This window comes from Erpetoichthys calabaricus, chromosome 1, assembly GCF_900747795.2.
Source record: "Erpetoichthys calabaricus chromosome 1, fErpCal1.3, whole genome shotgun sequence".
Taxonomy (NCBI): domain Eukaryota; kingdom Metazoa; phylum Chordata; class Cladistia; order Polypteriformes; family Polypteridae; genus Erpetoichthys; species Erpetoichthys calabaricus.
The window spans coordinates 50728992-50801080 of NC_041394.2; the positions used below are offsets into that span (position 1 = coordinate 50728992).

General features: G+C 38.5%; 1 protein-coding gene across 1 annotated transcript; it reads right to left on the reverse strand.

Moving 5' to 3' along the window:
* Window positions 1-1424: 1424 nt before the first annotated feature.
* LOC114648209 (tumor necrosis factor receptor superfamily member 10B-like) lies at window positions 1425-28038 on the reverse strand. Its single transcript, XM_051924196.1, has 10 exons — window positions 27874-28038; window positions 17461-17611; window positions 14832-14966; window positions 14284-14398; window positions 13320-13429; window positions 11850-11957; window positions 8071-8114; window positions 7299-7511; window positions 5036-5087; window positions 1425-3142 (listed from the first exon to the last, which is right to left on the reverse strand). Exons 1-10 carry the CDS (start codon window positions 27907-27909, stop codon window positions 2850-2852), a joined length of 1257 nt encoding a protein of 418 aa, XP_051780156.1. The 5' UTR covers window positions 27910-28038; the 3' UTR covers window positions 1425-2849.
* Between the last annotated feature and the right edge of the window lie 44051 nt (window positions 28039-72089).

Sequence of the window (72089 nt, forward strand, 5' to 3'; positions counted from 1 at the left end):
AGCTTACTCTTTAAAGTGTGCACCATTATCAGTCACTTGTGCCATTTTTCCTGTCTTCTGGTGTATTTAACCTTTACACAGAACTTTGTGTTTTAATTTTTTTTAATTTATTGTTTGTATTTTCCATATTCCTGCTTCATCACTAATGGTATTTACTTTGACTATATTGGATTGAATGATTTTACTTGTGTCTAAAACGATTGAATTTAGAAGTTAAGTCTGCCTTTTTGATTATGTTTTGCATGATCTCTATTAATTTTGACTGATCAGCTAATAACCTTACTCCATTTTACCAAGTGTGCTTATCCAGAAGCTGTCAGTTTTAAAAGTTTCTTTAACAATGTTGCCAGCCTCTCTCATCCTCTTAAGCAAGGTCACATTTACTGGACATCATTGATCTTAAAATATGGTTAACCACGAGAGTCACAGATCCATTTTTGGAATTGCTGAGCATACGGCACTGCAATACCAGTGGTGACAGAAATGTACGCTGCAAATTACCCTATCCTGAGGTGGAGTATAGGCAGCTGCTTTTTGGAAATTAGTTGCTGTCAGGAAATTATCTTTAGGTAAAGAGAAGAAGGTAAAAAGGAAGAAATGACATTGATGGCAGGTTAAGAAAAGAAAATGTAAGGAAAATCTGAAGCCACTTCACATGATAACGGGTAAATTAGGTCTGTAGGTTTTGTTTTCTTGGCTTTATTCTTTGCTACTTTATATAACCCTCCTTTGTGAAACTTTATTTAATAAAAAACACTCAGAAATGATCTTTGATTTTTTATTTTGGGTGGTTTTGCCCCTTATGGGTATTATTTTGGCAACATTGAAAGGACACATTACACAATTTGAACCTAAACATGTAAAGAATGTGTCTGTGTAAGGAGCTGATGGCTGGTCTTGTGCTCTGCGAGTCCCTCCTAATGTTCAGTTTATCTTCATTTTACTGTTAAGTTTAAAACAATTCAGACTTCAAACTTCTTCCATTTGCAGCTTCTGTTTTTGAAAGTTAGCAGATACTTGTGCATGTCAGTTAATTTGTAATTCACATGATAGAAATACATAATAAATAAACCATGTACTCTCCGGAATTCCACCAACTGCTAAACATTCATCCATCACTAAACGTGATACAGACAGGACTAGCAGCAACAATATTCCATTCCACAAATTTAGTAGTAGAAATCACATCTGGTACTCCTTACCCCAAAACAAACACATATAATGAGTGTTTCAAAACCAAGGGGAAGTGTTTTAAATGAAGATGTTAGACAAATTGTATGCGTATCCAAAAGTAACATGAGCCTATCTGTATCTGTGAGCTGCACATGAGGTACAAATTCAACAGGTCTGTGTTGAATATCTGTAAAATATCCCTTTAACCACCAAAAACCATCTAACCAGTGCAGTGTAAACATAATTGTTAAAAGTCCTGATGGCTTGTAATATGATTTCTTGTGCTTTTACATAAAAAAGTGAAACATACAAAATGGAATTTATACATTTTTTAATTAAAATATTCAATATATACATGTACTGTAACTGTACAAAATTCAATTTGTTCACATTTATTGGGCCAACATAGCCCTGCAACATCAATAAAATGTGAACTTAACATTCAAGGAACAAAAAAGCAAAGTTTTTTTTCACACAATTCCTTCAACTTAAATTCTACATGTCTTTGTTCCGGGTGCAAGAAAGACTGTGCACAGTGCTGTCACTTCAGTGTTTGCTGTTTCCTCACACTTGAATTTATCTCACTAGGAAAATCACATTTTTTCCTTGTATGTTTTAATATTAAGTTAAAAGTTAACAATTTCTTAAATAAGAATTTATATTCAAAATAAATTATCAAAATACTTAAAGAAATTGTATAAACAACACCATAACAATCCCAAAGAAGTCAAGAGTCTTATTGAGAAAAGGTACCAGACCCTTAAAATGGGAAAATGTCTCTGACTCAAACATTTCATTAATTCCTAAAAAAACTTTGACTTAAGTGCAGTAATTAACTATCCAGTTTTTTCCATAGGATTTCCCATGAAATGTGAGAGAAACAAACAATAATGAGGCATGTTTCAAATGAAGATTCTGAAAGGTTACTCATAATTGTTTATTTACAGGAATTTTTTTTCCTGTTCTCAGTATCCATGGTTATTGTTGAGGCTGACTTTCACATTAATCCACATGAAATTGTTATTCAGTATTGTGTAAAAAAAAAAACTTTCAGCCTCAAAAAGACTCCCTTTAAAAATTGAAAAAATTAAAACATTTTCATATTCATTTTCTTCGGATAGTTAAAATTGTTCATCAGAAGCAACTGAGATATCTTCCAATAAAAACACAAACTTCCCTGAAATCTGATATCAGTAAAAAAAAAAAAAGTTTCCTATGGAAGATTACCTTAGGAATCATATGGCTCATAGGAATACATCGATTTCATAAAGTTAATCAGCCTTGGGCTGGCAAAAAGTAATTTGTACAGCAGCAGAGATCTGTACCACTGCTGTTAAATAGGTTTCAGTGATTCTAGATGACTGAACACCATCAACTAACTCCTCATGTATATTTGTTTCAATGAGGTGCTTTCATTTTTGGTCACTCCATGCTGGCTATGCAAACACTACATGTTAATATTGTGCCATTGCTGAGGCTGATCTAGCAGTGCACTGCAAGCTACCAAAATTTCTGCAACAGAACCCGCCACAGCAACAGACCACCTGGCCTGGTGCTTAATGTGAGTCAAATCTTGGTACGTTTTTGTCTCTCTCTTAAATCCTTTCTTCATTCGTAGAAATCGGATTCTCGCAAGTTTAAAAAACACTTTCCATTTGTCACCATACATGTCCATGCTAGCCATTTGCTTTTCTATATAATTTTTTTTCTATAAGGGTTTTGGTTATATTTTCAGCTGTATGCTTCTGGTTCAGCTCATACAATGCCCTCAGCAGAGTGTTTATATCAGATTTGGCTCCATTGCTTTCCAACCACATCAGCAAGGCAGAGTGAAGCTCCTCATCTGTGCTTTTTGGGTGCCGGTAATGTGCTTTCTGTATTTCATTATCATCCAGTCCAATGCTCCTTAGGAACTTGGGCCGCTCCCGTACAAAAACAAAGCTGAAGTAGTCTAGACTTTTTTCGAGGGCTTAGGAAGAGAAAAGAAGGAGAGAAAACCATCACAAAGTTATCACTATCATGTATTCTTTACTCATTTGTTCCAATAAAATTAATAATCACATTTTAAATCACTTAAGTCCATTATCATCTTCTCCTTCCAATAAGACTTGTTATAATCCTCAGGTGAAAGTAACTTTAAAAAGTCGAGAAGAGACCAAAAACACTGTTCATATTGGTGCTGTGCCCAATATGTCAATAGTGTGAACTGAATGACTGTTTGCCTGTATTTGTTTTAACTATTCAGTTAGCTACTTAAACCAGTTCTTCCTAATAGACTCACAGATTTCTTTTCCATTGATTTCAAATTCTGTTTTTAAATTTTCAAAAATTTCAGTTTAACACAATGCGGAATAACCTTCCAGTAGGTCTCTTACAAATTCCGGTGAAATGAAGACTAATATTTGTTACTCTGATCACCAGTTTAGAATCCAACCTAGTGACACAACACATCAAAATGTCAGCTGATAAGTGGCTTCTCCTATTTCCTTATTTTAAGGTAAATCTGTTTATTAAATGGTTTCTCAAATAGCTTTGCCTGTTCATACAAACAGTCTCCATGATTTAAAGACATGATTGGGGATTGATGAAGTAAACTCCATTCTAAACAAGAAAACTGCATTTCCTATCACCATGGTGAACCTCGCATTAGTTGTAAATGACAAAAAAGTACTTCTGTAAGGCAGATCTTTTTTTAGGTTGTCGCTGAAGCTAACAGCACAGACTGTAGAATAATGAGAGGGGTTGTGGAAAGGTGTGTCTGAAAAGCATAACTCTTTTTTTATTGTATGGCTACAGCCTGAAAGACTTTCAGTCAAGCAGCCCACATCTTCACACTTCCACATTTGAGCCATTGCCTAAAACATTTTGCATTTTGCTCTTTCCTACAGTGCAGTGGATTCTGTACCAGAGGCCAAGACTATGGATATGCAATTAACCTGCAGTAAAAAATAGCAATATGTTCACATCTGTCATGTTTTCTTAAAATGTACTTCATCTAGTATCAACTAATTTGTTGTTTCAATATTATGGCATTTTTTTTAACGATTCAGCCTTTAAAACATCAATTATTTTGTATGAACAGGCATTCTAAAGAACAGAAGAGTTAGTTTGTGAGTACCTATTTTTGTGAGAGATCTTCCAGATACTTTAAAATCTTTAAAGGTTTCCAATTCAGCTGCATGAGCCAGTAGCTTGTTTTAGATTTCTACAAAACTTTGTGTGAGTAAGAGCTTTCTGGTTTGCTTCTTAAATGGTTAGAGGAAGATATATGATTTTTTTTACTTGTTCCTGGTTGATAGAATTAATATAGCTTTTAAAACCTTCAGAAAACATATTGAATATGTACAATAAAATTTTATCGTGAAAATGTCCTAAACTCTTGTTATGTTTTCCGTGTAAAATATTACACATAATTAATGGTAATTTTAAATACATGTAAGAAGTTCAGAGACAAATAAAATTAACATTAATTAAGAAAGAAGTTAAATAAAACATGGGAACCAGACTTTTGAGTAAGAGACAGACTGTAGTAGAAATCCATAGCTACTCTATCTCTCCAGTGGCATACTGCATGACAGTTTTCTTATAAAATAGACACTTATGTAAAGTCTACTCAGGTAGTTTTCAATAATTCCTACATAGTGGAGACTTCATCGTCAAGAATATTAAATTTATAGAATTTTTAAAGGTGGTGTGTTTATTCATTCTGGTGGATTTGTTGGGAGTGATTAATGCAATGTAATCCAAGACAGAAGACAGACATTTGCAAATGATGAGTTATTGTGCCCTACTGTAAAAACTAACTGAACATTCTAACAGTGAATAACAATTTGGGATATTAGCTAGCCACAAAAATGCCCACCTTTGTCCTGATCAGGAATAAGAAATGGGATCTCCTCTTTGAAGTCTTCTGCCTGCAAATGGAGAAAGAAATCATTAAAAATGAGCTGTAAAACTAGCAGTCTTGGACAGCTTTAATGCCTACAAGCTGCAGTCGTGATAGAAACTCTTTAAATTACATATAGTTACTTCTTGGAGTAAAATTTATCAGATTTCTTTTCTCAATTGATCTTTCCTCACTCTGTGCCTTAATTCAAGCCCTGATTAAACAAGGCCAAACTTCAAGACTGTAACATAAAACAAATGGCGGAAGGGATCTCCAAGGATGTATGTGGAAGGATAATAGAATGGTCTAAACTAGAAACTTAAAGAAATAAAATAAATTTATAGATTTCATGCGTCTGGTGTATAGTGCTTATCTTCTAACAAAAATGTTAGATTTCACAAATTTAAATCTTGCACATATATTCCCAAGAAGTGTTTAGGGTAAAACTAAAACTGGAATGTTATCATATGTACTACAAAATACTGTTCATTCCAATAAATGACAGAAAGCAAACATTAATGCTGAATACATCGAACTGGGATATAGAGAGTGATTTTTTTTGTTTAATTTTTTCTTAAGTTATAATTTCAGTTTGCTGCATGTATATATATGTATATATACTAGCCATGTGCGCCCAACTACGTTGCGTGTGTTAAAGTTGTCTGTGAAGGGCTCCCTGTTTAAACGTGGCTGCCAGTCGTGAACTGGGCCCTTTGTCGCACAGCATTATGATTTTTTTATATGGGAAACAAAATTTCAAAACAAAACCCTTGGACATTGATTCGATAGGAACGGCCTACTCGGAATCACTGTCCAAATAGTAATTATGTGGTGGTGTAGGAACATTTCTGCTTCTCTCAGTTCACAGTCCGTCTCGTTTTCACGATGCTGTTGTTTCCTTTCACGATCTCTTCTCAACCTTTCTCCAATCTCGCAGGTTGCTTTGTGGCAATCCAAAGAGTAAGGCAATATACACGGAGCAATGGTTATAAAAGGGGGACACATAGGTATCCAGGCTCTTTAAAGCATAAATAGGGATCACTTCACTGACATGTGAGCAAGCCAGGGTACAACTGTGAAACGTGCAGCACTCGCCGGCTACAACGTAACAATAATAATTTCCGGAACGTGCTGTTACGTTGTCATTCATTTTACCCACTGTCTTTCTTTCATTCATATGTTACGTAGGCACGTACCTTTTATCTTCGGCAATCTCATTCTCTAACCAGGCCTCAGGAGCTAACCCGCGTAACACTGTCCACCACCCCTTTCGTTATTCCAGCACATTGTTGACATCCGTGAGTAACAACAACGTACTAAACTGGAAGGTGGTCTACGCATGCGTGGAATTCACGGACAAAGATCAAGATCCAAATGAAGATTATATATAAAGATATATATTGTGGCGGACGGCTGGGGAGCCTGCACAGCCAGGACCCCTGGAAGGGGGAAGGGCCGGAAGTGGGACAATACCTCCCCGGGACACTAGAGGGCAGCCACCCTGGTTTGCATGGGGGCCAGAGGATCGGAGCATAAAAGCTCAATCCTGTTGGGGCCCGTGGCCACTGGCAGAGGGCGCCCGGGTACACCCGGAGACATGGACTGCAGCACTTCCACCACAACAGGAAGTGCTGCAGGAAGGTCATCATGGAGCACATCCGGGTGCATTATAAAAGGGGCCGCCTCACTCCATTCAGGGAACCGGAGTCGGGTGGAAGAGGACAGAGCTTGCGAGTGGAGGAGTAGAGGCGGCAGGAGACTTGTGAGTTTAAGTACTGTTTGGTGCACTGTGCTGTGAGAAGGAAGAACTGTGAATCAAAATGTGTGTGTTTTGGACATCTGGCTGTCTCAGTGTCTGTCGGTGTCCGGGCATCTTTCACAATATATATATATATATATATATATATATATATATATATATATATATATATATATATATATAGACACACACACACACACACAAGTTACATGCACACATGGAAGCGGGCACAGTAAGCTTATTTATCAGTTTTCTCATTCTTGCAGCCATAAGCATCAAATATTGCAGCTTTCTTTGCACAGACAATTTACTGCACTGGTTGTCACATGACAGGAATTGTACTGCTGCTACTCTTGGTAGTGATCACTTTGGAATAGTAATGCAGATAAGATTATACTCTCACATACTGTAATCTCTCCAGTATATTTAAGGGGCGGACAGGTCAATAGTTTAGAATTTCAACCATATTATAAAACTCACCGAGGATTCATTCCCTGTAGAGGACTCTGAGTTGTTCTGGAGTGGAATGGTGTTGCACACTGAGGGAAGGCTGTTTTGTGATGAATGTGCTGTGCCAATGCTCCCTCCTATGCCTTTATCTTCATCTTCATTTTCTGTTTGTGTTTTCTTCAGCATTAAACTGTTGTTTGCATTATTCTGCCTCTCTTCTTGATTTTCTTTACTTTCATTATCCTGTTAACAAAGAAGTTCTACTCTGAACCTTGCTATTTTATACAAAAACATCACAACTTTATGCTCTGCAAAACATTCTAGGGTTACTTTCTATGGTTGTTTTTATTGTTAAAAAACAAAAGTCATTATATCTACTTTTATCATTTTAAATAACAAATCTACTGAGAAACAGGTAGTGTGGTGTGGTGTAATGGTTAAGGCTTTGGACTTCAACCCCTGTATAGGTGTAGGTTCAAATCCCACTACTGACACTGTGGGACCATGAGCAAGTAACTTGACCTGCCTGTGCTCCATTTAGAAAACCAAAAGAAATGTAACTAATTGTATCATAAATGTTAGAAGTCGACTTGGATAAAGGCATCAGTCAAATAAGTAAATGTAGAAACATACTTTTATGGGCCATACATGGATCACCCAACAAACAGAAAGGTGGTGAGTTCAGAGTAGACCAAAGAGAAAGCTGGCTGGAAGCAGTCACACTAATTGTGCCACTTTATTTGAGATGGCATAGCTGTCCAAGACATGAACAATGCCAATATGGGAAAGAAGTTGAACTGACCTGATGTAACATCTTGCTTGCGGATTCGGGGTCATCTTCAGTATCTGAAACATTTAATGTGGATTTAAAATTATTATCTTGATGAAAAATATCAATATATATCAATATATTTGATGGAATAGTTTTTATTTGACTTATAAAAAAGCTGGATTTTTCAATAAAACTGTACTTTTTATTTATGACCATTTATCTTTTGCATTATTTTGCAAATAATGTACTAGAAGATCTCTTGGTGCATTTACTGTTTTTTGTACTTAGCCCATTTGCTTTCATGAATGGAATGCTTTGTTTTAGAAAGTCAACCTACTAAATTAATTTTACACCTAAACCAAAAGAACATTATGTGCAACTGTTTCTCCTAAAAATGAAGATTTTGTTTATCATTTAAACTAGGGGGCTTTGCCCCCTGCTCGCTTTGCTCACCAACCCCCAGGCCTGCACTATGTGCTAGCCTCTTTGGAGTTGATGCCACTCGCATATGGGGATGCAGATGTACAATTTAAACAGATTGTTATTTTCATGGGAATTGTTACATATGCATAATAGAGCTAACTATTTTACATTACAGCGAGTAATTAACCATAGTAAAATGTAATAATTTGAAAGTAAATTATGTTTCATGTTGCGTTAGAATTACTCATTGAGTAATACGATTTCCTTCTGTATGGCTTTGAAATTAACACGCAAAAACTTTTTAAACTGACACTTTTACTGTAAAACTTCAGTAAAAAAATGTTTTAAATTAAATTTCCATCAATATCGCATGGCATAATGATTCTGTGTTTGGACTTTCCTTGTGATAACGCAACGTATAACTGCCCATGAGTGAACTTCGTTTCTTTCTATAAATAAAATGAGTTTTTCGATTGTTTGTCTCTGAGATTTGTTAATTGCCACTGCAAAAGCTATTCTAATGGGAAACTGTTAACGTTTTAATATGAATGGCATATCAAGATCTCCTTTGTTGTCTAATGTTATCCACGGAAGATGTACTACATTACCTTTCTTGGATACATCCTTCTTTCAGTACACAGTAATTCGTGCGGTGGAAGACTGGACAGTGTTAACGGTTTAAGATATTCTTTGGGATATTATAAGTTGATATTTTCATGTTCCACACGATTACCACCAACTGTTTCAGCATAGTCTATTGATATGCATTTAACCAATTTGCCGTGTAACTGATGGACAATTTTGGTGTTAATTTGTTTGTCTTCATTGTTTCTCGATGTTAGGATTGCCCATGTACTCATTTCTTCTGTTGATAGCCCTTCATGATTAAATTCTTGAATAAAAATTGGACATAATACATCTTTTTTAATTAAGAACTTAAAGTGAGGAAAACCTAAAAATTTATAAGAGGACAGTGTGCATGTTTGAATATGGTTGAGATGAGGGTGTGACTTGAAAAAATCTCATGGCAAAAGTCTCGTCTCACAGGACTTCAAAAAATCTCTTGAAAGATGTCTTGTCTTATCACAGGAATTTTATATAATAGAGAGATATTGTGGGTTACATGACCTTCATTCAAATATTTTTAATTAATTTTTTATCAATGAAAATAAAGTTTCAAAGGCAACTGATATTCTACTGTACACCTATAAATAATCTGAATGACACACCTACACCTATCAGCCACAACATTACAACCACCTGCCTGTGACGATGCGGGTTTGCTCCACGATCCCATCTTGCTTTTGGGAGCCCTTGAACCCGACACCGTCGGTAATGTCAACGATGAGCTTGGCAGTGAGGCATAACAATGAAACAAGGGGATGGTGTAAAAGTGCCAAATGCTTTTGTTTTAAAACCAACAAAACAAGTGTTCAGATAAATAGTGCAGTGTATCAAATATCCATAAATAAATAATCCCATAAAACAAGTGAAAGATGGAGGTTAAAATCCAATAGAAAGAAGCCTTTAAAAAAAAAACAACGAGGTTAAAACAATGGCTGGAAGCAGTCTCTTTAAAAACACAAAGCCCAGTGCCTTCTATTACTGGTGACTCCCCTGTTTCTCCACTTCAGGCTATGCACCAGGGGAGTCACCCTACATGCAGCTGACCTTCTTCCCAGTACTGGTCTGGTGGCCAGCAACCAGGACGCTCACACTGGGGTTTCCATTCTAACCAACCTTCTCCTGGTCACTCCTGCTCTAAAAAAGCGCTCAGCACGAGCGGCCACTACCGTCGGCCCTCGGGTGCCGGCCAAACACCCCCTCAGGCTCGCCTCTCCCAGCTGCCTGCATACAGCCGCGAGAGCCTCTCTCTCTCACACACACACATCGTTTTTTTCCTCGCTGCTTCCTTCCTGCCTTCTTCCTTAACCTCCGTTTCTTTCTTTTTCTGTTCCTCCCCTTACTAGCCGTCTCGCTCTTCTATATATCACCGGGACGTGGATCAGCTGTGGCAATCAGCAGCTCCTGGGAACAATTATGGATGCGGATGACACCTCACCTGTGCACTTAAGTGAGAACCGCCAGCATCACGAATTCCCCGGGAACCACTCGGCCACACACCACCACACCCCCTCGCTAAGCCACGAGTGCGGTGATTATTTATTTTAAAAGTGGCCTTTTTGACGTCAGCTGTGGACCCGCTATACCACACTGCCTAATACTGTGTAGGTCCCCCTTGTGCCACCAAAACAGCTCTGACCCATCGAGGCATGGACTCAACAAGACCTCTTTAGGTGTCCTGTGCTATCTAGCACCAAGATTTTAGCAGCAAATCCTTCAAGTCCTGTAAGTTGCAAGATGAGGCATCCATAGATCTGACTTGTTTTCCAGCACATCCCACAGATACCTGAGCGGATGGAGATCTGGGAAATTTATAAGCCAAGTCAATTCCTTGAACGCTTTGTCATGTTCCTCAAATCATTCCTGAACTAATTTTTGCAGTGTGGCATTTTCCTGCTGAAACAGACCACTACCACAAAGTAACATCCACATGAATGCCAGAACAGAATGTTTCCTAGCAGAGCATTGCCTAAAACATCACTAACTTGTCTTCTTCCCATAGTGCATCTTGCTGCCATCTCTTCCCTAGGTAAAGGATGCACACACACCCGGCTGTCTACATGATCTAAAAGCAATTGTGATTTATCTGACTTGGGTACCTTCCTCCATTATTTCATGGTCCAGTTCTGATGCTCACATGCCCATTTTACGCACTTTCTGTGGTGGTCAGGTGTCAGAATGGGCGTTGTCACTGGTCTGCAGCTACTTAGCCCTATTTGAAGCAAGCTGTGATGCTCTGTGTGTTCTGTCACTTTTCTCTCATGGCCAGCATTAGGTTTTTCAGCAATTTGTGCTACAGCAGCTCTTCTATAGGATAGGATCAGATGGACTGGCTTTTACTGCCTTGGGAGCCCATGATCCTGTCACCGGTTCATTCATTATCCTTTTTTGGACCACTTTTGGTAGGTACTAACCACTACATACCATGAACACCCCACAAGACCTGCCATTTTGGGGATACTGTGACCCAGTCGTCTAGCCATCACAGTTTTGCTCAGATTCTAACTCTTTCCCAGTTTTCCTTCTTCTAACACATCACCTTCAAGAACTGACTCTTCACTTGCTGCCTAATATATCCAACCTCTTCACAGGTGCCACTGTAATGGGATAATCAACGGCATTCACTTCATGTGTCTGTGGTTTTAATGAGGCTGATTGGTGTATACTAAAGAAATGATTACAGTATTTGTCATTCACTGCATATATAAATAAAACCATTTTTAAATATATGTAGAATTCAGTGATATAACTATTTCACCTACTTCTAGTACTTTGTTGCCGATTTTTCTTCTTCCAGAAATAAATTGCCAGAAGTATCACAACTATGATAACTGGTAACAAAATGGCCAGATATATTCCATGTGAAGAACCTGCATATAAAAAAACAATGGTAAACACCACTGACCATAATCAATTACTGAATTAAAGGTATTTACAGCATACCAAATCTTGACAATAGTTTTATCATGTTTTTCTTACTTCTATAAACTAACACATTCTCAAACTCTCTTAATTGAATTCAGGGTCAAGGGGTGCAGGCACCAGAGCTTATCCCAGTCAGGAACCAGCCTTGGATGAAGTACTAGTACATTGCAGGGCCCTCTGATACACATAACAATGCTCAAATACAAACGCACATAAACCAGTCTTGAATCACCCTTTAGCCTAATGTGAATGTCTTTGGGGATGCATATTCAATTAACTGATCATAACATTAAATCCCTTGAAAATATCTGTCTCGAGCCAACAAACTGATGCGGCAGATTACTAAATGTGAGACACTCTGCAAATCTGTAGTTTTTTTTACATTTTTCCTGTGTCTGTGTCTTTTTTTCCTCTGAGTGTCCTGGGGTTTACTCCCATATCATCAAACATACACACGTTAGATTAACTGGTGATTCTAATCTGGCCCTGTGTGGGTATATGAACAAGGCCCCTAATGAACTGGCAGCCTGTGCAGAGCTGTTTTCTGCCTTAAGCTTAGTGTTGCTGGGACAGGCTCTGCAAACCTGAGTTGAATTGAATAGGTTTGAAAATGTTTTGTTAGTTTCACAGTTTCTTGATTTTCTATCGTTTTATTCTCTGACTTAACATTTTTCTCATTATATTTTTAAAAATAAAGTGCTCAGTGGAAAAGATTATGAAGCAGCCAAAGACATTCAAGTGTCATAGCTTTAAGGATATAAGTATGGTATGAAAATAAAAGTTTCAAGGAAAAAAGAAATGATAATCAAAAATATTTTGCAGCAGTGTTGCAGTGATCATGAATTAAGATAGAACAAAAAAACTAGATTATCTGAAAAGCTTAAAAGAAACTTACATTTTTTCATCAAACAGAAGGCAGCCTAAAACAATAATTAACCCTAGCTAGGGCACAAGTTCTTCTCAGGGTTCATCCACATTCAATCACAGCAAGACCTTTACATTTGCCAGCTAACTTCGCATGCATTCTTTCATTGTGCAGCAGGAAACCCGAGTACACAGTTAAAGTTCATGAGAATAACAGGGGAATGAGCAAATTTCATTGACAGTAACTGGGCTGGGATTTGAACCCAGGATCTTGTCAACTACACTAACTACTGTATCAACATTTGGTCTCACATACATTATTAAGTATTAAAATGTAATTTTGACTCATGCAGTTTTGAAATTTGGAGTACAATCTGTTAAGAAATAAACAGTAGTAGGCTAAAATATTCTAAGCAATGATGGAAAGACCCTGACAGGCTTACCTTCTTCTGTATTACCTTCCTCTTCAGGCTTTTTAGTAGTAACGGAACTGCCACAATCAGTGTCTGTGGTTGCATTGCACCGTGTAATTTCAATCTCGCCTTCTTTACATCTATCAGTGAAAATAAGTAAATAAATATAAAAATCAAGCAAGCACATAATCAAACAGAGTCTCCTTGTAATCAGTTATCTATTTGTTCATCCAACTTTAAGCCACAGCTGTTTAGCTTTTACCCAAAACAAAGAAAATAGCATTACAACATTCTTCCTAAGGTATGTTGATCCATCTCGGATACAATATGTACACACTGTAATGCTTAATCTCTCTCCTGGCAGTCAAGAATGAAAGCAACAAGGTAAAAGCAAGAAAATATAAATTATCACAGTCCAGTTGTGAATAAGGGAGCCCTTGTCCATGAGGAGTTCTGTGATGCTATTGGCTACCCATTTACTGAACTTACTTAATCCAGTTATAAAGTATTGGGAAGATGGAACTCAATCCAGAAGCAGTAAGTGCAAGGCAGGATGGAGTCGTTTATGGTGCACCAGTTAATCACCAGGCATGCTAATGCATATACCCATACTCACTCGGCCAATTGAGAGTTACCAATCAATCTAATAAAACAATATTTGGGATGTGAGAGGAAAGATGGATTACCTGAAGAACAACACATGCAAACAAAAAGTAATATGAAAATTCCACATAGCTAGTGATGGGGTCTGTATTCAAAAACCATTTTTAAGAGCTGTAAGGCATCATGTACAGTAAGTGACTTATCTAGCTCTCAGTCAATCAGTGCACCACATCAGGGATTACAATCTGCAATCTCAATGTTTCAGAACTCCTTACTTAAACGGGGTGTATAGCATTTGACACATTATATAACCTGTCAAGTTATATTTTCTACTTCCTGTTGCATTCTAGTAAAAAGAGTCCAAAAAATGAATAGAAGGGGAGGAACATACTTTTTGCAGCGTTTACACACTTCACAAGGATGGTTAATGTTGCAGAAGAAGGAGCCTTCTCGACACTGGCATATTCTGTTCTGCTTGACAGTACATTGAGACACTTCTTCTTGATCTGAAACAAAACAGTAAACATCTGTAAGTTCTGACTAGGTGAAGATATTTGTTCAGTCCTACACCTCAATATTAAATACCTAATAATGTTAAAACAAATTCCCTTTTAAGCCAAATTCTCATAGATAGTTCTTAAAAGTACGCTGAACTTTTCTTATTTCTTAGTATATTTCTTCCAATTTAACACCTTAAAAACATTACAATGGTCTATAAATATTAGGGTTCAAATCTATGAAACGCGAAGCTATCTAAACTTTTGTCATTCTGAATCTCCATGTAGTACATTTAATATGAAAACAAAATTGAATATGTGTTGAACAATAAAATTTTGGCATAGAAATATGTTTATTTATTTTGCACTATTTTTAATATGCAACAAACTGAAACATTGGAACTAAAGAGTCTGGTTTTTTTTGGCTCATTTGACCCCTTACCAATTGATCTGCAGGTTGTGCAGGGACGGCATTGCTCCAGGCCATTCTCGTAGCTTGTGTAGTCTACTCCAGGAGTGCAAGGCTCACAGATACTTGCTGTCATATCTGATATACAGTGATTTTTCACATGTTCTCCTATAGGAAAAAAACAAGAAGAAAATTCTAGTTGTCCTAATACTTATACTGCCCACATAATGACTAGAACTAAAAATACATTTTATGTTTAATCACATAAACAACTAAAAAATAACATGAGAACGTGATTATAATCCCTTAAAATACTGTTTCATTTAGATCAAGAAATGTAATCAAAATACAGTGACGACATGGATATGGCATCATGACAAACAACAAGATATTTTATAAAGTAACTATGTTAAATGGGTCTGGCCATTTGAGGGCCATATGATCTGGTTTTAGAAAAGAAAGTCTAGGATTTTTAAAATAACAGTCGCTTCACACCATAACCACTGTGAATGAAATAACTTTCTCACTAGGTTGGTTTTGAGAATCTCAATGTATAAATATTAATGCCAATGAAAATTTTGGAAAAAGTCATGTAAAACTTCCAAAGGTGGTTTCTAGGGTAAAATTTAAATAAACCAGTAAATCTATTTAAACAGGATTTGTAAACAAATTCAATTTTGAGAATTCTTGCGTGTAACAATGCAGAATGAATTTGGAAAATTGGATCAATGATGTGCATTTTATGCTGACCTGAAGTGGAAGTAAATTCTAGAATGGGCATGTGGACTATGCACTGTGAAAGAATGAATGAGTCGCTCACTCTGCTCGGTCCATTTGATAACATTGTGTTTCTGTTGTTCCTAAACCCAAAACAAGTAACCAATCAGCTTTAAGGTTAGCCTCTGACATCATAAATCACAACGCAGAAAGGCCCAAGATTTCATATCCTTTAATGCATGATTACAAAATTCTTCTTAACCTTAAGAATTTAGATGAAAATTTTTACCTTAAAAATCTAGACGAGAGTTTTTTTTCCCTCCAAGTTCAGAATATGTGGCACACTTTGTATAAATGTTAAAATAAGAATCTTTTTGGAGGAATTTTGAGTGCATTTGCATGCATTTTCTGTTTTATGATGTCAGCACTGACATTAAATCTGATTGGCTGAAGGTGCATGGCTGTGCTGAAACAAGAAATTTGATTTGGTTCCAAGAACAACAGAAATATAACTATGTCACATTCAATCAATTTGTACTGTTCATTTTTTGTGGTCTATTGTATTTTTTGTTTGTTATAACATCCCTGGGCGGCACAGTGATGCAGTGGGTATCGCTGTTGTCTCGCAGTTAGGAGACCTGGGTTTGCTTCTCCGGTCCTCTGTGCATGGAGTTTGCATGTTCTCCCCGTGTCTGCGTGGATTTCCTCCGGGTACTCCGGTTTCCTCCCACAGTCCAAAGACATGCAGGTTAGGTGCATTGGCAATTCAAAATTGTCCCTAGTGTGAGCTTGGTGTGTGTGTGTCTGTGTGTGTGTGTGTGTGTGTGTGTGTGTGTGTGTGTGTGTGTGTCCTGCGGTGGGCTGGCGCCCTGCTTGGGGTTTGTTTCCTGCCTTGCACCCTGTGTTGGCTGGGATTGGCTCCAGCAGACCCCCGTGACCCTGTAGTTAGGATATAGCAGGTTGGATAATGGATGGATGGATATAACATGCCTTGTAATGGTGCACTCTGTGAAAAGCATTCTGACTAAAAAGTGACATGAAAATCTGAGCCCCAAAAATCATACTAATTTAACCAAATGTTTTTGGCACTTATGGAAAAAAATTCAGCAAATGAATTGATAATGTTGCTGTTATTTGTTATTTTCTGGTGTCTAAAGTGTCACTGGATGACACTAAGCTCATTAACTAACCTGTACCCATAGATTCTATTGAAGGGTGGTGCACTGGGTTAGTGTTCCTACTTCACAGCTTCAAAGTTTAAATCACAGCCTAGGAAATGCCTGGTTAGAATTTGTACATTTCTACACTGTACATTCTCCCTGTATCTGAAAATGTCCTGTCTTTCTACCTGTTTCCCAAATATGTGCTTATTATTAAATTAGCAACTTCAAATTATCAGCTGTGGATCAGTATGTCCTTTGATGGTCTAGGGTCCCATCCAGGGCTGCTTTCTGTTTTGCACATGCTGCTGCTAGAAATGGTATTGGACTTATAATAACCCTGAATTAATTAAAGGAATTGGATAATGGAAGGATATTTTAAGTCAACCTAGATAAAGGTCATTGCCGAATATACTGTATAATAATAATAAAGTAGTAATCCATATTTGTTAATGTATTCCTGTTGGCACTTAAAGGTATAGTCCACCTTTCAGTGCAACTGTTAATCATTGCTAAACATTTTTCCTCCTCTGTTTAATTTGCACCCTCAACTTTTTCTGAATTCTCATTAAAGCAATTGATAATATTCCACAACGTGCCCTTTTTAACCCGAGTATAAAATATTGAATTCTCCTTGTTCTGTATTAAAAGCACACTTAGTCAGGTGTATTTAATCTACTCTTGGAATTAATTTCCTCTCACAACTCGCAACATGAGTCACAAATACAATGTGCAAGAATCATAATCTATTCAATGAACACTCTGGGGTTATTCTAGCTGCTTACCAGCAGGGCATTTGATGCAGCACCGTCCTTGATATTGATACGTATTTTGTGGACAAGAAACACCTCGGATGGTTCTGTTTTTCAGGGAGTCACTCGCTCCTGCTTCATCACTCCCTGAAACTGGTTGAAGCAGGAAACATGTAAACAAGCCCTACAATAGGAAATTAGAAAAAAAAAATTACTAGTTACAATATTCAGAAACAATAGCTTCTGTCGATATTTTAGCAAGTTTGTGGTGACTAATCAGAGGAGAGTGCAGTGTCTGTTCTAAATATTTTCCAATATCGGTTACCTTGACTGCTTCAAATTAACTCATTAAGAGTCATCTTTCATATGAAAATGTTTAACTGTTCAACTGCTAACCAAAAAAATTCTACTTTCATTTCACAGTTAAAGCAAGAAGAATAAAAACATACAGTAACTCTGATTTGTAAAACATTCTATTAATAACATTTGGTAAAATTACATTACTTCTTTTCTTTGTTATAAACCACTCTAAAACTGAATTGTTACATAGATTGTTTTCAAGTGTATAAAAACGTCTGTCATATTACAGACTAATACAGAAATCCACGTATGATTGTCCGTAATGCATTTCAGTTAAGAAGGTGTTGTTGAGAGCCTCGTTAACCTTTTTTTTTCTTTTGTTATACCAACTCGTACCAGCAGATGGCAGGAAGCTCCTATCCGTTCTCTTTCCTTGCAAACACCAACAGCAAGAAACCGTGTCATATACTGTACACATGTACCACACACGTTTATGTATACAGAAAATGCTTCTCACAATACCCCAATAAATAAGCTAATGTTTTATGCCTACGAAAATATTTGACATGGAAAACAGGCATGCTGTGTTCAGTGCGTCCCTCCAAAGATCACTCATCTTCTGTGCATTTTTCCATTGGAGTTCAACAGCTGAATTGTGTCACTGCAGCCTGGCGCCCGGTTAATAGACAAATGCTGTGTCCACGGACAGGGCTCATTCAGTGTTATCGAGACGAAAAGATAACATGCACAAATGCTATAATGACCACCATATTTAAAAAGCCTGCAAAATGTTATTTTCATAGGTATGATAAACAGACTTTTTAAGTTAACAGTTACGTAATCAAAGTATGTTTAAAATATTCTGCAAATCAAAAAATAAATAAAAGTTTTTTGATGGCTCTGGATAGTACAAATCTATCAGTTTTGTTATATTTACTTTTCCAGTATCATCAAACGTTAAGACTGAGCACATACTGCACCAATTTAGGAATATGAATTAATAATGCTTAGGAGGAGCTGCAGAAACCCCCTGGAGAAGTTAGGTGGGTGGCACGGTGACCGGAGGACGGGGTATTGAGCACTGGGGTGTACCCTAGCATTTCTAGTATCAGGGCCAGCCTTCCCTCTGCCATCATACATTTTAACTCCACAATCTGAGTTTCCCCAAAACATTTCAAAGATCAATCCCACAAACATACTATCTTCATTGTGTCATACTTTGCCAGATCTATGAATAGCTCAAAGAAACTGCTTATTCACAGCAAAATTGTCAGTATTAAACTAACTGCTTTTGTGTTAAAAGTACGAGGGATGTTCATAAAGTGTCTGCACTTTTATATTTTCATTAGAAACGGTGAAGGCGGGAGGAGTAGTAATTGGGCATTAAAAAGTTGATACGACGCTGGAAAAATTGTATCGCAAACAAAGGTGCCTATGTAGAAAAGTGATATAATTTGTTTTTGAAATTCTTAATAAAGCTAAAAAAAAGTGCAGAAACTTTTTGAACATCCCTCGTAATACTTAAAACTGTACACTGTTTATAAGCAGTGTATAACACCTCTACTTTCATATCTTACACAATGTTAATATACCGTAACAATAGTAATTAACAAATACAGTATTACGCATTGTGTAAATTACAAAATTGCGATTAGTATTATACTAATATATCATTAGAGGCTGCTTCATATATAATGCTAATGTGTTTGTCCATATATTTCTCTATTTATGTTATTTTGCAAAGTCTGCTGGCTAATCATTTTATAATATGTCACTATATGATTGTGGACATATTAAGCAATGCCAGAACACCCAAGTTATAAAATAAGGTACATTTCTGTCAATTTTGAAAAAAAAAACATAATTATATTTATATAGCACTTTTCTAACCTTCTAAAAGCTCTTTACATAAGTAGTTGGTAACCACTTCAACCACCATCAATATGTAGCAATCACCTGGATGATGCAATAGCAGCCATTCTTGTACCAGTACAGAGATAGCCATTAAGGTACAGGGGATGATCAAAGGGTCAGAATGACCAGGCTGTGATTGGCAATTTAGTCAGCACATCTGGAAACAACCTCCTCTCTTTTTAAAAGATGCCCAGGGACCTTAAGCAGACCACAGAGTAAGCACCCCCTGATGGCCTCACTAACACCTCTTCCAGCAGGAACCCAAACTTTTCTTAGATGGTTTATCATCCAGGTATTGGCTGGGTTCAAACATGCTTAACTTCTGGTGGACTACCTGTTCTGAAGTGCAGGTGGTATGGCTTCACGTATTGTACAAAACAAAAAACTGAATGACACTGAAAAAAGGGACTAATATAAACATAAATTAATTGACAAAATGCACCGCCACACTGCCCAATAGCTATGCTACCAATCCTGTTTCACTGTTTGTTCAAGAAGAAGTCAAGTTGTAATTTGAGGATCCTTTAGTGACAAAAACAACACTATGTAACACATATCATGCATCTGCACTTTAGTGTGAAGAAAACCTTTCCAACATTTCTCTTCTCTTGCCCTTCTTATGAAAACGATTACACAATAAGCACTGTGACCTGCTGGATAACAATATGAACTTTCAACCAGTATAGTACCAGTCCATTCCCTGCCTGTCATTCACTGTGGGAAAACTTCTGCCGTTTCAGCTGCAAAAATGTGGCAACATTAGTACTATAAATGTTCAATAAAAGTGTCAGCTATATAAGTTATATTATAAAAAGGAATACTGCATACGTTCTTGATGAATTTGTACAGGTTCTGAAAATCCTCTATGAATAGCAGCATGTAAAACATGGAGTGTTTTGTTCTTGGCAGAACTTTAAACACTTGATCCTTTCTTTGAAATCCATCCATCCAATTTTTGTTTGGTTATAAATTGATCTATTTGTATGGAATGACTACAATAAAAATTAATAAAAAAAAAAAAGAAAAAAGAAATCCATCCATCCATTTTCCAACACGCTGAATCCGAACACAGGGTCACGGGGGTCTGCTGGAGCCAATCCCAGCCAACACAGGGCACAAGGCTTTCTTTGAAATGCATTATTTAAAATAAAAAATATAAATTATATGTATTATATATATTTAAATATAGGAATATATATTATTAATAATAATATATTTGTAAACAGTTTCCTTGCCCTCACGGAGATACACTTGTAAATCATGTTTTCTTAATGCTCATTTGGTTTTTTGTTAATGCTCATTATAAAAGGCACCATATAAAATAAAGGGCAGATGGTGTCTTACAAAATCAAGAGGCAATACTGCTTACGTACAGATTTTTTTTTTTTAATTTAGACGACTTTGGATTAAGTGATTTTCTTCATTTCACAGTCAGTCTTAGAGAGAATGTTTGAATGCCCTGAGCCCTTAGCCATTACACCACAGAACCTTGTTGTAAAGCATGCTCTGATGATAACTACTCATTGTAAACAACACTCTGTAGGAAAAGGACTGCTTCTGTTTGTGGGTGTTTGCAAAACATTTTCTGAAACATTCTTCATGTAAGTCACCCTGTAAAATACAACAATAGATAAACTCTTAGAGATAAAAATGATCTCAAGAAGTCATGAATAATAACGATTTTTAGTTTCAGAGAGAAGCGAATTTCACTTTTTCCTTCAACCTCCATAAACATCTTACAAGCACTGCTATGTAAATATGCAGACAGCTTAAATTTCTCATTTAATTGATACAAAATTATTTTGTAATTTCCTTTCTTCCACATTTACTTAAAGAAACCAGATAACCCAGATTCACGCTGGTGTTTTTAGAACAATGCAGCCATCATGGAAAAGCCACCTCACAGACAGAGGCATTTATCATCTCAGAGGCACTTCCTTAGCTAAAGCCTTCAAGTCCAGCCAAAAATCAGTGAAGCTGGAACCTCCGGCTCCAAACTTCCTGACTATTTGTGCAGCCACTGGCGCTTACAAAGACAAAGACTAAAGACAAATAAAAGCAATCAGACCTTATTTCATCATACTTTGACAACATGAAGAGGTAAACTTCACCATTTCTCATAGTCTAGTTTAATAATAACTGTCGAAAATGTCAATTTTCTTAATAGCAATCGCCCACATGATTTTTCCATACAGTTTTCAGCTAGGTTTGTATTTCCTTGTTTGTTCGCACAGAGCTCTGAACGACTTTCTGAATGCTTTATCAACTGTACATTCTCAAGCTTTCCCCACTGAATGTTTTAAGACAGGATTAGAGGGAATTGTGGATCTCGCTCTTTAACATTTATTAAGCACACATTAAAACTAAATTCAAATAAAAAGAGTTCAGGTCAAAACTATTTAGATAAGTATCAAAAGTCTTCAGCTTTAATGTAATTTAAACTGGAATGATGCAGAAAGTGTACTAATAGATTTATCAAGACACACTTTATTTGACTATTTAAAAACACTGTTCTTCTGGTGCAAAGTGAATAAATTCCATGTTTCTAGGAAATGTAAGAGCAGGTCTTATTAAAACGCTTAAAAGAAGCCTTAATAGCATTTACGGGAACTAGTTTTGCGGCAAGCCACAGGAAGGGCGTGTCTGGGTGCGCAGGTTATACCTGAAGCGACCTTTTAAGGAAATGGCAGTAATGTCACTCAGGTGACTAATGGTGTTGAAATCATCTAGCGGTAAACACCTACTGACACTCAGCACCTGCTGACTTGACTTTGGACTGCGAGCTCCTCACAGCTGAACTCAAAAGCGTTCGTTTAAATGAAGAAGCGCTGGGGGCTTTGACTCTGCCTGTGAGGTGTCATATCAGCTTAAATACATAAAATCTACACACATAAAGAATGCACAGTTAATTTATCTCGAAGCCTTTTTTTAACTGGCTGTGATTGACCCTCGGGTCGAGAGGGCAATGCGAGTGCCAGTGATTGAGTGAAGTCCGTTAAGTTAATTTGCAGATTTAATTGGGCCTGCTGTGCACACGATTGTTCCAAGACCCAGCTTCCAGTCCGGAATATGTTTGGGTCCAGTAACAGTTGACCGATATGATACTATTCCTCAGTAGGAAAATCAAATACAGAAAGACCGCATTTGAAAAAATAAGCAAATGCTTGCCCGGTGCGTGAGCTTGAACAACAAGATTAATTCGCTCACTTAATCATCCGGCTGCGATTTTGTTTGTGATAGTTATGAAAACTATCCACTTGCTCGAGTCTTGTACACGTTTCTATCTTCATCAGCGCGATTGCGTAATACAACTGAACAGCGCAGCCACATGCGATCTCACACCACGGAGAACTCAATCTGAATGACTCAGCGACAAATATATAGCCCACCGTTCAGCTTTTTTGGACTCCGTAAGTCTACTAATGGCCTATCGTGTAAGATGGGAACTAGCCAAGGACGCTCACTTGCACGTCTTTGCGAAGAAACTCACACAACATTTTGGAAAAGGCAGACTAGGCGGAGAAGACATCGCCCCGGGAGTCGAAGCCTGGTCCTTGCGATGTGGAAGAGCAAGAAAATCCTGAAGTGCGAACGAACCACCGTGTAACTTAAACGTATGCATAACTTGACGCACGCGTTGTAAAAGTCATTCGGTAGACGTTACTTTTTTTTTTTTTTTTTTTCCTAAACCGGTTATGGTCATGATCAAATGCGCAGATAGTCCACACCGCGCGATTCGGGAGGAACACTAATGTGCATGAATATGCGTAACATGTTAAAGACACAGACATGTAATTGCTAAAGAAAATGAATATATGTTCGAAATGAAAGGAAACATTTAAAGGCATTCTCACTTGTTTCATTATACCACTTTGTCTCCAGTAATTCAGCAATCGTCTGGTTATGCAGAACCACTAGACTCACTACAGACTTTCAGCCCACAAAATCATGAAAAGCAGTTTATGCCTATGATATCAAAATCTCCAGCCGTCATTCCAACCTATGCACATAAGCCAGGAACATTAAAGACAGCAAAGACAATTTTCCAAAACCTCCCACAGTAAACCTTACGTTGCATGGTTCGTGAAGTAAAGCGCTTTACATGAACCCTGCAGCATGTCTAATGTCCATCCATTTAGCAAGAATCTATCCCAGTAATTATGGAGGTATACTCTTAAAAATAATGATGTCAAAGTAGCTCTTCAGAGTGATGCCAATGAGGAACAACTTTTGATTTCCAAAAGAACCATCCACATGAAAGTTCCGGAAAGATGATGATAAAATACCACCCCATTAGTAGCCATTATTTTTAAAAGTGTATCAAAAATACCTGGACAAGGCAACTGTCCATCTTAGGGAGAACACACATGCACAGGACCAATTTAGCAATGCCAATCACCTAACCTGCATGACTCTGGACTGTGGGAGGAAACCAGAACACTGGGAGGAAATTTGCTCGCACACAGTGAGAACATGCAGACTCCATGCAGATAATACCCAGGATGTGAACCCCAGTCTCCTTACCATAAGGCAGCAACATTACCACCGCGTCGCTCCCCCTTAAAAATACATACAAGTAAAATATACGTGTTATCCATTAGCTGCAGTGGACTGGTGTCCAGTGCAGGATCCTGCCACTCTTATTCCATGTGACCCTGCCCTGAAAGATGATGGTTTAGAAGATGAAAGAATAAGTATTTATTTATTAATAAATTATTTATTGCTGAATTAGCTGTTACTTTCATTATTGCCTAATGCCTATGACCATGAATTGAATAAATAAGATGGGCAAATGATAATCTTGAAGTATTTCAGCAACATAATAGAAGAACAAATTTTTTGTCATTTAATCCATGCTTCAGATATGTGACTCATCAGATTCACAACTATAATTTCAGTGTGACAAAATATTAGTAACTCTATGTTTGGAATGAAGGTTTTCATTTTGACACAATTGCAGGCTCTGTGGCAACAGCTAGGTCTTGTGGTTTTCAGCCACAAAGTTTTCAATAGCTTTTTGTAAAATAAACTACACTGTCAGTTCTCACAACGGAAAGTCTCATTTTGAAGTGTGGCCTGCTATTGAACTTCCACTTGAAACAGATCTCCTATGGATGTTGGGAAGTGATTTGTCTATAAAAAACACAAGCCACTGATCATGATCATCTTAAGGACTTAACTTCAGGCCGTTTTGGGGATTTCCACAGTAATACTGAGCAGTGCAAGTACTTCTCAGGTTATGGGTTGGGAAGAATGCACCAACTCCTCCATGCACCATGTGAGTTAGGTAAAATCCAATGCCTATAGCAACACTGAAAAATTAATCAAAAAATAACTGAATAGTAATGGACAAAAAATGATATCCACTTTGGCGTGCACTCTTATTTCACAATAGCAATAGATGTTTAACCCAAATTAAGCAAATAATTTTGTTAAAGACAGACAAAACAGTTTTTCTCTGTTAATTATGCATTTCTGATGAGTGTTTGATTAACCTCACCTTCTGGGAATATATTGAGATTGTGGAACTAACATTCCCACCATTTTAAATAGATTCAAAATTGTTTATTTTTTTAATCCACCTAGTCCAGTCTGGAAAGCTAGGAATCAACAGCATCACAGCAAGGTCAGAATCAGCCCTGAATATAAATGCCACCCAGACAGGGTCTTAAAGAGATTAATGTTACCGCATTTTTTGTTGGTAAACATTGCATATATTGGGTAGTATTACAGGAAGGACCTTCAGCACGCTTCACGACCATCATACTACCTGGGGCCATTAGCAACATTTTGTAGAATTAAAACAAATATTTACTGAGAAAAATCACCCAGCATGGTATAGTATTTGGTTGCAACACTCCCAACTGTATTTGAACCTTCATTCATAAATGAGAAATGACATTTCCCACCAACACATTTTACAAAAACAAAGATCACAAAAATGCCTCAATCTTCACCTTCAGTAAAACCACAGCAATGCAAAAAAGTAGGACAGTGTTTCATTACTTCAAAGGTTCTCAATGCTAAGATACCGCAAAGGAAATGAAATGGTTTGTCTGTCACTCTTCTACCGTTTTGAAACAGATAATCAGTTATGCATTCATTTTCCTTATACTTCTTTGTGAACTGTTACATTAGTTACACATATAACATTCTCAGAACTACTTCAGGGTTGGAGTGGTTTGGAGCCTATCCCAGCAATTGTGGGCACAAGCAGGTAAACCACCCTGCACAGGGTGTCAGTCCATTATAGAACACACTCATACACACACGGCCACACTCACACGGGTCAGCTTGGAATCACCAGTAAACCTTAACGGTGTGTGTTTGGGATGGGGGCGCAAAACGTATGCAGAAACGGGAAGAATACTTAGACACCACTTGGACGAGGAGTGCGATTCAGTCCAAGAATGCTGGATCTTGGAAGCAGCAGCATGTATTGTTGTCGCATGTTCAAGGGTAAGTAAGCAGCTCCAGTGGCCTAATGATATTAGCCCCTGGTTAAAAAAAATACAAATCCTGTATACAGAAAAGTACTTTGTTTCATAGTACTTCTGATCCATCCAATTAACTGAACGCACTCTAACTCTGTCCATCGCTTTAGAAAACTTCTTAGGTAAAGTTGAGTAACACAGCTAATGCATACATAAATACAAGACACAAATACAGGGTATGCAGAGTATGCACTGCATAGGAGCTCCCAAGAATGTGCATATATATATATATATATATATATAGAGAGAGAGAGAGAGAGAGAGAGAGAGAGAGAGAGTTTTTCACTCCTATTAATAATTTGCTTTATAAAATGCATGAAGAATCTTGCATACCCAGTCAAAACATCTCTTTTCCCCCAGTATATATTAAAGGAGACACAGTGGCGCAGTGGTAATGCTGCTCTTGCAATAAGGAGGCCAGGGTTCATGTCTCAGGTTCTCCCTGCATGGAGTTTGCATGTTCTCCCCATGTCCGTGTGGGTTTCCTCTGTGTGCTCCAGTTTCTTTTCACAGTCTAAAGACCTGCAGATTGGGTGAACTGGCGATAGTAAATCGGCCATGGCGTTGGTCATGTGTGCATATGATGTTGGTTTTTGGCGCTTTGGAAAACCTCCTAATATGTAGGAAAAAAAACGTAATCTTTAATGTATGGTGGGCACTAACTGATTAAAGAACCCCGATGATCAAGTGTGTACGTCTAGTAATGCCTTAGTGCCAAGTGGAATGTCGATCCACTCTTGAAGCCCGAATAGATTTGGGCGCCCCGCGACTATATATATAAATATATAAAGTAAATTATAATGGGCATTTTCACCCCTCCGGGTCACAAGATTTCGCGCAAATTCGGACATCAACAAATCTTTTTTAGTTCCAAATGAGTGTTTTTGAGTTTGATCGAGCTATCCGACGCCAATAATGCCGATCGGGACTGCCCCCACGGCCCAGGTCCTTAAATCCACAGGTTTAGCACAGGCTCTTTCACTGCAAGCCCGGGCATGCCCGCAGGAACCGGGTACACCACGAAGCCAGGTAAAGTTGGTAACTGTACCTCGAGTTGAGTACCGAACCACTTCTCAAGTGCATAAGTCTTTTCAGCCTACAAGTTAGCCGCAGACATTAGTTACTGTAAATCGCGTGCCATGCCACGCTGTACCGGCCTCTGAGAGAACTAAGCAGAACTTCTGCCCCTCCCCTTTTAAGTTAGTCATCTTTTCGCTTTTCACAAAGTCGCAAGCCATCCCAAGGCCAACTCGAATTTGGCACCAGAATACTTAACCGATTTCAGTACTTGTTATATTTACAGCTGATACATACATCGCTTTTATTGTAATTCGTAAAGGTTATACATAACACTAATGCGGCGTTTACGACTGTAAAATGCTGTGATTGTGGGAATATATCGACTTCTAAAAAAAATTACACAAGACAATACACCACCGCAATAAATAAAAAACAGCAGCTCACTCTGCCGGCAATGATTTCTTAAAACAGATTTTTCATTGCGTGGGAGGAGTTGATGAATACAATTTAAACTTCATAAAATGAGTCACATCGAGCAAGACAAAATTAAACAAGAGAAATGACGTGTCTGTGAATAGAATAACATCTAATAAAATGCTGACTTAATATACTGACGTTTAAAAAGCAAAATCCACCACACTGGTTTTGTATGCCAGCGCTTACGTATTCACACGATCATCGTCCTCGCCAAAAAAGTTTTTTTCTTCATTTTACTCACCATATAAATAATCCATACGCTTTTTAAAAAGTTCATAATAAATTCCTTGGTTAATACAGTTATCTACGTGTAGTTTCCCTTTGTTGTCAGTACATATTGTTCATAAAATTCTTCATTAAGTCTCTTCCAACTTTCCCCGGCTTCTAACTAAATAAAACAAGATAGACAGAACACTGTACAAAACTTATAGCATTCCGGCTGTGGGCGTGGCGTCAGGCGGAGTCTTGTTCTCATTGTAGAAAATACCTGTCAGTAATGTGACGTAACAAGTTTGCGTCATGGTAGCCTCCTTTTTGACTACATGACTCCAGTTTGCTCGCACGGCGCGATTCCTCTGAAACTGAATCTGGATGAGTTTTGTCACACGTAGCGCGCACACCACTGTATTGCGAAAATTCACGGCCTACGAGCTCCAGTGGGTTTCAAGGGGTTCTCGTCGGGTGTTTTCAAGGAGTGACACCCTCGAGTTAAATTACTAGTACTACTGCTAATATTTTTTTTATACAGCGCCTTTCCCATGCTCAAAGTGCTTCACGGAAATTTAAAAGTGATAATGTGCTCATAGTTGTCTGTGTAAGGACTCTTGCAGCAGAGTTTTGTACCAACTCGAGCTGTGATATAAGATCACAAGGGGCACCTGCCAGTAGGGAGTTGTCGATGTGGGATGTAATTAACGCATGAACAAGTTTCTCGGCATCAGAGAGGAGAGGAGGGAGTGAACAACGGATATGTTTTTGTTAGGTGGAAGTAAGAATGTTTGTTAATGTGATTTATGTGAGTAAAATAAGAAAGGGAGGAATCAGAAATGACACCGAGATAAATAGCAGAAGAAAAAGGGTCTGATGATATCATAACCATGGATAATTAAAAAGGAATGCTTAGCTTTAGTGCCAATTACCAGGATTTCAGTTTTGATGTAGTTTAAGAATTACAGTATGTTCCATCCTGGTTTTAATTTTGCAGAGACAAGTTGTGAGCAAGATTGCCTGAAGAAGGGGCCTGAGTTGCCTCGAAACCTTGCATATTGTAATCTTTTTAGTTAGCCAATAAAAGGTGTCATTTTGCTTGGCTTTTCTCTACACTTTAAATATTGAAATAGATCTGAGTGTCATCTGCTTAAAAATGATAATCCAGTCCAAAGCTACTGTACATATAATATGGTCAAGAGGAGGTGAGTACAAACAGAACAGCAGAGGGTCAAGGAGAGAACCTTGAGGAACTCCTTGTGTGGCTGACAATTGAATACAGAGCTTGTTATTTTATAGCCCTGTAACAGGGCATTGTAAGGATATGCGGATATCAGGGTTTTAGAACCTTCCCTGATTTTCGCATAGTGTTACTCAGATATACTATTAAAGACTGAAGGGGCCTCCTTTGGGTTTTCCCATGAGTCAAGATCTGAGAGTCTAGTGGGGAGCCTTTTGAAGGTTAAGGGCTGTTTAATTAATTAATTAAATTATAGGTGCCAGCCCCAAAGAATCTGAATTGGATTAAGCACGTTTGAGAAAGTTATTCATATGTTGGTACTTCTTTAACACTGAAGCTTAAAGTACACAAAGAAAATCCAGTCGTTGTTTGTCTTCACAGTGAGAATTGCATGTCCCCACAATCATGACAGTGGACTTAAAAATGGATGGACTGATCTAAATTTTTGAGGGTGGGATGGTGGTGCAATGGTTAGATATCTGGCCTCACAACTCCACATGCAGGTCTTCAGTTCCCGTGTCCACCTACGTTTTCTCACTTAACTCTTTGAGGGCTGAATATTTTTTCCAAAAAACATAGTTTCTGAAAAGCAATGGTTTCACACAGAAATCAACATAAAACGTTTGTTGCTGCATGCTGCGGCTGCCAGTTTGACAAGAATGGGCGGCAGGTTTGCTGCCAGGCTGTCTTCACGAGGCTGGGGTGGCAGCACCAACGATCACGGTCTCAGTGCATTGCAATGTCATTTCTACCTCTTATCATTGTTAAATGGCAGTCCTCCTGGTGAACATTGTCAGCACCACGACTAGCTGGGGACCAGTCAGCTGAAGCTGGAACCTCACATTCGTTTTCGATCACTTGTATCAAAATCGGAGTCCAACAAGTCATAGTCCAGTTCAGAGATAACAGGCACAATGTCATCTGCAGAGTATTTTGCTTTACGCATTTGCGTTGATCTCTTGCCAGATGTCAGTTCCATTTTTGCCGTTGTTTGCACCTTACTACTCACACGAGCGCAGGAAATCTCGGTCAAACCAATGAAGCTAACTTTCCTTCTAGCAATGAGAATCCAACTAAAACATAACAGTTGGTACTTGTCACACTTTACAGTTGGTTACCATCGTCAACTCCTCCTTTTGACAAAAGTCGACATCAGCCCTGAAAGAGTTAATCTGGCTTCCTCTCATATCCCACAAATGTGGTAAGTGCATTCTGCACTGGACTTTGAATCCTCCTCACAGTTGGTTTTTGCATTATGGCCAAAGCTGCTGACATAAAAATGACTTCTCATGGCCCTAAAATGGAAAGTGTTGGTTAAGAAAATGAATGTCTATTTCTTCCATGTTTCAGATATCTTGTTCAGATTTGTTCAGGCAATGAAATCCACAAACTCAAGTTCCAGCTATCTCAGAACATCCCTGCTAAATGCACTTGTTTATGCCCAATGCTTAAAATCTAGCGTAGGCATTGTTACACTAGTGACATATGCAACCCAGAAGAAATGCATTTTTATACTAAATTTCCTTAAAGAATAAATGTGCAAAATTTTAGCAAAATCGAACCACTGGCCAGACATATCTATCACAGTAGCTGCTTTTGTTATAATTTTTGAACACACCTGAAATGGATCAGCAAGATGCCACAACAGCATCAAAATCTAGACTGACAAGTTTTGGCATTACCATGAGCAGATGGAATGTTTGGGGTATATGACTGAGGCATTTGAATATTGCACTCTTTGCATTTTTCTATAAGTAGTATTGTTTTCTGTACCATTTACTAGTTAGTACAATGTACAATTGCAATATATGGTTCCTGTCCACTTCAAAAAGAAAAATTTACTTCTTTGCCAAAGTAAACAAAAGTGGACTGTCCCAGTGACCACTTCACTAAAGGATAAAGGCAGTACAGCTGAAGCTTCGAGTCTCTGACCCTTTTTAAATTTTTGTTTCAGCATGAGAATTACTTTTACCTGTTGTTTTTTCCTTTGGCAGAGACATACTGTCACTGCCCTTCACTGTCATCATGACTACAGACCTTTAGCAGACACTCCTATTTCCATTAAATGCCTTCTCAGACTGGCGCTAGAAAACATTAAACAGACCAGATAGTTGGGACCAGCTTCAAGTTGTACTGTAGCTATTCAAAACCAGTCTACATAGCATCACATATTCCTTGTACTTCATACTGTCTGGACACATCTGGGTAATTAAAACTGCTATGCCAGAGCACAGTTTATAGACAACATCTCAGCATTTAACACTGCAGTACCATCCATGGTGACAACTGTCCTAGTGTCACACTCTAAAACTTGATTTTGTTATTCCTAACTGAAAGACCCCAGTATGTGCAGGGTGGAGGCATCACTTCCTTCATGCTGATCCTCAACTCCATCATTAAATTTGCAGTGACACTACCAGTGTAGGCCTGATCACCAACATGGTAAGACCACTTACAGAGAATAGGTTTATATTTAGAGGTACAAGGAAAAAATCTCTTCCTTAATGTTAGCCAAACCAATGGGATGGTTATGGACTTCAGGAAGCAAATCACATTCCCATTTGGAGCGGGGAGTGCTGTTGAGAGCAGCCTTACTTCTTCTAGAGAGACCATCACTGGTGAACTGAAACAGCAACAGCACATTTAGGGTTTTGGCAAGAAAGCTCGCCAGAAACCTTTATTTGCATAGACACCAGAGTTCTCCATCTATCCTTACTAACTTGTGCAGGTGCACAGTGGAGTCCATCTTCAAGGGAGGATGTGCTCAGCTTGAAGAATGTAAAGCACTGCAGAATACAGTATTACCACACCCAGCTACCTACTGTTCAGGACATCTACGATATACACTGCCTTAAAAGGGCAAACTGTACTACTAAACACTTGAGCCTTTCTGCATTGGCATGTTTTCACTCCTCCCTTCTGACAAACTCACATTTGAAACAGTAGATTCACAGGCAATAAGTGTCTTCAGGTTGTAAGGTTATTGAACAGACAGTCATAATAATGAATGCAGTACCTGTTCTTACACACATATCCTCATTGTACATATATGTTGTATTCTCTGCATATACTTTTTTGTGTATGTGTTTTTGTTGGTATTGTATTATTGTCACTATTCTGAGGAGACATACAAGTGTGAATTTCATTGTATTATGCACACTTGAAGTCAAAAATAAAAACCAACACCATTCTTAAAACTGCAGTGGTTTTGGGAATTCACTGTAAAGCTCTGAGAAGCCAAGCTGGATACCTCATAATACCTTACAGCATGTATGGAAAGTCACATGAACAGTTCAGATTGTGAATACATACCAGTATTAGCCCATACAAAAGAACTTTTACCAGATGATTTCTGCAACACCACTGCCTTGTAACCACCTATACATCCTCTTGTGCTCTTGCGCTTACTCAAACATCAAGTTAAATGATGTCTATATGTCATAAATCAGCCATTCAAACACACATAATTATAGATTTAAGCCAACCTGCTTAGTCACTTTGGCATTCTGGACTGCATGGCAATCAACTTTCTAAAATGAAGGATTATTTTCTCTTATGTCATTAATGGTACCTTAACTAGTCATTTTTACAACGGAACACTACCATTTATCTGTAATCTCTTGTGACAGCTTTGTCATGCAATACCATGATGCTGTTCATCATGAAAAAAACTAGAACATTTTTGGATGTATTTATTTTTTCACTTTTATTTATCTTGTCCTTAAGTTTTCATCCTTTAGTTTACCGGTTTCTTGTAATTTAACAGCTCCCTGCGTTATTATTGTATTCGTTTTCTGTTTGTTTCAGTTAGAGAATTGATTAGATTTTTCAGGTAAGGAAAACAGAAGTTCCCAGGTAAGATAATTCTACTCACAAATGATCACACTGGAGAGTGGTGACATTCATTCATACATTTTCCACCACTCATCCAAGTTCAGGTTACAGAAGCAATAGTCTAAGCATTCTTTTTCCCAGCCACACTTGCAATCTTATACTTTAAAATCCTTAGGTGTTCCCATGGCCACCTGAGAGATATAATCCTCCCAGTGAGCTTAGTGTCTTTCCTGGGGTCTTCTCCCAGCTGGTCATGCCTGTCACACCTCCTCTCGATGCGGAGGATCCGCAGCTTATCTTCTCACCATATCTCTAAGGGAGAACCCAGCCACTGTTCGGAGAAAGCTCATTTCAGCCACTTGTGCCCATGACCTTGTTCTTTTACTCATTTCCCAAAACTCATGACCATAGGTGAGGGTAGAGATGTAAATCAACTGGTAAATCGAGAGATTAACCTTTTGACTCTGTTCCTTTTTTATCATTGAAGAAGGAGATGAGGGGTGACATGTTGTATGTTAATGAACACATGCAAGTTACAGTTTTACAGCACTCTGTACACATGACAACGCATGACAATAATGACACTCTAAACCCTATAAAGCAGGGGTTTCCAACCTAGGGTTCCCACACCCCCAGGGGGTGTGAAATGGCATTTCAAGGGTGTGACAAAGAGGAAGGCTGCCTCGCGATTCACCAAAACTGAGTGCGGTGAATTGTCTGAGTTTATTGTGGTGCAATCGGTATCTTGCAGTGTGCCATATTTTGTAGGTTATTTATTAGTGCTCCTGTGCAATGATGAAAAAAATCAAGCATTGCACACTCAATTATCACCTGCGAATGAGCTGCAGAAATGCGCGTTCTCACGAGTTCCTTGCTGTGAGCGGAGTGTTCATAAAGGTAAATAACTTTTTTCAAGAGAATGGAATTTGGAGCAATAGAGAACAGCGAGGTCTAGTGTGCAAACCCTGATTATGAAACATCACTGATTTCAAGGTTTAATTGACATTTTTGCCGGGGAGGGAAAGTGGGGGACAAAACTGGATATAACACCTGGTGCTTACACTCCATCCATCTCTCCTGCTGGCGGTCCTGGCAGTAGCGCAGCAGTTTTAACTGTGTGGTGCATTTGCTTTTGAACTGCAGTGCAGGTATTATTGGGGGGCAAAGCTCGTCGACTGTGTTTCATTGCTTAGTGGTGCTCCGACACCAGTTCCTTCATGGGGGTCACTAATACCCAAATCCCATTGATCGGGTGTCATTTCCTCCTGGTGTATGATGCTTTACAGAATACTCCTACCTGATTGTCAACTGAGTGTCTAAGCTTCAAGGGATATACATCGACAAGATTATGGAGATTTATAAAGGTAAATTGCTTAATTTATATTAACATTTTATGCACTGAGTTAAAAACATATTTTTTTTTAGTTCATTTAATTCACCAGTAGTACTGTATGTGGTTCAATTTGTGCTTCAAAAATGAGAAATTTGACTTCTTTATCTTTAGATGTAATATTACTTTTGTTAGGGGTATTCATGTAAATCAAACATTTTATAAGTTTGCAGGGCATAGAAAAAGTTGGGGACCATTGCTATAAAAAAACGTGTTTTTGGAACAGGCAGGTGAAAATTTCACCCGTGTTTGTTTCTGAATTTTGGCAGACCCATTAACTCCATATTTGCTTTTAACACCTTTTCTCTTTGCTTGACTTTACTTTAAAAGAGTATGCACATTTCAAATGTATCAGTTACGTCTTTATTTCCGCTCTTATAACAGAAGCCTGTAACCACAATTTATCCCCTTTACCAAATGTTACAAAGCCTGTATTGCATGAAGCTGCCTGTCAAAAAGGTGACAGCATTAGGCGCTGTCTGCACAATGAGATTCCAAGGGCTATCCTGCAAATGTACCATTAAATTCACTCCTACTCTAAGAGATCTTTAAAAATTGAGTAACAATGTAGGACATTTATTCTTTGGGACTTGCATAGTGCTGCTGGAATGTAGCTTTTCAGTAGAAAACTGTGGAAAGATACAGATCTTGCATTTGCCATAGGGTGGGTATTTCCAGATTCATCCTTGACCTTAATTCTGTTCTTCTTCTCACCTGAACATAGACTGCTAAGTAGAGTTAAAGGTAAGCAGAAGGTGGCATTTCACTGAATTGCTGCAGCATGTCCTGTGGTTTGTAAAGTTACTGGTAGTTGTTCTTTTCATTCATAAGACAGAAAATACTGCAGGTCAAGAGAAAAACATTCCTAGATGCTTACTTGTTATAATTAGGTATTTCATGCCACTGCTCTGTACCACTCAGTCTTTCTAGCTTAATAAATGTCCATCACAGGTCCATTTGTCCTATGCTTTTCCATAGCCGAAAGTGTTTAGTGCACTGGTATCAAGCCTGCACACTCCTTTTGTACTGGTTTTACTTTGCTTGCTTAGTAAGATTTTGAGTCCTTGTTTGTCCTTGTGTCTTAACCAACTACCAAACAAATTAAAGCAGGCTGTAAGAATACAGTGGCCATTGCTGGATAAGTTGACTTGCTCCCATTTATCTTCCATTAGGTATCTTTTAGGAAACAAACAACAGATAATAAGTCATTCAGAAATATTAATTTGTCATGATCTGCAAAATATTTAGTTCATTTTCTCATTAATATAGAAGTACATTTGAATATAAATTAAATGATACAGCCCATTAACAAGATGTTTGGCTTCTAACTATGAAATTATTTGAATAAAAGTCAGTAGTTACAGTCTTAAAAATAAAGGTGCCAACGTGGTACTCCAGAACAATGGCATAGTTCCATAAAGAACAATCCATATGAAGTTTCCAGAAAGAGAGTGGGTCTACAAGGACCACAAAACCCAGTAAAGTGTCATTGAACAACCGCTGTTTTTAAGAGTGCACTGTAACTCTCCAGGATGTGAATCTGAGAGCTCTGATCTGCACTGAGGGTGCCACAGTGGAGTAGTGATTAGCACTACTGTTTCAATGAGAAGTCAAGCAAAATGACACCTCTTACAGTTTTACTCGTGCGGATCACCAAGGAAAAAGAGACGGCGGCTTGGCAAACATTTACTCAAGCCGGTTAAAGTGTAAAGATGTCAGTTTTGGTAAATTCAAGTCCTTTGAGTATCTCGCCATTGTTTTTTATGGAGATTCTCACATTCTAGTATTATCTGTATATAGACCTCCTAAATTTAACACGTCTTTCTTTGAGGAATTCTCTGACTTAATGTCAATTTTAATTACGAACTATGACACACTCTTAATAGTTGGTGACTTTAACTTTCATATAGATAATCAGTGTGACCAAAAAGTAAAAGAATTCATGAACCTTCTGGACTCTTTTGACTTGAGACAGCTCGTTAATCAGCCTACACATAAAGCAGGTCATATGTTAGACTTAGTAATTACTAAAGGACTAAAAGTTGATGTAAAACAGGTCATTGATACGGGTCTATCAGACCATTTTCTTCTACTATTTAATATAGAAATATTGATAGAAAACATTCATGAGAAGCATATTGTTATAAAACGCTTCTTTGACTCATCAGCAGCCTTAAAACTTACAAACATTCTAAGCAAGCAATCCGTTTATAGTGCCAACTATAATAGCAAGGATAATGTAAATAGTAAGGTGGAAAGATTTAATACTAAAGTGAGAGCTGCTGTTGACATAGTTGCAATTGAAAAGACAGTTAAAAAATCTTCTGGCATTGTTATACCATGGAAGACCCAAAGAGTGTCTGATTTAAAGAGAACATGCCGTAGAGCTGAGCGTAACTGGAGGAAGACTAAACTTACTATCCTTTATGAAATATTAAAAGTTAAAATAACAGAATACAATAACACAGTCCATCTTGAGAGGCGCTGCTATTTCTCTAAAATTACAAAAAACAATGCTAGTAATCCCAGAGTCTTATTCTCGACGATTGATCGTTTGCTAAACCCAGGTAACTCAAAGGAATGCCTCCAAAGTACTTCCAGTAAAACCTGTGAGGCTATTGCTGTTTTTTCAATCAAAAAATTAATGATATTAGAAATAACATAGTATATCTCCCCAACACTGAGGATCCCCCTAAACCCCAGTACTCCGTTGCAAACAAATTAAATTCTTTCACCAGGATAGATTTACCTGATTTACATAAAATAATTTCTCAATTGAAACCCTCCACCTGCGTCCTTGACCCAATACCAACAAGTTTTTTCAAAGAAGTATCGGGCGTGTTAATTGATAATATTCCTGACATAGTAAATTTGTCATTAGATACGGGGGTCTTCCCAGACTGTCTTAAGACTGCTGTAGTTAAACCCCTGCTGAAGAAAAATAATCTTTACCCCTCTGGTCTTGAAAATTTTAGACCCATCTCTAACCTGCCTTTCTTAAGTAAAATTCTAGAGAAGGCAGTCATTATGCAGTTAAATGAGCACTTCAATAAATATGCTATTCTTGATAAATTTCAGTCAGGTTTTAGAACAAATCACAGCACAGAAACGGCACTCGTTAAAGTAGTAAATGACTTGCGGGTAAATGCAGACAGAGGCCATTTATCTGTTCTCATCCTCTTAGATCTGAGTGGCGCATTTGACACCATTGATCATAATATTCTTACAAATCGCCTTAGTCAATGGGTGGGCCTCTCTGGCAGTGTCTTAAATTGGTTTGAATCCTACCTGGCAGGGAGAAAATTCTTTGTGGTAATTACAACTCAAAGACACATGATATCCTATATGGCGTTCCACAAGGCTCTATTCTGGGTCCGCTGCTCTTCTCAATCTACATGCTTCTGTTAGGTCAGATTATCTCAGGGCATAACGTGAGCTACCACAGCTATGCTGATGACACACAGCTGTATTTATCAATTGCACCTGATGACCCCGATTCTCTTGAGTCACTAACACAAATGTCTTACTTGTATTTCTGAATGGATGAATAGTAATTTTCTAAAGCTAAATAAAGAGAAAACTGAAATTTTAGTGATAGGCAATAATGAATACAATGAGGCTATTAGAAATAAACTGGATGCATTAGGATTAAAAGTCAAAACGGAGGTAAAAAGCTTAGGGGTAACAGTTGACTGTAATCTGAATTTTAAATCGCATATTCATCAGACCACTAGGACAGCATTTTTTCACTTAAGAAACATAGCAAAAGTTAGACCTCTTATATCATTGAAAGATGCTGAAAAATTAGTTTACAGTTGACTAGATTACTGTAACGCACTCCTCTCAGGACTACCCAAAAAAGACATAAATCGTTTGCAACTAGTGCAGAATGCAGCTGCTAGAATCCTAACTAGGAAAAGAAAATCCGAGCACATTTCTCCAATTTTGATGTCACTACACTGGTTACCTGTGTCATTCAGGATTGACTTTAAAATTCTACTTATGGTTCATAAAGCCTTAAATAATCTTGCCCCATCTTATATATCGGAATGTCTGACGTCTTATATTCCAAATCGTAACCTTAGATCCTCAAATGAGTGTCTCCTTAGAATTCCAAGAGCAAAACTTAAAAGAAGTGGTGAGGCGGCCTTCTGCTGTTATGCACCTAAAATCTGGAATAGCCTGCCAATAGGAATTCGCCAGGCTAATACAGTGGAGCACTTTAAAAAACTGCTGAAAACACATTATTTTAACTTGGCTTTCTCATAACTTCACTTTAATTTAATCCTGATATTCTGTATATCCAATTCATTATTATAACTATTCATGGTGGCTCTAAAATCCGTACTAACCCCTACTCTCTCTTCTGTTTCTTTTTCCGGCTTCTTTGTGGTGGTGGTGCCACCACCATCTACTCAAAGCACCATGATGTTCCAACAGTTATGGATTAAAAGCCAGAAGTCTGCATTACCATCATCATCAAGTCCTTCCGTGAGAACCCTAAATACAAAGAGGACTATTTCATTTATGTTAGGTAGAATGTCCAGAGGAGACTGGGCGGTCTCGTGGCCTGGAACCCCTGCAGATTTTATTTTTTTCTCCAGCCAGCTGGAGTTTTTTTTAATTTTTTCTGTCCTCCCTGACCATCGGACCTTACTCTTATTCTATGTTAACTAATATTGTCTTATTTTAATTTCTTACTTTGTCTTTTATTTTTCTTTTCTCCATTATGTAAAGCACTTTGAACTACTTTTCTGTATGAAAATGTGCTATATAAATAAATGTTGTTGTTGTTGTTATTGGCTAACTGAACAGATTGCAATATGCAGGCTTTCGAGGTAACTCATGCCCCTTCTTCAGGCAATTTATAATCTGAATAAAAACTCCTTGAAGAAGGGGCCCAAGTTGCCTCAAAAGCTTGCATATTGTAATTTGTTCAGTTAGCCAATAAATGGTGTTATTTTGCTTGACTTCTCATTGCATCCATAATGGCTAACACGGTGCAACACCCTACCACCACTGCTGCTTCACTAATATTTTTACTGTAGATGTTTGTTTCTAGAGAAAAATGTGTCTTCCCTAAGAATAAACTGATACAAAAGTCATTAAATTCAACTTGGAACAAAAAATTAATGAATCATGCCGCATGCATAATTGTTGCAAATGAACTGCTTGGCCCCATTGGACAGTTAGTCATCCTCCGAACATGTGGCATTTCTCATCAAAATGAGCTCAGGAAGGAGGAAGAATTAACAAAGTTTCTTGGAACTCATTCACAAACAGATCAAGATGAGTGATTAAAATGAAATTGAACTGATTTATTTAACTCTCCAGTAATGCACTGCATTGAAATTAAGAAGTTCCTTTTTAGCAGTATTTTAATGTTTAGGTTTGTAATTCTTCAATGGGTTTGAATAATAAAAAGAAATAATTAAGCAGTGCCACTGGGGAATTTCCAAGTGGATAAAACTAGGTGTTGGTTTGCTGAAGTAACCCAAGAAGCTACCACAGCAAAATGAGAGTATTTTCTATAAACACGCAAAAAATGCATCTACTTTATCCAAAATCTCCAGTATTGCCAGTTTACACACATGAAAGGAATGGTACATTTTAAATTTCATTGTGAGAAATACCGATATTTACAGTTTTTCACCAACAATTTAAACATGAATTGCACTTTCAACACATGAAAGTGAAAAATAATGCAGCTGTTTTACCAGCAGTTTGTATTCACGCAAATGTGAAATGGAGGACAAGTATCAGCTACTGAGAATTTTATACTGTGGATTGTTATATAAATTCATGGTAGAAATCAAGGACTCTGCTCCTTGTAAGTGTCTAAATGAATAACTTTCAGGATACTTTGACGTATATCTGGAATTTTCATTTACATAATAAAAGCCAATGTTCTAGTGAACTAATTTGCCATCTAATAGCAGCACATAATTACATTAAACTTGCTCTAACTCTTGATGTGTCAACTGAGGTAGTACACCGGTCACAAATGAGGTGTTGGGGCACCAACCGGGTTGCCCTTTTAATAAGTACACAGTCCTTAACCAAAACAGGTGCTCAATGGCATGTTCAGTAAAGCAACATGAAAAGCAGGTTAACAAAAATTAAATAAGAGGCTTCTTCGATCTTTTTCTCAGGTGCTTCACTTTGAGGTATTAGCTCCAGTCATCAGTTTGCTCTCTCCTGACTGAGATGGGAGCATCTCTCTTTTATAGCAGAGGAATCACAAGGGGCAGAGTCAGTTTCCCTCTGGTTTCTCAGGGCTGTGGGAGAAAAGTTAGATGTTACCATCAGTGACCATGCACCCTCGTGTCTCAGAGTGGTACTGCTTATCTCAGATGAGCCCGGAAGGTAAACCTTAGATGCACATGCGCAACACTTGACATTAGTTAAACTTGTATATAAATTCTGTTACCCTTACCCAGTGAACTTTTATAATACCCCCTTAACAATGGTGACAATACTGTATTCCTTTCTGATCAGGTAGATTAAGGCTCAAGCATTTCAGAGATAATCAACATTATCTTGCTTTTTCAGATACTTTTGTCTGCGAGCATTATGGATTCAGGTATTATCAGCTATTATAAATTGATTTTTCTAACCAAATTTTTTCATTATCGCATTTTTGAGAGTTGTGGCCTACTCCAGTTGCATTAGTTACTAGACAACAAACAACCAAGAACCATGTGCCATCTAATCATAGTCATAACCACGCACACATCAGATTTCACTCATGCCAGGAAAATTCAAAGATACTGTACGACAAATTATATCAACAAGCCTTTGATTTGTCAGCAGAAACCAGCAGGCACAGGGAAAACATGATTTGGCAATGCCAACCACAATGCAAACATGCTGCTTCTGTCAGTTATTATTCACTCATCCATTACAGAATCCACTTAATCCAGTTCAGGGTTGCCTGGTACAAGGGAGAGACCACACATGGATGGGATCAAGTCCACTTCAGGAGACACTCACACTGAGCTAATTTTGAAGTATGGTTCTTGTGGGGAAAATTGAGATGCATAGTGAAAAACTCATGTAGACATGGGAACAGTCGAAAACATCACACAGACAGTGTCCTGGATCTGTGAGGACACTGCCATAACCATTGCACTACATACCAGTTTACTGTTTACTTAATTTCTGCCATTAGGAATTTAGAAAAAGGCTCTCTGCACAACCTTAAATTTTCCCTTCTCTGAATTTTTACATATGTATTAACATGGTGGGGCTTCTTTATTAGGTTCACCTCTCATAATTAACCAGTCAATCAGTGACATTATCATAACGAAAAAGGTTTCTGTTTATAGCATACAGGTAAGTATTAACAACTCATTTTTTTACAGTTCAGAGGGAGAGTTGGCAATGAGATGCATACAGTTTATCTTATATTTTATCAGGTTATCATGGTCCTGAGTTGCTCCCAACATGATGGAAAGAGAAAGAGCGATAAAAAGAGTGATAAATAGACCTTAATTTGTAGCAGTAGCATTTTCACATATACAGAGTTCTTACATGCACATCCAACCAACATGCAACATGTTACCATTCTCTGGCAATATTAAGAAACAAGAATGTATTAAACGATAGATAGATAGATAGATAGATAGATAGATAGATAGATAGATAGATAGATAGATAGATAGATAGATAGATAGATAGATAGATAGATAGATAGATAGATAGATAGATAGATAGATAGATAGATAGATAGATAGATAGATAGAATACTTAGGGATTCTCAGAGCTAGGTTGTCTGGAGCATGACGTTCCTAGTGAGGTCTCCCTTGGAAAACTGGTTTGGGTTGAAATGTCACACAAAGAGTGCTTCACATTAAAGTACAAATTTTAAAGCAGGGTTCCCTGCTCTTGAAAAAGTTACCAGGACCCACTGGTGGATGCAGCTCTAGAGGTGGCATTCACTGGCAAGAACCTGGTGGTCAGCAATCCACATGACTTGGCTGTGCTCAGCTTGAAATGTTAATGTGGGGTCATCTTCTGTGCACAATACCTGCAAGACATGGGGTGAAGGTCAGGTGCAATGCCATTTCAGTGGCTGGCATAGGTGGAAAAGACCAAAATGGACTAGACCCTAGAAACGGAGATGAAACAAATGTTCTTGATTGGGGGTGGTCCCTCTTCTACTCTGAAGTTCTGATATGTGAAAGACCTTGTGTGGGTGTGGGGCTACTCATACGCTGTGAGAGCTCTGCAATTGGAGTTTTTTCTGATGAATGAGAGGGTTGCCTCAATACGGCTATGAGTCTCAGAGAGGAAAACTCTGACTCTTGTGTGGTGGCATCTATTTTCTGAAAGTGTTATATAGGTTAATACTGTAATAACTCAAGTTGTCACTGAGGAGGCAGAGCTTATGAAAAAAAATAAAGATTGCAGCCTGACAGAAAATATTTATGAGATGCATTTATGTCTGATTCTGAATGCATGTTTGTTACTTAGTTCAGATTGCCTAAAATGGTGAATCATTTAAAATGCTACCACAATAGTTGTTTGTGCATATGTACAAAACAACTGTTTGGAACACTTAGTCTTCTTAGAGATGGTGGGTGAGGTGCTTGACCGTGGGTCATATTTGGTGACTATAATGCTAATGTTGGGAATGACAAAGATACCTTGAGTAGTATGATTGTGAGGAATGGCCTGCTAGATCTGAGCTAGAGTGATGAGTTATTGAATTTTTGTGTTAGTCATTGATTTTCCTTAACAAATACCATGTTCTTACGCAAGGAGGTTCATAAATGTGCCTGGTTTCAAAGCAGCTTGGGCCAAAGGTTAATGGAGTTGTGTAATCTGACCTGAGTTCATATGTTTCAGACACTGGTGTAGAGAGGGACAGAGCAGCCAACTAATCACCAGTTGGTAGTGAGTTGGATTGGAAGTGAGGGGCATAGGCCATATAGACGAACATTTAGGATGTCCTGGGAATGTCTTACAGAGACTTCCATTCATAATGAGCTAAATTCCTAACTTTGAAAGAACTTCTTCCATGTGCATAGTGAGAAGGAGACATTGATACTGAATGGACCCTATCCAGACATCTGTTGTGAAAGTGGCTGCTAAATGCTGCGGTCTTAAGTCAACCTGGGTATCTCTTTGTGGCAACCCAAGGACCGATGATGGACCACAGAGGTGAGAGTAGCCTTCTGGGTAATGTTGTCTGTGGGATCTCCTGACCCTGTTGAGAGGTACCAACAGGTTAAAAGGACTGCTGCAAAAGTGGTTTTGAAAGCAAAATCTCAAGCATAGAAGGAAATTGGAGAGGCCATGAAGAAAGACTATTGATTAGGCTGTCAGACTGCTCACCTCAGGAGTTGAAGCCACACTACAAAAAATGAAATCTAAGCAAGTGGAAAAGTATTTACATCATGACATTACATCTTGTTTTCCTTATTGTAAGAATTATTGACTTATCAAATAATCTGTAATTACGATTATTTAGCTTACTTTAAGAAATCTCGTCACGTAAATTTTGCTTACCCCATTGGCAAAACAACTCCCATTTAAAGTTTTTTTGTCTAGTTTTTGCATAAGCATTTTTTGCTGTACATGACTTTGCCTAGACAGTGTTAAACAGGGATGAAGAGGTGCTGACCTCTTCTGGGGAAATTGCCAAGCAAAGGCTTTTGAAGTTGTAATACCCAGAAAAATATAAAACAACCTCTGGCCCAAAAAACAAACACAATAATCCTATAAATAAGTAATTTTTTATTAACAAAAAGAGCTAAACTTCAAAAACAACACTGAAGCAACTGACATCAAAAAAGGGTTTGCTACCAAAAGGCAATCCAAAGGCTAACGAAACGAGCCCATAAACCCAAAATCAGTACTTTAATCAGAGCCAAAATGTCCATTTCCCCAGCTCAGCATATAAAGGGTATGACACCATTCCACACATATAAAAATACATCCATCCATCCATCCATTATCCAACCCGCTACATCCTAACTACAGGGTCACGGGGGTCTGCTGGAGTCAATCCCAGCCAACATAGGGCGCAAGGCAGGAAACAAACCCTGGGCAGGGCACCAGCCCACTGCAGTAAAAATACATTATAAAATAATTACAAAAGCCAGTAACAGTGTATACAAACGTCAACATAAAAACCAAATATAAAAAATGCCAAAGATGACCCTGTGACTAAAACACAACATAAACAACATGGCTGCAGCCAAGCAAAGAGTGTCCCAAAATGGCTGTGACTGTGTAAAAGAAACACAAAATTGCTTTGCTGGAATGACAATAAAAGAATTATAAAGTAAAAAAAATGAATTGTATGTACACAGTAAGTAGAGAAATTAGTAAAAGCGCCCCCCAAAACAGACGACAAGACTGCCCTATCACAATATCTTTTTTTTCTCTGCAAGTCTGGAAAAATGTGCCTTATGCCATAGTGCACCCTCCTCCTTGAATCTCTGCCCATTTTAGTTTGATGACTCACCTCTCAGGGGTTAGCTTATGAAAGATCTTTTGAAAATGAAGGTAATTAACTCTGTACATTCTGCTGTAATGAAAAGCCTTGATTGTCTCATCATAAACATCCTGAATATTTTGACCCATGTTAGTTACAGTGCTGACAAACCAGTTGGAAACTTGTTAAAGCATAAATTTGACACAAACATTAGGAAGTTTCTTTAGAAAGAGAACCACAGACACTTGCAATAAGCTACCAAGTAGAGTGGTAGACAATAGGACTTTAGGGACTTTGAAAACTCGACTTGAGTGTTATTTTAGAACAAGTAAGTGGAGAGGACTGGCAAGCTTTGATGGGCTGAATGGCCTGCTCTCGTCTAGATGTTCTAATGATGTTCTAATGATGTCCTAAAAAAACCTAAAGGTAAAGGTACAGCTTTTGTTCGGTTTTTGCCCCATATTTATTGACTTCTAGAAGAGGCTTTGTGTGTTATGAACTAGAGAGTCCCAAAATCAATGGGAGACTAGGACTGCTTGTGCATATATTTATTATTATATGTCAAAGCTTTCTAATTTGAGGCTGTGTTTTTTTTTTTTAATTTTCAATTTCAGTTTTGACTTTCAGTATAGAACAAAGAAGTCTTCAGTACAGCAGTCAAATTAGTTAAAAATTAAGATTTTTAAATACTCATATTGAAATATATATACAATGGATTCTGAAAGTATTCATGAGTAGATCTGAAGAAGAGAACAGCAGAAAATCCCCAAATCAAGGTGTGTGATAATTTATCATGTCAGACCCAAGAAGACTCCTGGCTGTAATCGCTGTGAAATGGGCTTCAACTAAGTACTGAATAAAGGGGCTCAATACTCGTGTTAGTGGAATATTTCAGTTTTTTATTTTTAATAAATTTGAAAAATTGTGTAAAATTCTATTTTTCCTTTGTTATTCTGGAGTGTTGCTTGATGTGGGGAAAAATTAATTTAGATTGATTTTTAGCACTGCAATATGGCAAAATGTTAAAAAAGTAGAGGGGGTCTAATACTTTTTGAGTCCACTGTATATTTGATAATATTCAAACATATCTTAAATATTCTGGAAGCTGCAAATTTACTTGTACTGTCTGAGCTGTTCATATTTCTTATTAATAATATTTTTACTGTTTTGCTCAAGATGTGTCTGTAAAGCATGGCAGGCTTACGACTCATTCACAGTTAATTAAAATAAGCACGTGAATAGTGCAGCCTCTGAACAAAGGAGATGCTTTCCCTGCACAAAAATGGGATTTGCTGTGTGTGCAAAATAACATGAACAAGAGGAATACAATCAAAAAATACAAAAAAGTTGAAGGCAATCAAGTGGAGTGCTGCTGGTACAGTAGGAGCTGGCGGTCAATGGATAACATATGGAACAAAACTAACTCAGCTTAGGCTGTCCACCACTTTCCAGTTAGAGGCTAAAATGTAATACATGTCAGCTTAATGTTTATTATTTACTACACCTTGTTGTTTTAGGCATTGTGTGTCAAGCGAGCAGTCACCCAAGACATCTAAGGCAGCTAAATGAGCATTGCTGACACTGAAACTCTCCTTGAAATTGTGACTTTAAAGCCATTATAACAACAAAAGGAAAATCAGAAATATGCTATTTTATAAAAACTTTAAAACACAGAATGTTTGCCAGTGATTGATGAAAATATACAGCCTAACTTCCATTTGGTCTAACATGCAAGAAATTTGTAACACTCACTAGTCAGATGTGAGGCATTAAGTGAAGATCTAAAATCCCTTCTAAATAATTCCTTTCTAAAATCTAGCTATGGATGTAAATACACAGGCATCTTATATTGTGGCGTTGAGCTGAAATTTGGAAAGATCATGGAGAAGGGTCATCAAGGAAAAATGTATGGAACACACTGGCCTGTGCATTCTATCTATCTATCTATCTATCTATCTATCTATCTATCTATCTATCTATCTATCTATCTATCTATCTATCTATCTATCTATCTATCTATCTATCTATCTATCTATCTATCTAAACTTTGAACAATGGCAGTCTTGTGCTTTCTGTGAATTTACAAACAATTTAAATGCACAAATAAAGCGAAACAATGTGTTCACATATAGTTTTTGTCACTGTACTTACTCTCACTTCCATCCATTTTCCAACCCGCTGAATCCGAACACAGGGTCACGGGGGTCTGCTGGAGCCAATCCCAGCCAACACAGGGCACAAGGCAGGAACCAATCCCGGGCAGGGCGCCAACCCACCGCAGGACACACACAAACACACCCACACACCAAGCACACACTAGGGCCAATTTAGAATCGCCAATCCACCTAACCTGCATGTCTTTGGACTGTGGGAGGAAACCGGAGCGCCCGGAGGAAACCCACGCAGACATGGGGAGAACATGCTCTCACTTCCAGATTTTTCAAACCATGTCTACATTTTTTTTAATTTTTCAGAAGAATAAAAACTACACTTCAATAATTCAGGATTCAAATACAGTAGTTTGTTCATTTCTGCTTATCCAAGACAGAGTCAGAGAGAATTAGTGCAAACCTGGCAGGCAAGAATCCTCCACAAATAAGAAACTAATTAACTACAGCTATGTTGACCATAGTGTAACATTTTCCAGGCTTTCTGGCCATTTTACTCCAGATGGTTGCATTGTTCCTTTAATTAAATCATAATGAGACTGAATGTAACATTTGTAAATCTAACCACTTTCCCAATGTGACTTGTTTGATTTCCGTTGCTGAAACCTATCCATCCAGAAATGATGAAACAATGGAAGGAGCTCCACCCTATCACAGGGGACATACACCAGCGTCAACATGTTCTGGGAAAAATTAAAGTCACAAATGGACCTAATGATAATGATGGGACAGGAAACCACAGTATGTAAAGAACACCAGGAGAATTTACAGACTTTGTAAATGTAGGCAGTTCAGGTAGGATACCTGCGCCGGTGGTCTCAGGGCATGGGATCTCACAGTGATTGCATGGTTGTTGTTTCACAAGCCTTAGCTATTAACATAATTGCCTATTTGACATCCAAATGAAAAAAGTTACTGGTGTTATCATTCCCACCATAAAGCTTTATTATGACTATAGACCTTTTAGTCACCTTATAAGATAGATGTATGTCATTGATGGTGCTGTTGGATTTGATTTAATTACACATGAAAATATATTTTTTGCCCTGGGGCCCATCAAATTCTAGTTACAGAATCAAGCCCAACTGATCACTGCACTACAATATATTTATTATTAATCATTTCCAGAAATGGAGCAGTAGCTAAGAATTGTAATTCCCTTGATCAGAGGAATCTACAGGGTCAAAATCACCATTTGTACAGCTCATTGTGTGAAAATGGCACAAGTAAACTGACTGGTTAAGTATTATTTGCTTTGAGATGTAATTTATAACATTTCTTGATATTTTCTTTGTATGTATTGTGTTTGTGTGAGTGCTGCATCAGGCTGCCGTATGTAGATATGTGTCTCTCAGTTATCTGTTTAAGTCTTTCTGTGAGTGAATCAATAAACAAGGACCTCCTTGCATTCCCTGTTGTTAGCTATGTTATTAAATGTACAGTAGATACTGTAATAATATCTTCCCTTTTGAAATTTAAAGACTCCAGGACATAAATGCCATGTTCTTAGCTCCTCTCCTCCAGTATCAGACTCTTTGCTGTTACTAATTCACTTTACCAGTTTTTATAGAGTTATGCCTCATTCACACTACTACATTTTTGTTTAAAAACACAACTGTTTCCACCTATCCTAGTGTTTTCAACCCCCAAAACCTGAGACTTCTGAAAACACTGTCCAGAGCCTTGTACTTCTGAAAACACAGCCTCAGAGTTGTGGAATGCGCAGATGAAAACACAGTTTTCTTTGAAAATGTAGACTCTAATTGCTCTCGGATTTGTTTGTGCTTATTATGTGGCCCTTCCATAATTGAATTCTGCTCATTACAATTTCTCATTACCTGATTGATTGAAGAAAGCAAAACTAACATAGCGGTCAACACCAGGCATAGAAAACTGGCTTTCTGGGATGCTTGTTGTGTTCTTTACTTACTGTATATGCACCTAAATGGTCTGAATTGCTACCTATAAGTGCAAAAGGAAAATAATTTGCAAATCATCACTAAATGCTGCTGGTCACAGAACAAAAAATGATCAAAAAGTGGCAAGCTAACCTGGTGAACTTTGAAAGTAAACAGAGTAATCATAGAGACCACCATAGTACTTGACCTTTCAAAAGACTACGATGAACCCATGGAGGGTTTTATTCTGGCATAGAGTTTTATATAGTTTTTTTTTTGCTGGTTCTCAGTTGTTCAAAGGTCACTGAATACAGATCTGAATCATTACAGTGTTGGTCAACAGTAACAAAGCTTTCTTCATTAGATTTACACTCTCATAACCAAGCACATGAAGATTTATTTTTAGAATGTCCAAATTCACAAGATCTATGCTAACAAATGACCGAGTCTGTTTATATTACAGCAAGCTGCTGTTCTTGGAATGCGTTGGCCAAGCAAAGCAAAGTGTCTGGAAACTAATCTTGTGGTGAGCAGTTGAGCTGTTAGTTCTGTTACTATATTTCAAAATATGTTGGGATTATTACTTATTCTTGTTATGTTTCAGACATTAATTAAATTAGTCAGTACACTTCATAGAGAACAGCATAAAAGGCAGCTCCCTAAACCAGGGCTTGAAGCAAGCCACATTCAATCTTTCTGGTTTTCTTCATTTGCATACCTGTGCAAAAGACAAATAATTTACCAGTCAGTTTTTCAATAAACCCCATGGGTGGCACCGGTATTGGCCCTTTAATGATTTTTCTGACCCTGCGTGCATGCCCATCGTAGGCAAACATTTACATGATATGCATTTTTCATCATTTTATTGTGGACAGAGATATTTTCGTAATTGATGCGAAAATACTAGTGTGGCTGGAGATAATTTTCTTTAAAAACAATTATTTTTAATTGAAAACATAATAGTGTGGGGGCGGCACGGTGGCGCAGTGGGTAGCGCTGCTGCCTCGCAGTTGGAAGACCTGGGGACCCAGGTTCGATTCCCGGGTCCTCCCTGCGTGGAGTTTGCATGTTCTCCCCGTGTCTGCGTGGGTTTCCTCCGGGCACTACGGTTTCCTCCCACAGTCCAAAGACATGCAGGTTAGGTGGATTGGCGATTCTAAACTGGCCCTAGTGTGTGCTTGGTGTGTGGGTGTGTTTGTGTGTGTCCTGCAGTGGGTTAGCACCCTGCCCAGGATTGGTTCCTGCCTTGTGCCCTGTGTTGGCTGGGATTGGCTCCAGCAGACCCCCGTGACCCTGTGTTCGGATTCAGCGGGTTGGGAAATGGATGGATGGATGGATAATAGTGTGGACATAGCCTAAAGAAGAAAGAAGTTTAAAGATAAGGTAACTCAAATTACTGATCATTGCACCAGAGAGTGGTGGCATGTGGCATTTTGAGTGGCAGTAAGCAAGTAAGAATGTCACCGCACTATATACCTGTGGCAATAATGACCCCATAAACCTTCTTCATACAACAGCACAGGGTCAAAGCAGGAACCAACTTTGACTGTAAGGCTAGTCACTGACTCAAATGGGGCCAATAGTGAGCTGCCTGTCAGCATGCCCTGTAACCTTTAAGGGAGAGATGAATAAAACACAATGACTTGGGGTGACCTCCACACAGACAGTGACCAGGCCAAAGCACATAATGCTAACTAACTAAGATCAGACCCTCATTTTGATTTTTTTGTCCTGTTTGCTAGCCTTAAATTGCCATTTGCAGAGCTTGCAGATATTTGTGTGATTTAAGAACCTTGTTTTTAAAAAAGTCTTTAGATAAAGCAACACACGCTTGGGAAGAAGACACATTTATTCAAGACTTACCTCTTTCCTCACCAGTTTAAAATTACAAATCAAACAATTCAGATGGGCGGCACGGTGGCGCAGTGGTAGCGCTGCTGCCTCTCAGTAAGGAGACCAGAGTTCACTCCCCAGGTTCACCCTGCGTGGAGTTTGCATGTTCTCTGCGTGGGTTTCCTCGCGGTGCTCCGGTTTCCTCCCACAGTCCAAAGACATGCAGGTTAGATGCATTGGCGTTCCTAAATTGTCCCTAGTGTGTGTGTCTGTGTGCCCTGCGGTGGGCTGCCCGGGATTTGTTCCTGCCTTGCGTCCTGTGCTGGCTGGGATTGGCTCCAGCAGACCCCCGTGACCCTGTAGTTAGGATATAGCGGGTTGGAGAATGACTGACTGTGTGTAAAGGGCAGACTTTAATTTAAGGGTATCTGCATATGTTTCGGACACATCATGTACAAACGGCCACAATTTCTATACATGGTCTCCCCTTTTCAGGACCCCATAATGTTTGGAACAATTGGCATCACAGGTGTTTGTGATTACTCAGGTGGGTTTCATTGCTTCATTAGTGCACCCATAAGATAACTGGGTTTGCTTCTACCCTTTGGAATCTGTAGATGCCATTGTTCAACATGAGGAGGAGAGATGTGCCAATGAAAGTCAAAGAAGCTATTATGATGCTGACAAACAAAGATAACATCATTAGCGATATCGGCAAAACCTAAGGATTATCAAAATCAACTGTTTGGAATATCACTAAGAAGAAAGAACACACTGGTGAGCTCAGTAATCACAAAAGGGACTGGTTGCAAAGTGTAGAGATGAAAAGCAACTTCCCAAGATCCAAAGCATACCACCTCATCTGTTAAACATTGTGGTAAGGGTGTTATGGCTTGGGCATGTATGGCTGGCACAGGTAATGGCACACGTATCTTTATTGATGATGTAACTGCTCAACTTGTAATAAATGCCTCCAAACTCATTGGACGGCACTTCATCCTACAATAAGACAATAAACTCAAATGTACTGCTAAGACAACACAGGAGTTTTTCAAAGCTAAAAAATGGAAACTTTTTGAATGGCCAAGCCTGCCATCCAATTTAAATCCAGTTGAGCATGCCTTCCATATACTGAAGAGAAAACTTAGGGGGACAAACCTCTGAAACAGGAGCAGGAGCTGAAGATGGCTGCATTAGAAACTTAGCAGGGCATCACCAGAGAAGATCCTCAGCACTTGTTGATGTCTATGAATCACAGACTTGAAGCAGTCATTTCATGAAAGGGATATGTAACAAAGTACTAAATATGACGGCTTTAATGTATCTACCATTACTATGTCCCAAACATTATGGTGTCCTGAAATGGGGGGACCATGAAGAAAAAGTGTTGTCACTTCTACATGGTGTAACGGAAATGGACGCAAATACCCCAAAATTAAAGTCTTCAATGTGCATTTTAATCACATCTGAATTGTTTGATTTGTAATTTTAAACTGTGGAGCAGAGATTTACATGAAAAATGTGTCTTTGTCTCAGACATACACATAGTTTATAGTGTTGCTATGTACAGCTGAATGTTTTATACTTTATTATGTGTTACTACTAACTGTAAAATACTTGCAGATATTTGATATAAGAAGAAAGCAGCTGGTAATTTTTGCTTGCTGGGAGATGTTATTAAATACTCAATAAAACAAGAGTGGAAGGTTGGGATTATTAATATAGAAACAAAAAAGGTTTGACAAAAATTACACATGACTATATAAGAAAACTATAGATTGTCTTTCAGGAAACATCATAAACTGGATGAAAATCTGTACATAAAGAAATAACAAATAAGATGAGTAAGTAACAGGTTAAGTGCATCAATGAAAACAGAGAGAGTGAGGCGAGCATGTTCTCTTTCAGCACTTGTGTTTATGTGTTGGATTGAGCTGAGCTTAGACCATCCGACATGATTTGAATATTTTTAGAGTATCAAAATACAGGAAGTGAGGATGACTTCCTGGTACTGAGCAGAAAGACGAGAGGAGCGAGAAGTACTGGAGAGGGGGATACTAGAATAACACAGGGAGAGTTGTGGAAAACGATTCTGCTTGAAAGCTAACTTTACAAAATGAGAAGAGGTGCTGGGTGCAAAGTGGAGTGGAAGACCACAAAAATACTAAACACCAAAAACAAGTTATTCCATATGAATTATAAAAATAATAAGACTGGGGAAGGAAAATTGGAATATTCTAAAGGAAAGGGTAACCAAAACTTTCATGTGAAAAGAATGAAGAAATTATAAAATGGTTGATAAATTCTGCTAATTAAAGCAGTTTCTGTCCTGATGTTAATATGCTTGACAGCAGTGAGTTTCCAGTTAAGGGAAGTCTGGGCTGATTTTTTTGGTTGGCTGCCATGGTGACCTTCATCAGGAGAAGCAGTTTCAGAAAATGAGATGGAAAACCTTGAGAAAAAGTGTGACAGTGATATGTTTGTTTGTATCAATGTGGGGAAAAAATTAAAGACAGATAGAGTGAAAGATGGCAAAAATTAGCCAATGTTTTACAAAACAATATAGTTGAAGTTTGCAGTAGCTTAGTGCAGTGATTATCATCGCTGTCTCACATCTCTGAAGGCCCAGATTTAAAACCCTGCTTCACACTGCTCATGTTTGCATGTTCTTCCAGTGTCCTCACAACCCAAACATGTACAGGTTAGTTTAGGTGGCAACTCTAAGTTGAGCGAGTGTGTGTGTGCGCGAGAGTGAGTGGGTCTTGCAGTGGACTGGCCCCCTGGTTGATTCCCACCTTCTAGACAAGCCCCGATTCCTAGCTGCCATGAACTTGATCATTGAGTTAATAGTGGATGGCTGGACATTTGCTTGAACAATTAAGTTAAAGCAACTGATATAACTAAGAATTGGCTCCAGATATTTACTTTCCAAGTGACCATTTAATAGTGTAAAGAAGTAAAAAGTGTTTACTATATATATGTATATATATATATATAATATATATATTCACGGCATTCGTAGTCTGTGTCACAATCTGATTGTATGGGTGGTTACCTACCAGGCCAGCAATCTGCTAACATCCGCCACGGTGCCCTCAGTTTGTGAGGAGCAGATCATAGAATGGTTGAAATAGTTTACTGTCAAATAAATGCAAAGAGTATGCGACACGTGTTTCGCCCTCATTCTGGGCTCATCAGGCGTACAAACTCCACTGCACTCCCTCTCGGGAATCGAACCTCGGACGTCAGCGTATATATATATATATATATATATATATATATATATATATATATATATATATATATATATGTACAACAAGAGAAATACATTTGTGGATAATTGGGATTTTAATAAAGGGAATTCATCAATTTCTAAATAAATATGAAGTCAGGCTACAAATAAAGAATTGTAAAATAGGGATAAAATATAACTTGCTTATGACAATTAATACATAATGTGTACATCTAACAAGTTGTAAGAAAAAAACTTGAAAATATTGCATTGTACCTCTGAATGAGCATTCCTTGGTTGTCATCTCTTGCGCACACAGAGTCTGCCCCTATGACTAAAGACAAAATCGAATGAGCTTTGGACTAGTTGGAATGACTTGATGGGCATGTCACATTACACGACTGCCCCATGGAAGTGCCCCACTGACTGCCTCTGACTAGCCAAGAATATGCACATGAGGGCTACAACAGAAAATTGCTGGAGAAGCCATCAAATGTCACATGGTCTTTTAGTAGGCCAGGCAGACCCGGCACAAGGGGATCATTTAGCCACTAATATCATGTCAAGTTTCCCATGCAGGCTGTCCAATATACTACTTCCTGTTAGATTTTTGGAACTTTCTCATACCATGCCCCCCAGTATTTTAGACACCCCCCCCCCCCTTAATATCTTGGTCCAAAGTTTGAGCTGTGGTCATGAATGAAAAAAGAAAATTTCAATAGTTCTTCAGTTTATTCAAGCCTAAGTTGTTAATATAAATTAGAAAGTATAAAAGTCCTAACACAGATTCCTACACTAATAACCTCTCCCCATGTGGCACGGTCTTTTCTAATCCATGCTCAGTGTTTCCTCCCCATTAACCAGCCTGCAATCCAATTTCATGAATTAATTCTAACACTAATGGCTTCCACATGCAGGCTTATAATTTCCTGTCAGTTTTAGTTTACAGCTATGCAGTTTTTTATAAACTGTGTTTGATCATTTTGAAGGTCTGCTTTTCCAGCTTGGAAAACTGACAGTAAGTATAGGTTTCCACCCATAAATCCATACTGTAAAATGCAAAATGATGCTCTGATTGGCAGGTTTTCATAAGATGTCTGAAGGAGGCATCATACAGATTAAACGTGTCCCTTTTTCTACCCCACTATAACTTAAACTTGTATACATGGTGGTCTGATACACAATATATTTAGGACAGGGGTCCTCAGGTATGATCCAGGAGGGCCATAATGTCTGCAGGTTTTCATTGCGACTAGTTTCAGAATTAGAAACCAGGCCTAGCAGATAATAAAACTTGGTATTTAATTATATGGCTTGTTAGTGTTTTCATTCTTCCAAGAGAAATCTTTATCACAGTGTAGATTTTTTGAGAACATTATCTGTATGCTTTGTGATTTGCACCTCTTGGTCCTTCCATTCTCCCTCATTTATTTCTAAACATTTTATTAACACAGTCACTTCATGATGCATGTTCACTGTTGTAAATGGAAGCACAGTTGCAGAAGAGTTGGTGGTTTCTTTGTTATTTGCTCCTCAGTATCAACTGAAGGCTTGTTAAGAAAAAAGGCAACAATTAAAACACTAATGAAGCTGTTTAAAAGTAAAATAGGCAAGTGAGGGTCTGAATCGTAACAAGCAAGTTAAATTAAACTTAAAAAATATGTTGCTTTAATAGAATATACAGAGCCCTCAATTTTGTTTGGGACAAAGATGCATTTTTCCTTGATTTACCCCTTAGCTCCACAGTTTAAAATTAAAAATCAGACAATTCAGACATGATTAAATTGCACATTGCAGACTTGAACTTAAGAGGATTTCTGTACATTTCAGCCACACCATGTACAAATGACACTTTCTATACACGGTCTCCCCATTTCAGGGCCCCATAATGTTTGGGACAATTGGTGTCAGAGGTGTTTGTGATTCCTCAGGTGTGTTTCTTTGCTTAATAAGACACCTAAGCTTGCTTCTACCCTTTGGAGTCTGTAGTGGCCATTGTACAGCATAAGAATAAGAGCTGTGCCAATGAAAGTCAAAGAAGCCATTAGGATACTGAAAAACAAGAATAAAATCATCAGAGACATTGATAAAACCTTAGGATTGCCTAAATCAACTGTTTGGTATAACATTAAGAAGAAAGAACGTACTGGTGAGCTCAGTAACAACAAAGGAATTGGTAGGCCAAGGAAGACCTCCACTGCTGATGACAGAAGAATCTTCACTACATTAAAGAAAAAGCCATAAATGCCTGTCAGCTGGATCACAAACAGTCTTCAGAAGGCAGATGTGGATGTGTCAGAGACTCCTATCTGCAGAAGACTTCATGAACAGAAATACAGAGGTCACAATGCAAGACGCAAACCACTAGTTATGCACAAAAACAGGATCACCATATAACAGTTTGCGAAAAAGTAAAAAAAGCGCCTGCAGAATTCTGGGAAAATGGTCTTGTGGACAGATGAGACAAAGATGATCCTGCATCAGAGTGATGGCAATAGCAAAGTGTGGAGGTAAAAAAGGAACTGCCCGAGATCCAAGGCATACCACTTCATCTGTTAAATATGGTGGTCAGAGGGTATGGCTTGGGCATGTATGGCTGGCACAGGTAATGGCACATGTATCTTCGTTGATGATGTAACTGCTCAACTTCTAATAAATGCCTCCAAACTCATTGGACGGCACTTCATCCTACAATAAGACAATAAACTCAAATGTACTGCTAAGGCAACACAGGAGTTTTTCAAAGCTAAAAAATGGAAAATTTTTGAATGGCCAAGCCTGTCATCAGATTTAAATCCAGTTGAGCATGCCTTCCATATACTGAAGAGAAAACTTAGGGGGACAAACCACTGAAACAGGAGCAGGAGCTGAAGATGGCTGCATTAGAAACTTAGCAGGGCATCACCAGAGAAGATCCTCAACACTTGTTGATGTCTATAAATCGTAGACCTGAAATAGTCATTGCATGCAAGGGATATGTAACAAAGTACTAAATATGCCGGCTTTATTGTATCTACCATTACTATGTCCCAAACATTATGGTGTCCTGAAATGGGGAGACCATGAAGAAAAAGTGTTGTCACTTCTACATGGTGTAATGGAAATAGACGCAAATACCCCTAAATTAAAGTCTGGCACACGTATCTTCATTGATGATGGAACTGCTGATGGACGTTGCACCGTGAATTCGGAGGTGTACAGAAACATGTGACCAGTTCAAGTTCCATTAAATGCCTCCAAAGTCATTGGATGATGTCTTCCATTACCTCCCTTAATAATCTCTTCATATCACAGACTTCAAGCAGTCATTGCATACAACGGATATGCAACAAAGTATTAAATATAACTGCTTTAATTTATCTGCCATTGCTATGTCCCATACATTATGGTGTCCTAAAATGGGGGACCACATAGAAAAAATGTTGTCACTTCTACCTGATGTGACTAAAATAAATGCAAATAACCTTAAATGAGTGTAAGCAATGTGCACTTTAATCATCTGAATTTTTTGATTTGTAATTTTAAACTGTGGGGCAGAGGGGTAAATCAAGGAAAAATGTGCCTTTGCCCCAAACATTATGGAGGACACCGTAAATGAGTTCAAATTAAGAAACTGGTTAAAGTGTAAACTTGCAGTCACTCTGGACCCCTGATCTGGGGTAAGCTGGTAACTGATTATGTATGTTTTATGAAAAGGCATGTAGTGTTAGTAACAGTATTCATATGAAATTTAGCATTCCAAGTCTTTTTGGTGCCCTAGGTAGCTCTTGGTCAGTATCTGCATGGAGTCTGTATGTTCTACCTGTGTCTTTGTGATCCCGCAGGTCTCCTTCATAGGCCTTCCTTAAACTGACTGGTAAATGACTGACCCCCTGCCTACTTTGATCTTCTGTGGATGGATATTTTGCAATACTGTACCTACTTCATTAAAACAGACCCCAAAGCTGCATGACCCCCTGCAATTTTTGTAGTTTTAAAGTAACCAATCATTTAACTATTTAAACCTGAGCTCAGAGTTCAATGCCTCTAAGGGTCCATGGGAACAGATGCCAAATGCCATGACAACACTGTGCTTTCTTTATATACTAGAACTGGGTAAGGCCCTGGGCTCGATGGACCAAATGAGCTCTTGTTTAGTTTCTCAAATTTTAATCCAAATAAAGACCAGCTGTAGGGTACCAACTCTGCATTCCAATTAATGTTAATTCATTTTAAAATTTTACATTAAACATTCAATTCAGTTCAACATTAAATATGACAATAATTGCACACACAAGACAGATGAGGTATACTGGTTTGTTACAGCTTCCTGTACTTGGAATTCCTGCAGATTTAGGAAGAAACACCAAAGCTATCAGCTAAATCCAGTTTGTTCCAGCTGACCACAAATACCCAAGAGAAACGGCAGCTGAACGTTCGGCACTTAGGGAAATTCCATCAGAAAGCTTTCTGCGGACACACCCACTGCCAAGCTTAGCTCACACTAGACTGCGAGAAGTGAGAAGAGCATTCAAGGCAAGCAGACACAATAGAGAGTCCTGTTTTTGTCTCCTGCCTTGGGATCATAAGCAACACCAAAAATTTTAACAGATATGATAAGAAAAAACACACACACAAAAAAAAACAGAACTGTTTATCGATTGTAGTCTGCTTTATTTTAAATCGGTGAGTAGTGCTATAAAGAGCACAACATTTAAGATTAGATGTGTTTTGTGCTACTTGAGCAAGGCATGGCTGGTTAGCGTCAGAGACATCTGCACTACTGGCCAAAGTCCACAACTCTCCTGATTCATCCGCTTGGCTGCTTCAAGAGCCAGATATCCTGAACTGCCTACCCCACCAAAGACCCGTTCAGATGCAATGCATGAGTGTGTGGAGTGGACGCACATTGACCTGTTTCATATCATATATTTTCATTTCATATATTTCATGGCACAATGAGCAGCTCACAGTGTTTTAGACTCCCTTACAGGATGCCTTCTGAATGAATTTTTCTCTCATTGACCATTGGAATGTTATTCATTTACACTTTAGTGTTAGCTTTAAACTGTAAGGTGTGAGTCTTTGATAGTGTCTGAGCATGCCATGCAGTTAATTGACTCTCCATCTATGGTAGGTCCCTGTAATGAGCCAGTCACTGCTAAGAAACTCCACATTCCCGTGATCCTCAGTCAAATAAATGAGTAATGTCTTACAGTCACTAAAAGATAGTGAAGGAAGAAATGTCAGAAAAGTCCAGGGCCTTTTCAAGTCATCTATGTATCATGGCCTGAGGCTGACCTAACAAGCCTAAAGTGACTGGGCCTGTTACTGTACAACATTTGTGGTCAAAAGCTCATTTAGCCATTTGAGGTTCAAGTACTGTGTCTCACAATAGTACAACTACTGTAGATCAGAGCTGTCTTCTTTTTGTGTGCAAGGAGAGCAGGATCCAAAGGGAGACATGGATATCATCTGTATGGAAACTAAGCTTGTTACTCTGACACACATGCTGTCTAGCCTGCCTCAGAAATGCAACATGTCGATGGGGCTTGAAAGTCAGGTTTACTGCTGTCACTTTATGTTCAAATGACATACTTTAATGGGTTCACTTCATTCTTAAAATGTGTCAAATAGTATTCTGTTATGCAATTAGACTACTGCTGCAAATACAATGAGGCAACATGTCATCAAATAACTCATAAAGCAATCAAAATAGCCAGCCAGTAAGCCATATGGGAGACAAGTTTCAAAACATAAAAGGAAGAGAAAAATGCGATTAAACCATATAAAATCTCGTAAATAAACGTCTACGCATGGAAGTATATGTGTGTGTCTGTCTGTCCAGCCCGGAAGTGTGAGGCTACAGCCTGAAGCTCAAAGAAATTCGACTCTGTCGCCAAAGTGAAACCACCGAGAAAAGAGAAACTCGCTTATCTGGTAAAACACAAGCGAGGTGAGCACATCGGCAAAATTAAACCTCCGAGGAGAAAGAAACTCGCTTAGCCGCTGACAGACAACGGAGGCAAGCACGTCAGCAAAACGAAACCGCAGAGGAAAGAGAACCTCATTTAGCCACTAATGCACAATCAATGCGATTGATTGATTGAAGTGCCAGAATCCATTGTTTCTAGGAGCCCAGGCTTTTTACAGTAAAAAGTAAAAGCCATTATGTATGTGTGCCATCTACATACCAAAGATACAATTAAAATGATGCCATTTTGTGTCATGTTAAAAGGTTGGATTTTTATTGCACTGTATGCTATTTGTAAGATAATTCAAGTTAGAAAATGGGCTATTAATGTTTTTTTTATCATCATTGCTAAATGTTTTCTTTTTTTCTGGCAGATGTAAAACTAAAATGTGTAATGTGCATGCTATGGAAGCAGAATTCATTTGGAATGTATTTCCCCATAATACAACATTGTAACTTCCCATAACAGCCCTGAAAAGCAAGCAGACAGTTGCAGTTGCAGATGTTCTATCAGACGGTTGTGGCAAGTGCCCTCTTCTACGCGGTGATGTGCTGGGGAGGCAGCATAAAGAAGAGGGATGCCTCACGCCTGGAAAAACTGGTGAGGAAGGCAGGCTCTATTCTAGGCATGGAGCTGGACAGTTTGACATCCATGGCAGAGCGACAGGTGCTGAGCAGGCTCCTGTCAATCATGGAGAATCCACTACATCCACTGAACAGTATCATCTCCAGACAGAGGAGCAGCTTCAGCGACAGACTGCTGTCAATGTCCTGCTCCACTGACAGACTGAGGAGATCGTTCCTCCCCCACACTATGCGACTCTTCAATTCCACCTGGGGGGGTAAACGTTAAAATTATACAAAGTTACTGTCTGTTGTACCTGCATTTTTATCACTCTTTAATTGTTTTTTATCAGTTTGCTGCTGCTGGAGTATGTGAATTTCTCTATTGGGATTAATAAAGTATCTATCTATCTATCTATCTATCTATCTATCTATCTATCTATCTATCTATCTATCTATCTATCTATCTATCTATCTATCTATCTATCTATCTATCTATCTATCTATCTATCTATCTATCTATCTATCTATCTATCTATCTATCTAATATGTGGGACACATCAATGACTAGCACATTTATTCAGAAAGCTGAAGTTTCCTAACCCATTGAATTTTAAAATTAAATTTATGCACAAACAAATCATATTGCTCAGTTTAACCCCTAAACAGTTATCCAGTGACACACAATTGCAAATTAGGGCACCCCACCAAAACTGATCAAAGTGATGATTTTGTTGGTATTTAATAAAGGAAAAATTTTAATGCACCAAATTCATTTCATACATTTAATTACTTATTTCAACTCAAATCCTGTGTTGATGCCTGCTTTGTCATGATGAGGTGTCAGAGGAGTGGGCATCAACTTAAGTTTAAGGCACTTCTCCCATGGTCAGGTTGATGTGGCACGCTTGATGATGGGTATCAGCAGCGGCTGCTTATACTGCCAGGTTCGTAAGTATTTGGAGAGTAACACTTCTTCTTCTTCTTTCAGTTGCTCCCATTAGGGGTTGCCACAGTGGATCCATAATATATAGAGTATATATATATATATATATATATATATATATATATATATATATATATATATATATATATATATATATATATATATATATATATATATCTATATGGCCAAAGTCTGCCAAGTCTACAAGTCCCATTTCCAGGGCTTATAAGAATTTGGACATTTCACTCATAAGCTGTTACATAGCCAGGTGGGAGCAGTTCTCTCATTATTTCATTAACTATTAAGCATGAAGAAGGTTTGGAATTGATTCCAAATGTGGAAATTGCATTTGGAAGCTGACGCTTTAAACTCTCCAAATGAAGTCCAAACAGCTCTCCATGCAAGTAAAACAGACCATTATTAGGCTGAGAAATCAAAACAAACCCTTCAGAGAGATAGCAGAAATACCCGGAATGGTCAACCATTTGGTGCATTCTTAAAGAGAAGGAACACATTGGTTAACTCAGCAACACTAGGAGGCCTGGACAACCATGGAAGATGACTGTATGATTACAGAATTCTTCCATTGGTGAAGAAGAACCCCTTCACAACACTTAGCCAAACCAAGGAGACTTTCCAAGAGGTAGACTTATCACTGCCAAAGTCTACAATCAACACAACACTTCATGAAAGTAAAGACAGAGTTTACTACAAGGTGCAAACCACTGGTAAACCTCAAGCATCGGAAGGACAGATTAGACTTTGTCAGAAAACGTGTTTTAAACTCCTGTCAAGTTCTTGAACAATTTTCTTTGTACAAAGGAAACTAAGATCAATATACCAGAATGATGGAAAGAAAAGAGTATTAAGAAGTGAAGAAACACTCATGATCTGATGAATACCGCATCATCTTTGAAACATGATGGAGGCCATTTTATGGTATGATCATACATTCCTGTGAATGGAAATCAATCACTAATGTTTATTGATGATAGGACATCTGGCAGAAGTAGGAGGATGGTTTCTGAAGTGTATAGTGCTGTGCTATCTGGTCAGATTCAGCCAAATGCTTCAAAATTGATAGGACAACTCTTCCCAATACAGATTGACAATGACCCAAAACACATTGTAAAAACAAACTAAATGCTTTTTAAATGCAAAGGAGTGGAATGTTCTTCAAGGTCCAAATCAATCAACTGACGTCAACCCAACTGGACATGCATTTCACTTGGTGAATACAAAACTGAAGCCAGAAAGTCCAACAAACAAGGAGCAACTGAAGACAGCTGCAGTAAAGGCCTGGCAAAGCATCAGTAGGGTGGAAACCCAGCACTTGGAGATGACCATGGGATCCAGACTTCAGGCAGCCATTGACTGGAAAGGAATTTAAACCAAATATTGACAATGTTCATTATATTTATGATTATGTTAGTTTGTCCAAATACTTTTGATCCCCTGAAAATAGGGGGACCATGTATAAAAATGGTGTCTTCTTTAAATGGCTCATACAATATTTTTGTCAAGACACTTGAATTAAAGCTGAAGTCTACACTTCAATCACATAATGATTGCTTTATTTCAAATCCATTGTGGTAGCATACAGTGCCAAAATTATGAAAATTGTGTTGTCGTCCTGACTGACAAAAACGTAAAGTGTTGTTTACCTGCAGTACCTAAACATGTTCCATGAGTCGATTAAGTTTTAGTTACTTTAAATATTTAAATGAGGATTTTTAGCAATGAATCAGCTCCCTCTGAAGGTTATGCTAAATTGCATGGTTTGGATAGAATTTCATTTTGCTAGGGAAAATTCCCTCAGCAATCAATTTGGCAATTAAAGAAGTATTTAATTGATATAGTTTTCCTCCCATTATTGTGTCTGATCAGGGGCCACCATTATATCCTACTCATGACAAGTTTCCCTTTAAACTTAGAATAGAACAAAAGTTACCCTTTGGATACCTGTGATATTTATAATATATTTTATATGTGTATTTTGGTCTCTCTGCGGTGGATTGGCACCCTGCCCAGGATTGGTTCCTGCCTTGTGCCCTGTGTTGGCTGGGATTGGCTCCAGCAGACCCCCGTGACCCTGTGTTCGGATTCAGTGGGTTGGAAAATGGACGGATGGATGGATTTTGGTCTCTGTAGGGTTTTTTTGTTATTAGGATTTCAACCAAGGTTAACTTTTAGTTTTGTTCTTATCTTGCCTTGGTTTTTATTGTTTCTAAGAGCTGTGATTTATTGATTGCAATTGTTACAGTAATGACATCAAGGAAGCGATGCTATTCTTCTGTAGATAAATGTCTCATAAGCACTTAGCGTAGTCAGTTTTATTTCTAAGTAGGTCGCAGCACTACAGCACTTCACTGTTTTGCTTGTGACTCATGATTCTCATTTTTGCTCTTGGTTTATTGGTTTTTTAGCCCCTGCATGTGCTGATAATGTTCCAATTGTGTTACTTATCACCTGATCTTGTTTCTGTCTTATTGTAATCCTTGGTCACTCTCACGTACCTTAACAATATCACCTGTAGCCAAAGGAAAAAATGTACAACACTACATAGGTGATTTCCAGCCTAATTGGAAAGAAATATTTCCCTTGGAGGAATTTGTCACGAAGGCACTAAGGTCCGGTGCCACAAGCTATTTTCTTTTCTAGTACGTATTTAGCAACTGATAAATTCCAGCCAGGGTCTAATCCAGCGGTTCTCAAACTGTGGTGAAGTAACAAAAAAGGGGGCGCGAATGTTGCCATATGTGGTATAATTTTGCTATTCGTAGGGAAATTTTAAACTTGTAGTGGTGTATCGGCAGCAAAAAATATAGGAATAAATTTTATTAGGGTTTCAAAAAAACGTTAGGGGGGCGTGATTAAAACTGTTATGAAAACTCGGGTCGCAAATACTTAAAGGCTGAGAAACACTGGTCTAATCCCTGGGTCCAATGTGTTTTTCATTTATTTAATAATTTTGTTGTGTTTGAGATATTATTTTACAAATTGTGTAACGGTTCAGTTTTTGGGTTGGTTCTTTCTGTGTTTTGTTTACTTAATATTTTGTTATTAATCATTTTTCAATTTTTAATTATGTTAATAGTATATGTATTAGTTTTGCTTGTTTTCTGCCTTGTTGCCTTTATCTGGAGCCTAAGTGGACAAGGCCACCCAATGATGCATTTGGGGGGCTACCTACCACATTATATATGGAGAAGCTGCTTTGGCATTGTTTTTTGATTTGTGCTTTCTGATTTGCACTTTGGTCTGATTTTTGCATTTTCTGGCTTTCTTCTCTTCTTTTGCTTTTTATTTGTGATTTTAAAATTTGTGGATTTTTCACTCCATTTTGTTTTTTGTCTGTGTTCCTTCTGGAATCCTAAAATATATTCTTTAAAATGTCATGGAAAGGGAGATATCCCTGGCTGGACCTGGTTGGTTTTTCTTATTAGGCCGGGGTGCCGTGAAGGATGAGTATAAGGAAGTGAAGTACATCCTGAAACATCAGCATGCTCTCCTTCCTTACAGCCAGGATGCTTGTATGAAAGTTCAAAATAATGGATTGACAGGCATCCCTTCTTGGTTGAGTCAATCATCCTTGCCTGGTGAAGTGGCCATATTGGAGGAGGCTCAACACCAGGGATGGATGGGTGTCTTAACCTGGATGGGTCCTGCTCCCTGCCTCAATGGGGAGGCAGGAATACTGAGCGTATAGTAATAGTATATAACCAATCAATACTAGATTAATGGAGCTGCTAAGGCTAGACAAACACTATTAACACAAGCAGTTTAGTATCAATAAATTATAATGAATCAGTTTATACAAATAACTAATAAACAAATTAGCAAATCTTAACTAATACATTATCTATATATAAATCAAAAAACAAATCACAGCCATTTAGGCCCAATACAGTAATGATCAAGGCAATGACCCAAGCCCATATCAGTAAGGCCAATTTAGTAACAAATCCACTGTTGTGCAGTCAGAACGTTTTACAGAGGGCTGTAATCCACATGGAAGACTCATCGATACGTTTTGGACAATGCAGACCCTTCTCCAGGGCTGTTAAAGGCTTTGTAATCCTGTTGGGTCTACAGTTGTGTGTAATTGCTATAAATACAATAAACAGCTACTATTTTTAAAAGAATTATATTATTATACATTGGAGGGATAAAAGTAATATGTTCACATTTAAACAATTTCAGATTATAGATGTAACCAACCAAGAAGGGCAACCGGTTGATCTCAGCTTAAAAACATTTATAAATTACACTTAATTTTTTCAATTTAAACTCTTCAATTCCACCCGGGGGGGGGTAAACATTAATATTATACAAAGTTATTGTCTGTTTTTACCTGCATTGTTATCAATCTTTAATTTAATATTGTTTTTTGTATCAGTATGCTGCTGCTGGAGTATGTGAATTTCCCCTTGGGATTAATAAAGTATCTATCTAATAAAGTATCTATCTGTCTATCTAAACTACAACACAAATATGATAAAAAGGTAAAGGTTCAAAGCAATACCGCACCTACATTTAAAGGGTGTGACAAAAGAAGACAGCAAAACACAGAGAATTCTTGCTTACAACGGTAATAGAGAATCATAAGAACTAAGTCTTATCGCTCCTCTGTTCTTAGGTAACAACTGAATTCAAGCAGTTCATTGAGCCCACTGAATGGTAACTGTTCTCAATTTATAAATCCAGTATTCATCTCTCTCACAGGAATACTGGGTGGACAGAGGGGATGACTGCCTCCCAAAGCGATTTGCTTTCCCCATAGTCTAAAAGGTGGTGCTCCTCTGGTGTGGCTCCTTCTTAGATACCCACAGGAGTTTGTGAGTCCTGTGGTCATGGAAGACGGCCTTTATGGGTTCCTCAGAGAACTCCCTTACTTTTTGCCAACTCTGCTTGTCCCGAAAGTGCTTCCTGAATGCAATGTTCTGGTGTAGGATGTGCTCCCAGGTCCAGCATAAAATCAGCCACTTTGCTCTTCTCAGGCAAACTGGAGTTAGGAGAGGAGAAGGACAATGCTCGCATGGGAGGATTGAGGGAAGGTATTTCTTTAAAACAAAATAAATAGTTGTGTCTGAGGTTTAGGTGTCTGAAGTGCCTCCTGTAGGTCACAAAACATAAAGTAACTTTGTTTGTCTGTCCTTGGACCAGAGGTTTATAATGTTTTTAGTCTTCTCCATTTGTAGGCATTTTTAAAATGTGTCATTTAAAAGCCTAAGCCCTAGTTTTGGGCCTATATAGACAGAAAGCCTACCTTTTGAGTTTGGGACTGGGTTGCCAGAGGTTTGGTCCATTCAGTGTATTGAAGAGGGCAAGTCATGCTTTTTTGTAGGGTTTTTGAGGCCCTCATATCCTTTTTAGAAATTTTCAGAGGTAGAATCATAACAGATGCAACTACCAGTCATTTTAGGTTTGGCTGAAGTAGTTATGAGTGTTATGGGTAATTTACAAAATTCTAAAAGGTCTAAGCTAAATTATGCAAGAAATTAATAAAAGTGTTACCATGGTTAAGAAATTTCCGGACCTTAAAATCAAAAAGCATCCTGAATCTCTGAATCTGTTTCACAGCTGCACAAATCTTAACCATAAGGTTGGTTATTTGGTGACAATCTTCACACGTGTAGACCAAATTCCTAGGATCTTGATTGACAGGCCACATACTGCATTTTTTGCTTCTGATTGCCTTGAGAACGACATTCTTCAGTCTCATTGTGACAGACATTTTTTTAACCTGCAGTTTCAGAAGTAAGAAACAGTAGGGGTTAGGGTTAGGGTTAGGGGCTTGCCTTTTCATTCAGTTCTAATTTTGACTCTAATATTTCTCTACAGCTTTTCAAAAATGTCTACTTTTCTACTGTTCAGATATTATGTACACTCAATTAACAGGCAATCAGCTCTAAGAGGCCTCTAAAGAAACAACCAACTTTAGATGTGATCTCAAACTGACCTGAGACGGTCCTTAAAATTTAGCAGCAGCACTTAAATGTTTGGAAACTGGAATAGGCCTACTAACAACTGAAAAACAAACAAAATACTACTCTATCCACTTTACCTTGGCAACTGCTGGCATTCCTTCTGTGAAACAGAAGTTAATTCTTCTCTACATCTCCTTTTCTGCTTCTCAAATGCTAATGGCTCCCAACTAACAACATATAAGCTCTACCAGGTCATTGTGGTTAGAACAGGAAACATTTAATCTTCCCATAAATCTCACTTAACTTAGCCACAGCACCTAAACCTAAGCCACTCACTCAGTCTTGACTTACTAAACAGCAACAGGCTACTAGCTGACCTCCTGCTTTTCTTCCATCCTTTGTTATGACACGTAGTGTGTTGAGGATTGTGAGCATAAAACAGCCATGAGATGACTAAGAAATGAGAAATTGTGTTCAAAAAGACAAGCATGGGTAAGAATACTGGAGAAGCCAAAACAAGAATGAGTGACCAGAGTCAAAAGCCAAAACAAAAATCAAAAGTCAGACTTAGAAGAAGGTTGTGACCACAATTATGACACTTTGGCTTACTTGGTAAAAAAGTTACATCAGAAGGTTTTTTCATCCACCGAGAGATAACGTAAAGTACAAACACTGCCAAATTTTTATTGTATCTTCTGTTACATAATCAATGCGACAATCTTGGTCACTGTGTTTCAGCAGGACACTAAATGACAAAGGTGTGAGACCCCCCAGAATACTGCCACAAAGCAAGTCAGAATCCTAAACAGCTTGCCCAGATAAGGTTCTCTCCAAGGTTGCCTGATTTCCTACTTTATAGCCTACACTAGGCCAAATGGACTTTGGCTTCAAAACTTAAAAAATATACAAGCACTAACTCAAAATAATCAAAATGTTCCACAGCAGAGGGGGAAACTGTCGACCCATGGCTTGTTCAAAAAGAGCAAGTGAAGAAATCTTTATTAAGAAGGATTTTATTAACAAAATGCAAAAAATAAAATATTTAAAAATATCAAAAACATAAAAAGACAAAAGAAAAGGCAATTTACAGTAAACAAGCGTACGCAATTAGCAAACGAAACAAAAACACAGGCAGAAATTTAAGAAAACCAAGATTATTGAAATAAGGGCAATACAAACAATACCAACTATCAATTCGACCAAAGCACATTCAAATGAACTGCCAGGAACTCATTTTATCAGCCTGCCTTTACTGTATAGGCTTGGGGCAGTGCCTTAGTGGTGGGGTAATACTGGTAATATTATATACGTACGACTGATTCTTTGAGCTGCTGGACCGTTTTGGGCACTGGTTTCGCCACACCTGGAAGTGCAGCCGGATGTCGACAATCAACCGCCTGGGGCACTTCCGGGTACCCAATAAAGGGAGCCAGGGACCACCACTCAGAGCCAGAGTCAGGTGGAGGAGGACCAGTTTGCCTAGGAGGAGGAGTGGTGGTGCAGGAGAAGAAAAGTGCGGTTTAATTTGTGAGTTTGTGCTTGGGACTGTGTTGTGACTAGGGGGATTACGGGGAAGACGTGCCCTCCAGCTGAAGAAAAATAAAAGTTTCTTTATTTTATATGTGCCTCCCGTGTCAAATCTGTGTCGGGTCGGGTGCAATATAGTGCCTTTCTTACAGTGGCGTAGTCGGCAGGATTCCGGTCCGTCTTTTGGAGCCAGGACCTGCAGTTTAAATTTCTGTAATGACCTGGCACAGGCATGCGCCCAACACAGCAGTGCAGAAGGCAGCCCCGAGACAGCGCAACGAAGCGTGCATATGTGTCAGGGGCCACAGAACGACCACCAATCGGCTCCTAAGAATGCTGTGCTAATGGGGAAGAAAAAAGCCGGGTGGACTCAGAGGTCAGCTGCCAGATGCTGCTAGACGCCGCCACGCTAACCAACACCACGGGTTGCAGCAGGAGGTAGGTGACGGGGCCAGAGGTGAAGGGCCTCGGGAAGGTTTTTCCGCGTTTGTGTCTGCCTACCTCCTAGACGCCGAGGGGCGGAGTACCCGTTGGTGGCCCGAGGACGTGTGTCCGTGGTGTGACGGTGGAGAAAGCGAGGCTGACCTGTGTCTTTCCTTCGGCCCTGTACATCTGCTGGAGGACGAGAGCCTGGACGAGCTTCCTGGCATGGTGTTCCTGCTGGAGGAGCAGGAGTTCCCCCCTGTATCAGGTAAGGGGGTGGAGGGTATGTGTCGAGTCCCTGCCGATGAAAGCAGAGAGACGGGGACGGCGAACCTCCACCCTGATCCTGAAGGTTCGAGTTTCATTCAGACTACTTCTTCCAGGGATGCCCACATTTATAGGGCATTGACTTGATGAGTGGGGCCTTCTCTGGCCATCAGAAGTGGAGAACAAATATCTTCATTGGTCATCTTCTCTGAGCTACAGAGGGAAGAGATAGGACAATTAGAGAAAATGTCCTCTCCTGCCCTGGTGCAGTATTGCCTAACTTGGAAGAGCCATGAAAGTGATCCTCAGACACCTATGCGTTACAATAAAATATAAAACAAAATAATAAAAGCTATGCCCTCTGGGCCTTACTTAACAACATTAGATTAACTCACCAGCTAGCAAAACTACTTATTTTCCACTGTTCCTTTATTTTTCTGACGTGGTCTCCCCTTCCTTCCAGCGGGCAAGCCCTTGCCACTGTTACTCTGATGGAGGCTAGTGTCAGCAGTACTACAAGCACCAGTCCAGCCACCCAAGACGCACTTGGATTCATGCAGGAAACACCCCATAGACACTAAAACTCCCAGGAGCCCCTGTAGACACTTCAACCAGTGTATCAGGCCAGTATTGCTCCCCAATAGCAGCCATTGCTTTTACTATTCCTGAACTGAGAACATCTTGAATTGGCATCCTGGTCTGGTAAGGATATGAACGTCCTCAAATTTTCATCTACCCGAATTGCTTGACCTTCCCATGTTAAAACTGAAAGTGAAAACCATGACAAGGCTGAAACGTAGGATGTAGCCAGCATAGGGTGATCCATTAACTCTGCTTCCTAAAGTCATTGTTTCATTTTAATTGATGTCTGACATTACACGAGCAATAAAAAAAGAATTACTCAGTGATGTTCTCTGGTACAATCCACTAACCTTGGAGTTGGTTGTGTGGCAAGTGGACTGGACAGAAAACAGCCACAGCTGCCTCAGAGAAGAATCTGCTTGTGGGGGTCCATCATGATTAGATATCTCATATACTCACATACAATACTAATTCTCTAAATGGTGTATAAAAACAGAGAGGTGATTTGCCACCTGATGTCAAAGTGCTCTGCAAAACCTCCTTGCTTGTGGGAGCATTTAGAACCTGAATGTTTCTGGGCTGGAGAAAGTCGTTATTAACTCTGGGGGAGACTCACACACTGAATGGCATAAATCAGAGGAGATGGCTGGGTACTTTATAGTGTGAGGGTGCCGACTCAGTGGGTGAAGGTAGGAAGAACATTGTAATTGTAATTAATTGAAACCACTTTGCAGTGATCTGTTTTCACTTTGACATTAAAGAGTCTTTTTCTGTTGATCAGTTTTAAAGACTTCCACATTAAATCCACTGTGACTCAATGTTGTGTTACAATAAAACTGGGAGGCAAATATTTTTTATAGGCACTGTAAGGATAGCAAGCTTCTTGAAAGGGTAATAAAATGCCTCACAATCTATTTGGTCAGCACTTTCGAGCACCGCATGACTCTGCATTATTTTTCGGGTAAGAGATCTCTAGCAAACTCACAGAAAAAGAGACAAGCGTGCTTTCACTCCAAAAGCGTTGGATAACTTTGCTTTTTGACTCTTTATTGCATGCATTGTGTTCTTTTTCTGTACTTTATGTGGAATGACGCATTCTATTTTCTATTTTATTTTTTATTTTTCTTGAAGATTATTGTTGCAGTGTATATCAGCTCAAATTGTATTATTCGTTGTTACATATAACAATAAATTTTACCCTTGGAAAATCAATATACTGTAAAGCAATGTATTGAAAAAAGTAATCACACAATGGGTGTCACTGTGGTGCAGTGGTAGTGTTGCTGCCGCATAGTAAGGAGACCGAGGTACGCTTACTGGGTCCTCCCCATGTGGAGTTTGCATGTTCTCCACGTACCTGTGTGGGTTTTCCTCCCATAGTCCAAAGACATGCCGGTTAGGTGGTACTAAATTGGCCATAGTGTGTGGTTGGGGTTGTCTGTGTGTGTGTGTGTTCACTCTGTGGTGGACTGGCACCCTGTCCAGGAACTTCCCAAATACCAGCTGTCTCCCTGTAGTTGGACTCACCTCTGTGAACAACACTGGAACACTTCTGCCCTCCCTTTCTCTGGAGATGATGCCTTTCAGAGAAATGTGGGGTTCCTTGTAAGGTCCCAAGTGGGTGCTACTTATTTGAAGCGTGTCATTGGTTGATTGAAGGGTCACCACTATGCGACTTCAAGTTGCAGAGAGAAACACTTTAATTTTTGTTTGTGTGAATGCACTGAGTCTTGTTCCAGAAGCCCAGCTTAGGATCTCCCAGAAAGGCTGCAAAGTGTGATCTGTCAGTAATTGGAACACATTCTGCTGTCACTTTTCTAAAAATGGGGGAAACCAGCCCAGTCTGCCAGTCCCAAGACATTGTATCCCGATAGAGTCTTTTTTTTTTAGGAATGATAGGTTTGTTCCTGCCTTGTGCGTTATGCTTGCTGGGATAGGCTCCAACACCCCCCAGGACCCAGTTATACACTGACTGACTGACTAACAACATAATTGAGTTATTTACAATATACAGTAAGT

Bases quoted from the DNA above. Each gene is read 5' to 3' on its own strand.
- LOC114648209 (XM_051924196.1), bottom strand. From the start codon at position 27,909: ATGAACTTTTTAAAAAGCGTATGGATTATTTATATG. The intron at 5,088-7,298 runs GTGAGTTTTATA...CTCCATTTGCAG, and splicing joins CTACAGGGAATGAATCCTCG to GCAGAAGACTTCAAAGAGGA. The intron at 3,143-5,035 runs GTGGGCATTTTT...TCTCTTCCTAAG, and splicing joins TATTCCTGATCAGGACAAAG to CCCTCGAAAAAAGTCTAGAC.